This window comes from Semicossyphus pulcher, unplaced genomic scaffold, assembly GCF_022749685.1.
Source record: "Semicossyphus pulcher isolate SPU_LCO1_2020_fin unplaced genomic scaffold, fSemPul1.0.p SCAF_27, whole genome shotgun sequence".
NCBI classification, from domain to species: Eukaryota; Metazoa; Chordata; class Actinopteri; order Labriformes; family Labridae; genus Semicossyphus; species Semicossyphus pulcher.
Genome location: NW_027211701.1, coordinates 1,260,316 through 1,332,404, shown reverse-complemented (window position 1 = coordinate 1,332,404; position 72,089 = coordinate 1,260,316). Strand labels below are relative to the sequence as shown.

At 43.6% G+C, this 72,089-nt stretch overlaps 1 protein-coding gene across 1 annotated transcript; it reads left to right on the top strand.

Moving 5' to 3' along the window:
• Positions 1-22,692: 22,692 nt before the first annotated feature.
• LOC138604770 (teneurin-3-like) lies at positions 22,693-35,835 on the top strand. Its single transcript, XM_069676759.1, has 5 exons — positions 22,693-22,765; positions 23,357-23,456; positions 25,593-25,663; positions 30,739-31,026; positions 35,660-35,835. The coding sequence occupies exons 1-5, from the start codon at positions 22,693-22,695 to the stop codon at positions 35,833-35,835; spliced, it is 708 nt and encodes a 235-aa protein (XP_069532860.1).
• Positions 35,836-72,089: the final 36,254 nt, after the last annotated feature.

Genomic DNA, 72,089 nt, shown 5'->3' with positions numbered 1-72,089 from the left:
AAGTGTTTGCATGTTTACCTCAATGTGAATATTTACGGTTTGAAACATTGACTAAAAAATCCCGTTCAGAGGTCCTGTGAGGATCCAGGTTCCACCTCAGCCTGTGCAGGGCTCATGGGTCAAGTTAGCAACAGGAAACGTGCAACAACTTTTAAAGTGAAGCAGTCCAGTCAGGTGATAATCAGAAACCTGCAGTTAGATTATCGTATAACGCTTTGTGAGTTTTGGGATGTGAAACAAAAATGACTTAAAGGCTAGTTTGAGGGACTGCACTGTGGTGCAGTGGTTAGCGCTGTCACATCACAGCTAGAAAGTGTCTGGTTCGAGTCCCGGTTCAGACGAAGTGGGCCTTTCTGTGTGGAGTCTGCATGTTCCCCCCCGTGCATGCGCGGGTTCCCTCCTGGTAGTCCGGCTTCAAAGACATGCTCATTAGGTTCATTGGTGACAGGCGCCCAATGACAGCTGGGATAGGCTCCAGCCCCCCCACGACCCTGACCAGGATAAGCAGTCTATATGATGGATGAATGGGTGGATGGATGGATGGATAGATGGATGGGTGGATGGATGGATGGATGGGAACCTACCTTTGAATGTTTGGGGGGTTTACGTTTGAGGTAGTTTCAGTCACAGACGTCTGCCAGCTTAAGGCATCAGAGGACACAGATAAACGGGCTGAAGCTGTTGTCAGTGCAACATGTGTCATCATTATCATCCAAATATGTATTTATAGCATTCATAGCATAGCATCATTAGCATTTTGCACGTGTTGTGACTGTGCCGCAGTGGATCAGCTGTGGCTCTCCCTTATAAAACACGTGAGTGTGGCTGTCAGTGTTTTGTGACACATCCCGGCTCAACACTTGTCGCTCCTGAAACAATATATCTGTTCAGCTTTGCTTTTTGACTGCTGCTGCTGCCGTTGTTGTTTGGTGTGCAGCTCGGGGGTTTTAAGTCGACCTGAAATCTAATTCTGGTACAGAAGCAGGTCTTACATGTGAACTTTAGTAACCTGCAGGTGACCTGCTACTGACCCGGGCACACTGGCCAACAGCGATCAATACATGAAAAAGCCTGCGATGAGTCCATCTGTGCTGGTTTGTCCTTGAACTGGACACACTGGCTGACCCTGTTCTCACCCTGACCCCCCGACAACAAGCACATACTGTTGTTTCACTCCTGCCTCCTCCTCACACCTTTAACTTCTTCACTACATTCATGCTTCTCTCTGTGAAACCTCTGTGTGTGTGTTTCTCTCACACACATCTCCATCCCTGCAACTCTCTTTCTCATCCCCCTCTCTTTTTTAATCTGAGAGAAGAGAGGGAGATTAGGTGAGAGATCGGGAAAGGTAGGAAGCGGAGAGAGAGAGGGAGAGAGAGAGAGAGAGAGATTATCCCTGCAGATTTGCACTTTGTGAACTGATGAAGCTGAGGTCAGATGGACAGAGAGAGAGAGAGAGAGAGAGAGAGAGAGAGAGAGAGAGGTAAATGCATGGGAAGGATTGAGAGAAAGACGGAGGCAGAAAAATGAGACAAACAGCAGAGGAGGGAGAAGGCGGGATGAAAGGGAGAAGAGCGGTTGATGGAGTGAGTGAAATAAAGAAAAGAGAAAAAGGGATAAGTTGATTATTTGAGATAAGCTTCATAGTTTGATTATTCAGCCGATATGAGAACAGCTGGGTCAGACGGACCGAGCGGCAGAGGTCGGCCTCAGACTGAAGCCCCCCCTCCCCCTCCGACCATCAAAGATCATATTTTGTTTTTACACATCGTGTCTTTTATACCACATTTACACCAAGTCTGCTCCCGCTGCCCTGTAGCTGACTTGTTTACCGCTGTGCTGTGAGACTGTCGGACTTCCTGACTGAAGAGTTGGCAGCTCAACAGCAAACTTTTAGTAGCTACGAGTCTGACTGTGAGTGTCTCAGACGGACCTGAGGTGCTAAAGGGCTGCACAAAGCAGAGAGCCTCTTCTCTGTGAGCTGGTAGTCATACATTTTAATGCAATCAATCTGGGGAGGTTATGGACAGGCCGCTGCCAGGGTCTGAAAGTTTCACTCACCACAAACTAACTGGCTAAAGATCTCATTTTGTGATTAGAATCAATTCAGCTGGCGTTTGTGGGTAACCGCAGAAGACCTACAAACTGTCATCACTACAACACACAGGTCTCCCGTCTTCATCTCTGTTTGCAGATTCTGTATAAAAATGAGCGGGTTCTGGTGTCGGCAGCGTTCTGGTCTTTATCGTCTGAGTAGTATTGACCAACATGCCGCAGCGGGTTTTGGTTGCATGCAGGAAAAACACAATCCACAGTTATACCATCAGCGGTCACCTGGCTGAGGTATATCTTTCATTAATCTCTATAAACAGACATCTGCATGTCTAACAATCTGTTCTTAGACATCCTCTCTCAACACCATTCTCTCTTCTCAAGATGCAATGCAGCGCACGGAAAAGGAAGTCTTTGCTGGAAGTTCCTTATCGCTGCACCGGACGCCCCGTAAAATTGGCCATCCCCGTCCAGAGAATATATCGACGACAGACAATTCCTTTGCGGGTCACCCGGCCTCCCTTGCTTCCCGATTCCGTGGAAGCCGCCTGGAGACGACGACCAGGAGCGACATTAGGTGGCCTGGTTTCCCTTCGCTGTACCTGACAGCATTGGCTCATCCATCAGAGAACAATACAGTCTTTACAGACACTTACCAGCTGCTGCATTCAGGAGGTGTGATGTTTCACTACCTTAAAGAAAATGAATAAATCATGAGGAAACAATGGCTGTGACAACAGCATACAAATACTACAAATGTGAGGAGAGAAAAGAAGCTCCTGTCCGCCGTCCCTGATTGATGTCAGTTCCATTGGGCGCGGTTAGTGTGTCGTGTTCTTGTGAAGAATACGTGGCAACAGAATGGACACAAGACCTGTACAAGTCTGTAACAGAGGCAGTAAACTATTTCTTGTATGTAAATGTAAGTTTTTGGACAGAACAAATTGAACAGATTGTCGTGCATTTTCTATTTTACAAATTGTGATGGAAATGAACAGAGAACTGACTCCTTAAACACTCACACGATACGCTCATTTTGTTTCTGTAAATCCAATCTCAGATCCCATCGGCTACAGTCGGAGACGATACCGCCTCTGGGCACACCGCTGAACGTGCCTTTTCCGCGTGCTGCGTTGTTACAGAAAGACAAACCGACTGAAAAGCTTTCGTGACACAGCGTCAAGGGAATTCATCTCACGTTAAAGTTTAGCTCTAGAACACATTGTTAGCTGTTAGCTGTTAGCATGCAGATGTCTGTTTATAGAGATGAATAAGAAGCCGATGGGAGCCGGGACGTCGTTAGGTGGATTACGCTCCGCCTGCTTTTGCTCTCCTCATCGACTGTTTTTCCTGCATGTGCCGCAGCCTGCTGATACGTGATTGGTCAGTATTCCTCGGACTACAAGCGTAGTTCAAACAGAACACTTGCCTTCCTGGAAATCCACGTCCCTGCAGATTCTACGTTTGTATGAAGAATCTGTAAATAGAGATTACAATAAATGTGACATTGGAGCTTTGTTTAGAGCTTGCATTACTCCTGTGAGTTTAACACAGGGTCTATATTGCTACTTTGGTTTGACAAAACACAGAAAGTATTTGCACTTCAAGATACTTCGGAGGTGTCAATTATTTGTCCTGTGTTGGACTAAATACTGTTTTCACATGAACATTAGCATCGCTTGTAGTCGACTGTCTGCGACTGACAGTGGACAGAAGATCATTCAAACTTCAGTATTAGTCAGAATCCTCTGTCTTCTTATATTTCCTCAGTCACTGCATGCTCAGTGTATTTGTGAGTGAGTGTGTGTCTGCAGATGGTCCCAACAAGGAGTAGGGGACAAGTGTTGCCCAAAGGTCACTGAGATGGATAGTGAGAGTTTGTGCGTGAGTGTGCACGTGTTTGCGTATCTTCCCTGCAGCTATGTTAAGGGTGACCTCCATGATGGCTTTACTTCCTGACACACACACACACACACAGACAAACACACACACACACATCCTCTAGGCTGTTGCCAGTTCTGAGTGATGTGATCATGGTGGGAAAGCAAACAAGATTTAAATGATTGGCAATAATCCGGTGACAGCGTTGTTGGTGATCTGTTTGGGATAATAGTGTGGATGGAGCGTGTGGGCTGTGGTTGGGAAAACCCGGTGACCGCTGCTGCAGAGAAATCTGCCCTGAATCTTGTGTTCCTACCGATACAATAGGCTGCGGTTTGGGTCGAGGGAGTTTGGATCTCAGGCGATAGTGTAAACCACCCACACTTTGTCCTTCCTGTGGAGCTCGTTGCTTTCAGGTGAAAAAACGAGGCCGATGTGACCGTGTCTCTGCTGCAGGTCTACAGCAGCGTTGGCAGGTTCAAAGGGAAAATGGATTTACCAAAGTGGGAGGGAAATTGTTGCGGAAGTTTGGGTTTTAATCCACCCATGTACCTCACAAGCACCAAACCTCCGGTGCTAGAAAATGATGCCAACACTGAAGTGCCAAAAGCTGCAGTTCCTCTGGTGTCCACTTGAGGCTGTCTCCAGCAGTGAGTCAGTCCCCATAGAGCCCCATGTTAAACTTTACAGCAGAAATAAACATGTTTTGTGTGCGAGTTGTATTCTAAAGTTAATCGTGACCTTACTTGACGTTACAGACATTGTTTGAACATCCACAGATGAAACAATAACTCTCCTCAAGACGCTCCTTGAAGCAGAATCTTAAAACAGACACTCGGAGCTTCGTTGTGAGTGTAGATCAGAGAGAAGAGTCAAGTGTTTCCTGACATGACTCACTCGTTCTGCTCTGAGTAAAGAAAACCGTCTCGTTCTTCATCAAGAGGGTCGTTTAGAAGCTGACCTTGGACTTTGCTGTTTTGTCATGGACGGTTTGAATAGAATATAGAATAGAATATCTTTATTGTCATTGTACAAGTACAACGAAATTGAGTGCAAACCTTATTTGTGCAGACAAGAACACATAAAACAGTAAAAAAACAGTATATATAAAAATAAAAATATATATATATCACATAGAAACACACACACACACACACACACACACACACACACACACACACACAGGGCATGTTCCAGTTCTAATAAAGTGGTAATAAATAAATAATAAAGTGCATTAATGCAGTTAAGTGCCGTTATTTATTGCAGTTAAGTGCCGTTATTGCTTTTGGATAAAAACTGTTTTTTAACCTGTTTGTCCTTGTTTTAATTGTCCTGTATCTTCTGCCCGAAGGCAGCAGTTCAAACAGGTGGTGACCCGGGTGTGAGGGGTCTCTGAGGATGTTGTGGGCTTTGTGGAGGTTGCGAGAGCTGTACAGCTCGTCCAGGGAGGGAAGAGGGCAGCCGATGATGTTCTGGGCCGTGTTGACGACCCTCTGGAGCGCTTTCCTGTCAGCTGCTGTGCAGCTGGAGAACCACACACACATGCAGTATGTTATTACCGTCTCTATGGAGCAGCGGTAGAAGGACACCAGCAGTTTCTGTGTGATGTGGCTCTTCTTGAGGAGTCTCAAGAAGTAGAGTCTCTGCTGGGCCTTCTTTATCATCGCTGTGCTGTTTGTGCTCCAGGTCAGGTCCTCCTCAATCTGGACACCCAGAAACCTGAAGACTGCGGCCCTCTCCACCTCCTCCCCGCTGATGTTCAATGGCTGAATATCTGTTTTATTCCTTCTGTAGTCGATGATCAGCTCCTTTGTCTTGGTGGTGTTCAGGAGCAGGTTATTGTCCCCGTACCACCCAGCCAGCCGCTTCACCTCGTCCCTGTATGCTCCTCATCCCCCCCGGAGATGAGTCCCACCACTGTCGTGTCGTCGGCAAACTTGATGATGGTGTTGCTGGAGTGGGCGGGGGTGCAGTCATGTGCGTAGAGGGTGTAGAGTAGTGGGCTCAGCACACAGCCCTGTGGGCAGCCAGTGCTGAGGCTGAGGGCTGAGGAGGTGTGGGGGCCGACCCTCACTCTCTGGGAGCGGCCCGTCAGGAAGTCCAGGATCCAGCAGCAGATGGATGATGAAAGTCCCAGATCTGCCAACTACGACACCAGTCTGAGGGGGAGTATGGTGTTAAATGCAGAGCTAAAGTCCACAAAGAGCAGCCTTGCTCCCTCGCTGCTCTAGGTGGGTCAGAGCAGTGTGAAGAGTTGTGGCTACTGCATCCTCTGTGGACCTGTTTGCTCTGTAGGCAAACTGCTGTTTGTCCAAGGTGGGTGGCAGGTTTGACATGATGTGACTCCGCACCAGTTTTTCAAAGCACTTCATGGCTATTGGTGTGAGTGCCACTGGACGGTAGTCATTCAAGCCAGTGATGGTGGTCTTCTTTGGCAGTGGGACTATAGTGGAGGATTTCAGGCAGGGAGGGACAGTGGACTGGGATAGGGACTGGTTGAAGATCCTGGTGAAGACCCCCACCAGCTGGTCCGCACAGTACTTCAACACTTGTCCAGGAACATCGTCAGGTCCAGCAGCTTTCCTTGGGTTTACTGCCCTTAGCGTACGCCTCACCTCGTGCTCTTCCACTGTGAGGATGTGGCTGCTGTGGGCTGGTGGATGGGATGCAGCCGCCTCAGGTGACACCTCCTCAAAGCGGGCAAAGAAGAGGTTCAGCTCCTCTGCCAGCAAGGCATCACCGTCAGCAGCTGAGAGGTTGCCAGACCTGTAGCTAGTGATGTGCTGGACCCCCTGCCACACCTGCCTTGTGTTGTTGCTGCTGAGCTGGTCCTCTATTTTTCTGCCGGTAACAGCCTTGGCCTCTCTGATGCCTCTCTTTAGGTTGGCTCTGGCAGCACTGTACTGTGCCCCATCACCAGACCTGAAAGCAGTGTTTCGCTCCGTCAGCAGGCTCTTGACCTCTTTTGTCATCCAGGGCTTCTGGTTAGGATAGACCCGGATGCACTTGTCCACGGTAACAGTGTCCATGCAGAACTTTATGTAGCCCAGGACGGCTGCTGTGTAGTCCTCCAGGTCCTGATGTTGAAAGATATCCCAGTTTGTTGTTTGGAAGCAGTCCTGCAGCTGATGGGAAGCACCCTCAGGCCATGTTTTAACAGTTTTTGTTGTGGTAAGAGCACTTTTCCTGAGGGGGGTGTATGCAGGGATTAAAAGCAGAGACAAGTGGTCAGACTGGCCCAGGTGTGGTAGTGGTTTAGCCCTGTAGCCCTTCTTGATGTTGGAATAGACTTTGTCCAGTGTGTTTGCTCCCCTGGTTGCACATTTAATGTGCTGATGGAATTTGGGGAGCACTGCCTTTAAATCTGCGTGGTTAAAGTCCCCTGCAATGACGTGAACCACGTCAGGATACATGCTCTGTTGACTGCTAATAGTGTGGTATAAATGTCCAAGAGCCAAGCTAGCATTAGCATCCGGTGGAATGTACACAGCAGTTACCATGACAACAGTAAACTCCCGGGGGAGATACACGGGCCTGCATTTGACAGTCACATACTCCAGGTCCGGGGAGCAGTGGCTGGCTACAGTCTTTGTGTTCGTGCACCAGCTGTTGTTAACATAAACACACAGCCCCCCTCCTCTGCTCTTACCGGAGTCTGTAGTTCTGTCGTACCGGTGTGCTGTGCGGCCTGCTAGCTCGATAGCCGTGTCCGGAATAAGTGGGTGAAGCCAGGTCTCTGTGATTACCAGGATGCAGCTGCCCGCAACGAACTTGTTCGCTGCAATCTGTAGCCTCAACTCCTCCAGCTTGTTGGCGAGGGACCTGGCGTTGGTGAGAAAAACGCTGGGAAGCGGCGGTTTGTGAGGCTGCTTGCGTAGCCTCACCAGCGTGCCGGCCCTGCAGCCCCGCTTTTGCTTCCTGTCCCTGCGCCACCTCCGCCTCCTGCCCTCGGGGATGGTGATCCACAGAGAGCCGGGTGCCCTGGCTATGTCTGCCGGTATTCCGTGTGAGCGGTGGAATTCCGCTGTAACAGCGAACAGCTCGCTCCGTATTCCGATCTTTAGAAGATCATGTCGGCCGTAAATGTTGTTCGCCCAACACAGTTTCGCCAGAAACACAAACGAAACATACAAAAACAACCATACGAAGCACCGATAAGGAGAGCATTGAACCGCTGCGTCTGTGTGCGCCGCCATCTTGCTTGCTTAAACATACGAGCTCTACCTAAGAACACACAAACCCAAGTTTGAACAAACCTAAATAACTCTGCTCACAGATGTAAGTCTGAAATGAAGTAGTTTTTCCTCATTTGCTGCTGTGAACATTGAACATGTCCCTGTTGTGGGATCAACAAGGTTTATCTTATCTTAACAATGACCTTTAACCTTTGATGACAGACAAAAGGGCCTTTCAGAGCCTTTCAATTAAAAACATGTAATAATAGAGGAGGACTGTTTGAATAGAAGCCTCACTATCAGTGTAGCTGTGTGTGTGTGTGTGTGTGTGTGTGTGTGTGTGTGTGCGTGCGTGTGTGTGTACCTGTCCCTGTCCTCAGGTAGTTACGGGTACCTCACTCTTAGTTCACACAAAAACTTCTCATCTACTAGGTTGTGGCAGTGTGCACTTTATGTCATTAACATTAAGTGCTGACGTTTATCTTTTACACGTCTGAAGCAGTGTTTCGACCATGAAGTGAAGCGGTGCCAGAACATGCAAAGACATTTCATCATCTCAAAACTGCACCAGGCAAAGCAGATGATGCAAATCGTGAAACATGAATAAGAAAAATGTTTTTTTACTTTGTGATTTTTACAACTTTTCTTTTCTCATTTTAAGCTTGTGTTCTTGTCGTCCTGCAGACAGACCTGACAGAGCATGAACTCAGCCTGTTTACAAACCTGCCTCCTGATGTAGTTCTCTCAGCATCCTCTCAGCCTGTTTATTGTCATTAAATCTCAGTAACATCTGTTTGTTGTGGCTTCATAGCGCTGTAGTGAGACAGATCTCAGCCCACCTGTGACTTGCTAGATACAGTGAAACTGCCACTCAGCGGAGACAGATGGACAGGCGCTCCACAGCTGAAACAGAACGCCGGTAGTTGGTGTCCATCAGAGAAATCCTGGTACTGATCCGAGCTAACAGCTCATCAGACTGGGCACTGGTCAGCCTCAAGGAGCTGGAAGCAGCAGGAGAGTTCATCAGACACAGCTCAGGAGGAGGAGGGGAGGTTAACCCAGCTGTGTGCCCAAAGGTGATGTTATGAACCTAGACATGACGGCGTTTCATTTTCTGACATATCGGGCGGGCAAATGTTCGCATGTTATGTCCAACAATTGCAACCAGACACAAGTGATCCTCCAGTCGAGCTGGTGCGAGGATCGGGAGGCAACACTTCTCTGGATTTCTGGTCCAAACGCATCGTAACACAGCATCCTGAAAAATTCATTTTCTTTTAGTCAGCAACTGTAAATAATGGCAACACCTGGATTTTCTCTCTTGACGTAGACGTACTGGTGTCAAGTAAAATCAAAAGAATGAGCTGAAACATAATCTACAGTAATGTGAAGAACACAAAAGGCAAACACGATGTTTGGAGCCTCTGGGTAGAGTTGATGCACAGCTTTTCTCTGCTGTTTGACATTTATCACCTCTCTGCTTTAATCGTATTCATCAGAATTAAATCTTCTTTCATCGTTCTCTCCTCCTGCATATGTGCACACTTCTACCTGCAGGCACGCAGTGAATTAAAGGCAACACTGAGAGTTTCCTAACCTAAGTGTTACATCGATCACGTGTATGTACTCTGCAGAAGTCTCTGCACAGTGAATAACTCAGGGCTACAGCGCGGCCGATTTCAAAGCTCTTCTTTATGGCTTTCTGGTCCGACTTTACAGTCAACAATGGAGCGAGGCAGAGAGTGTGTGCACGGGGAGGTGGTGTGCGTCAGGCTTCAAACCATTAATTTGTGCACACAAGAACCAGTTGTGACATTTAATATTGTCCCTGGACTCTCTCCTGCTCTCTGCTCCTCTTTTATGTTCTGTTCCATTCATGCTTTTCTTTTCTTCATTTCTAATAGAATTCCAACCCTTCCTTTGAATTTACCTTTACACTCATTTTATACACTCACACACCTCATTCACAGTCGGAGTCCTCTCTTCATCATTGACAGATTATGTGTTCAGTTCAGGTCATAACGTTTTTAATGTTTAAATCACACCTGAAAAAGAAACAGGTCAACGTATTCATCTTTATTTATTGGAATCCTGTAAACACTCACTTTTGTGAATTATTAAGTTAACCGCAGAAACTCTGTGTTTCCTTCTTTACATGTCGTCTGTTTGAGCTGCAGCTTGTCGGATGTTTCCACGCACCAGAGTTAAATAATAATAAAACTTTATTCATATCACACATTCAGACACAAAGTTACAGAGTGCTTTACATGTTTACAATTACTTACATCCATTTCACTTTCATTTCATTCATACTTGGGCGGCACGGTGATGCAGTGGTTAGCGCTGTCGCCTCACAGCTAGAAGGTTCCTGGTTCGAACCCCGGTTCAGACGTAGTGGGCCTTTCTGTGTGGAGTCTGCATGTTCTCCCCGTGCATGCGTGGCTTCCCTCCGGGTACTCCGGCTTCCTCCCACAGTCCACAGACATGCTCGTTAGGTTCACTGGTGACTTGTACGTAGGCGTGAATGTGAACGTGAAAGGTCGTAAGTCTCTCTAGCTGTGTTCCAATCCAGGCGCTGCATCCTTCGAAGGACGTGAGCTACGGGGGACGCGTCATTCGTAGCCGGTGTTGATGTTAAAGCCAAACTGAAATGAGACGGTGTGGTCTACAGAGGACTTCCTGTTTACTCCACCAGCTGTTCACGCCCTTAAACTTGCGTCACCAAACGCCTCTAGCGAACTAGCTAACTAGCTAGCATAACTAATGTCACGTAACTTAACCTTACTTAAACTTATTTTAAAGATCATTTGTTTCAAGGCTCCTTTCGTTTTTTTATCACTTGCATCGCGAGCTATTGAAACATTTAAAGTTTTCTCCTCGGCTATTTAAGAGTCCGCCATCTCGTTTGAATGGGTACACAATGAATCGTGGGATATGTGAAGGATGCACCCAATGGATCCTCTGTGGCCCAGGAAAAGGAGGACGCATTTGTCGACCGCATCTGAAGGAGCCTTCGAAATGGGACCGCCTTCGAGGCGCCGCTGCGACGCAGTCCGCCTTGAAATACGCCCTTCACAGGAGGCAGCCCCTGGATTGTGACACAGCTGATGTGTCAGGCCTTTGATTGACTGGTGACCTGTTGACAGGTGTAATCCCGCCTCTCGACCAATGACAGCTGGGATAGGCTCCAGTGGTATCGCTAATGGATGGATGATTGGTACTTTTCAGTGTTTTACATCGACATGAAAACAATCACATTTTTTAACAGCAAATACAAGAAGAGAATTTAAAGACCTTATAAATGAAACGTATAGAAACTATGAGCCCCTCTCACCGTGCACAGTCGTGTCTTTAACACGCTTATGAAGGAGCATATGAATGATTATGTTTCATGGTTTTGAGATTAATTGGACATTACTTGAGAAACACATGCAAATAAAAAATGAGGAGGTTTTTAAAGTGACAGCAGTTAAAGGTTAATTGATCTACGCTAATAAAGAGGAATCCTGAACTGGCTCTTTAATCCCTATTAGCTTCCCTTCATTGTTCAATGAAGCACAGTGATTTTAATTAACAATTTAATTATTGATGAAGCACCTGATCATGCTCCGTTAATTCACTTATTAATGAAAAAACAACAGCAAAGCGATCGCTGCTTTCACTCATCGCTCTCCTCCGGTCTCCGTCCCGTCACGTCCTCACACGGCCCAGCAGAGAGGAACACAGAGCGGCAGGTCGTGGAGTCTTTGTTTCTCATGTACATTTCACACCTATGGAAGAGGAAACAACGCTCTCCCTGGTTCTTACTCTTCATAGCTCTTTCTCCATCAGGTGACTCTCTTTGTCCGATCTGTCCTTTATGCAGCCTCTCATCCTTCCTCACTCCGTCTCCTCTCCACCATTAATCTTAATCTTTTCCTTTGTGTGTTCCTCCTGTTGTTTCTCTTAATATTTCCTCCTTCTTTTCTTTCATGCAAACAGTGACGTCACTTTATATCTGCAGACCCCAGATAAATAAAAGTACCAGTGTATGTCTTTAGTTTGGCTGTGCTGTCACCGCTGTGTTTGTTGTTGTGTTTGTTGTTGTGTGTGTTGTTGTGTTTGTTGTTGTGTTTGTTGTTGTGTTTGTAGCAGTGGACAACAAATATGTGAGTGTGTTTCTGACAGCCAAGTTGTGTCTGTCACTTCTCCCACGTTGGCCGTCAGTCAGACTTCTGCGCTGTCATCAAACTTTGCAGCACATGTTTCTGTCTGTCGCCACATTTGTGGAAATAATAAACTTCCTGTGTTCTCGTGCTGCTGAGCGCAAACTTGATTATATTTTCAAAGTGTTATCTAGAGACCTGCGCTTCTTAACCACAGACTGTATAAAAAGATGGCCGACATGACAGCCCCCTGTAAGTGAAGCTAAACCCTCTCTAGCGCCCCCTGCAGACTGGCTGCAGTATAGCTCATAAGCCCCGCCTCCTCCATGTTAACAGATGGGACATGAGTCAAACTATAAAATCAAAATACACTGCTGTAAAAAGGGGGTGTGGCCTCATGATTGACAGCTCTGTTGACAAATGGGGCTCCTGCAGCGTTCTGTTCCCGAGTAGCAGAGTAGAGGAGGAACGATGAGAGGAGACGTAACTAACACTAACACTACAGTCATTGAGGTTTCCATAAGCGTGGATATCTGCTTCAGACCGACACAAGAAGCTGTTCTGATGCAGACTGAGCCCACCTGAGGGCTCCAACACGCCAAGGACACTAGAGGGCTCCAACACGCCAAGGACACTTGAGGGCTCCAACACGCCAAGGACACAAGGTAAAGGTGTGTGTCGGGTGAAAGAAGGGGCGGGACGTCAATACTGCGGCTCCACCAGCCGATCTCTACTGTGCACGCTCTGGATACAGATGATGGCAGCGCCCGCTCCGGGGGAGTTTGGGCTTCACTTTTGTACAACGAGGGGAGGAGGAGACGCGTCGGCCATCTTTATATACAATTAATGTTTTAAACGGTACTTGCTGCATCTTTATTGGAACTTTTGTAGAAGACATTTGCTTTGTTGAATGAATTAACCAATTAAAAGTCGACAATACGAATCATAAGTGGAGAAGACCACTGCACTTTGTGTTTTACTTGTGTCGTTGTGCCGGGCTGGAGGAACAGCATGGCAGGCGGTGAACTTCACAGACCCATTCTCAACATGACCCCTCAGTGTTTATCGGGGGTTAAATGATCCACTGTTCTCTTCTTCTGGCGAATCAGTCAAACACAGAATGATGTATTTCACATTAAAGATCTGTGTTTCTCTCATGCTCTGTGGCGGGGGGCTTCAGGGCAAGCTGCTTCTAACATTAGCTCCGCCTTTCATGTGATAGCTAAAGATCCAGACGTCATGCTTCAGCCAGACATATATGTGGAAACGACAGTGATGTGACTCGACTGTCGGACATCCACCTGACTTCCATTTGCAGTTCTGTAAAGTAGGAGGAGAATAAAGAGTGAGATGTTGGACGAGCAGCTTGTGTGATGCAGGTGCAGCCGTAGCTCTGGCAGAGCTCGGACAGCTGTGGTGTCCAGGCTGTGACTAAAGAGGCTCTACAGATTGTGCACAGATTGCACAGCGATGAGAGAAAATGGAGACAGTATCTGAAACAACAGCTTCTCCTTCAAAGCTGAGGAGCTCCTCGGTGTGAGCGCTCAACAAGAGCCTCCTCAGAAGCTGAATAATTTAAAGAGCTTGTCTGAGTCGTGTTCTTCCAACAAGAGTCAGAGTCACCTGTTGGAGCGACTTACCTGTGACTCACAGGCAGTCACCTGAGCCCGGAGCCGTCACGGTCGGATGTGCAGCTGTTACATAGTACAAATATTCTATTGCAGCATTTTACTTTATTCAAAGTGATCCCCGATGATAATATCATCTAAATATTGTTTCTGATAAACTGTCGCATCATATTGTTTAAACTGAGTTTGTGTTTTCTGAGCTCGTCGGTGTGTGGCTGGTCAGCAAAGCAAACTCACAGCCTGTTCATTTTTTCATACCTCACCTTGGGCGGTTTGCATGTTTGATCACACCTGTCATCACAGTGGCACATTACTTACACATAAGAAGGTGTGCAGGCTTGTCTTCTTCTCCTTGCTGCTGTTTTATGCTCCTGCACCGACGCTGTGTTCGATGACCACTCTTCATCAAACAACAACAATACTCAACAGTTGGTAGAGCAGGCACGCCGTGTACAGAGGCAGAGTCCTCGACGCGTCGGCCACAGGTTGGACTCCAGCCTGCAGCCCTGTGATACACGTCTAACCCCACACACACACACCGAGCTAACAAATGCAAAAGGCCCAAAAAAATTAGATTTAGAATTAAAAAAACAATTGAAAGCAGGCGTACGTCTAACTTCTCCTCTTCTGTTCACATGTTTGCGTGGTGGCAGACACACATGAAAACTTGCAGTGGGACGGATGTGCTGTGACTTTTCTGATGGATTGTTTTTACAAGAATCTGCTCAAAGTGAATGAAATGAAATGTTTTACCAAATTAGAGCTGAAGTTTATCATGCAAAGATCATCCCATCGTACACCCAGCGCAAAGCGCGCAGCTCATGTTGGTTTCTGCTGGGCAGTGGGATCGCTTCAGTGGCTCTAACAGCAGTCCGTGCTTCCACATGTATCGTACAGTGACATGTGTGTGTTCTGCGTGTGCAGGGGCACAGTGGAAAGAGAAAGTTAAATATGCCGGTCTGAGTCCGGTTCATATAAGAAGAATGACTGAAACACTCTGATTTGATTCATGTGATGCTGAAAACACGCTAACGTCTTTGCACCTTACGCCTCGGTGCGCCGTGTAAACAGAGCTGTTGACGTTTAAACGGTCACAAGACTTCACTGGTCTCAAGAAGCTTCTTCATCGCTGGCAGGGTTGTCACGAATTTGCAGTTTATGTTTCGTAAAAATACTGCGTGTAGTGTTTGAGTGGATGATGTCATCGTAAAGTGGAACAGGAGCTTTGAAATGACTTCAGACTCTGCTCTGGAACCAAAAACTTCACAGACAGAATTTAACCTTTAAAATGGAGCTAAATTTCTCACATGTGACTCTAAAGCAGGACAGATTGACAGTTGTGACATGCAGAGCTTCAAAGCAACAGGTGATTAGAGCAGGCATTCTTTGCTCTACAGACATGAAAACCACACAGTCGTGTTCAGCAGATCCTTCTGGTCCAGGAAAGTCGAAACACACAAGCCCCAAAATATAAAATAGTTTAAAGATATCGGGTTTCCTCTTGAAATTGATCAAAATATTTGATGCATTGTCTCTCTGCTGACTGCAGGATATGAGGCGCAGAGGTAATGCATGGAGCCAACGGGAGTCTGTGCTGTTAAAGACATCTGTTTGTCTGTTTGTGTCTTCACACATTCCTCTTGTCATTTATGAGGTGAGAGAAGAGAGCGATGAATAAAAGATCGTAAGAGATACAGGAGGTTTAAAAAGAAACAGTAAGGGATGTCACTGAATAATAATGTGTGTGTTCTTGGGAGCCCTCGAAGCCAGGCAGTTCACTGAACATAAAAATTAATAGCAGAGTGATTAACAGAAGCAGCAGCAGCAGCTCGACTGTGTAAGCTGTCAGAAAAACGCCTCCTCAAAGCTCCAGCTCCTTTGTGTGTACACACTGCGAGAACACAAACAGACACACACTGAAATGCTCATCGCACAACACCAGAGACACACTTATCAGAGAACACACACAGCAACAAACACACACACACCAGCTTCATCCTGTGGGCACCTCCTCGTCATGCACACATCTCTGGTTTGCACTGTTGGCAGCCGAACACACCGTCCGCACTCTCCAGAGCTGGAAGTCGAGCTCTTACACGCTCCTTCCACTTAGACGTGGCATTTAGCCAGAACAGCAGCTGCACTGTGATTAAAACAAGCTTCAAATAATAGAAGATCTGCAGTTCTTCTTTGTTCACATGGTCAAAGTGGGATTTATCCAGCTTCAAATCCAGCTGCTTCTCACAAGGTCGAGCTTGGAGTCCTTTCATGTAAATGATGAGAGCAGCACTGTTCTTATTCAGCCACTCGATGAGCTTTTTCAGAGCTTTAATTACAGGAATTCACCCGATTCTGCAAACTGAACATGATGCGACTCTCAGTCACAAACGTATCGCTGAACGTTAGCTCTGTTTTTGTTATAACTGAGGCTCAGCATCCAGTTGGCTCTGATTATGAACACAACACTAACACCTCGTTAGCAGGACAGAAGCTGCTATTCTGTATTTAAAGCTCCTGTGAGGAACTTTCAGTGCGTGTTGATTTTGGCGCCCCCTGTGGACAAAGCCGTACTTCTTATCTCTTTGCTGATTTTGTCCTGTTCGTGCTACATGCTCCTGTAAAAAGCTTCTTTGTTTCCTGTGCAGACTTAATACTGCCTTTAGCTTTTATCAGTCTCCTACCAGTTACTGCACGGCTTTAGAACTGACACCAATGAGGTGTGCTTCACATCAACACCACCTGGACTTCCATCAGAGATTGACAACTTGACACTCCGCTCTGAGACGATAAACATATCCGGCTCAGCCCCCCCCCCCCCCCGCAAACAGGACCCTTGCTCCTGCCATGGCGCTCCGTAATCATCCGGCCCCATGCAGATCAGCAGTGAACGTATGAATTGCATGTTTCTCATTAGCACCACGGAGGCTCCACAGTGAGCCGTTCTGGACTTTACATGTTCCTGTTATGTTTGCGTGGGCTTCCTGCTGGTGCTGCAGCTGATCCAAAGAGGTCAGGCTGGGTGGCGGCTCTGAGGTCTAAGTTTCAAACCCAGCGAGAGATGCACGCTGATTGTTCTGAAGTGTTACACAGCTTTGTTTCTGATCTGTCACTTATAGCAGAGAGGTGGGGTAGAGAGAAAGACGATGTGTTTTTAGCTTTTAATCAATAATTGTGTCAAATAAATGAAGTTTTATTGTAATAAACCTGTTGATGTTCAGCAGGTGGTGCATATGAGACAGGTCTGCCTGAGACTCTGCCTCAACAGCTGCAAACAACACTGATCTGATACCATAATGTATTCGCCCCATATAACATAGATCGTACATCAACATGAGATTATGGTGAACACAACACAGCTCAGTTAAAAGAAAAAAGAGGATGGGATAAGATGCACAAGAGGGGCGATCACAAAGCGCATCACTACACCGCCACTCAAAGAAAGATACACATTTTCTTTCATTTTCTACACACACATACACACACGCACACACACACACACACACACACACACACACGCACACACACACACACACACACACACACACACACACACACACACACACACACACACACACGCACGCACACACACACACACACACACACACATACACACACACACACACACACACACACACACACACAGGTCCAGAAGGTAGGGGATTTAAGGCTCAGTGTCTGTGATTAAGTTGACGGCTTATAAAGCTGTCTGACCACTGCTGCCTGTCTTCACTCTCTCAGCCGTCTTTGTGTCTCTTCTCGCAGACTGACTCTCTTCTCGTCTGTATCTGAATTCAGTGTTCCATCTTAAATCTAAACTGCTGCTGAGACATAATACTGACACATATTGTTATCACACCTTTTATTTAGGCAGTGCTATCAATCACTCGAGCCTCTTGCTGATGTGTCTTCCTCCTTTCCTCCGACAGTCTCTGCCGACGGCAGCTGGTGAATCTGTGTAAATAAAAGAGGCACGCATGACTCAAAGAAGTGCTGACAGCCTGTGGATTTATCCGATCAGCTTACCGCCCCATCGCAGGATCAAATCTACCTTAATACATGTTACTCAGCATAAAGAGGAGCATAAAAAGCAGCAGGTCTGGCAGCTGTGCCGCTAATAAACCAACAATCAGCAAATTCTGCACGAAGGTTACACCATCGTAATGTACACAGGACGTATGACAGCTCTGTCAGCGGCCCAAAACTTTGTGTTCTGCGATGTTTATGGCGATAAAAAAAAGTGTCTAAATACAGGAAATGTTACCAGATAAATAATTTTAATGAACATTACAAATACGTTTTATTAATTGTGGCTTTACGTCTCTTTTCTGCAAACAAAACAAAACCTTCGTCCTACTTTGACCGCTCTCTCTGTGACTCTGACGCCTGCACGACAAAGTCAAATAGTTCAGGTGGAGCGACACGTTCTTTATAACTCAAATACAAACACACATGTGGGCTGCAGTTCTGTAACGTATACAGTATATTGTCATATTAAAAACTTTGATTAGTGTGACCAGCGCGGTGACAGTAACCTTCTGAAATGAAAGCTCACCGTCTGCTACTTCCTGTCGGGAAAAACACAACCTCACGCTGTGTGTGTGCGCTGCAGGTGTAGCCGCTTAAAGTAAACACTCCGCAGCACGTGTGCTCCTTGAACGGTCCGTTTATGCAGCCACAGTGTTAACCAGCGCCGCTGATAACTGAAAGCCTCGATCATCCCGCCGACGTTGCCCGTGACAGCAGCAGCAGCATCGTGTGCTTGTTGTTTACAGATCAGGTGACACACAGTCTGCAGATCAGCGGTCAGCCCACTCTGTGCTCTGATGAGGAGCTGCACTCGTGATATCAGACGGACTTTTCCTTTTTAGACAAGTCGTGCAGTCGTTTTCCTTTTGCACCAATCAACAACAATGTTTCACTTAATTTGCTTCAATATCGCACGTCCTGCGATTTGACCACTGCACATGCTCACATCGTACATGCGAACGATTTATTGTTCTGCCCTACGCTGTACCGTCCATCCATCCATCCATCCATCCATTATCTTCTGCTTATCAGCAAGGTGACCCAGGCGTCCCTCTCCCCAGCAACATTTCCCAGCTCCTCCTGGGGGACTCCAAGGCGTTCCCAGGCCAGGGGGGATATATAATCCCTCCAGCTTGCTCTGGGTCTGCCCCGGGGTCTCATCCAGTTGGACGTGCCCAGAAAACCTCCACAGGGAGGCGCCCAGGAGGCATCCTAACCAGATGCCCGAACCACCTCAACGGGCTCCTTTCGATGCGAAGGAGAAGCGGCTCAACTCCGAGCTCCTTACCCTCTCTAAGGCTGAGCCCAGACACCCTCCGAAGGAAACTCATTTCAGCCGCTTGTATCCGCGATCTTATTCTTTCGGTCACTACTCAAAGCTCGTGACCACAGGTGAGGGTTGGAACGTAGATCGACTGGTAAATGGAAAGCTTTGCCTTCAGGCTCAGCTCCCTCTTCACCACGACGGTCCGGTACGCCCGCATTACTGCTGATGCTGCAACCATCCGCTACAGAGTCATTCCTGGATGCTAGCTAGCTTATTGCTGTCACCGTAGAGAGCCTTACTGTACTTGTGGTAGGGGTGGGTATGTTACATAACGTAAATTAGTTGCATCAAATATGGTTAGTTAGAAAACTAACGTCAGTATGTTCGTGCTTACTTTCTTACTTCCCTGAGCCTAACCAGGTACAGACTGACAATAACACGTTATTGTCGCACATGCAAAAGTCATAAAATGTAAATTATTTGTCAGCAACCTTTATTTTGAAAGTCTAACCCAACGTTGCGTATTTATTACAGCTTCAGAGGACCATGGAGACTTAGCCGCCCTAATGATGGGGCAGGGCAGGGGGGATGTTTGAATCAAAGGGACAGAGAGCTGCTGACGGTCTGAACCTCCGTGTATTTATACAGAAACACACGTCAACGTCACATGGCTATGCTCCCATGTAGTTTACATGTCAAATGACACACATAGAGTGTGTCAGTAATGGGGACATTTATGTTGTGAATGTCCTCAAATATGAAGTAAGAGCATGATTGGAGCAGAGCAGTGAGATGTTCCCTGGAGCTGGACCGTGTTATAAAAGCTGTGTTGCTGTCCTCTCAACCAGAGAAAACGCTGCTTTCAGACAGAAGAGGAAGTGACTCTGGTGATATATTTGCATGAATTTTAGCCTGGAGTCGCCAGACCGTTTCAAACATGCAGATTAGTCTGGGACCGTTCAGCTCATTCCCAACTTTCAGTGAAGACCCAAAATGTATCTGGTGCCTGCAAACAACCAGAGCAACCGAACACGTGACTTCTGCAAGGATAGGTGGCTGGTTCCCACCGCTCATTGGTGTGGCCTCAGGGTCAACACAACACACAAACATTAGGATGACATCATTTAGTCGCCATCAGTTATTGAACTACCCCCCAGCTTGTTTCATACTTTAACAGAGCACTCAGAAGGTTTGCAGCCTTCTTGGTTGGTTATTCAAACGCATACAGTCTTTGTATTATATAACGGGCCGAGCCGGGCCGGGACGGGACGGGACGGGCCTTGCCAGAGTTTGAATTGAAGTCTGTATAAACACACGACCTCACATGACTGTGATCAGTGAAGTGTTTTTCCCGTAAGTGTCTTTTAGCTAGAAGTATCCGCAGGTTAAATCCTGAGCTCACCTCAAGGACATTTGTTCCTGTTCACAGAATAAAGTAAACATGTTAGCTGCAGCATGCTAAACATGCTAAACATACCTCCTCCATCTACCTCTTTGTGTTGTAGAATCACACTAATCTAGAAGTTGCGCATGCTTCAGACGGCGAGCGGAGAAAGAGAAGAGTAATGAGGGCGCAGCAGCGGGTGGAGAGTCTGTGTGAAGAGGAATGTGCAGCTCCTCGCTCGCTCTGTTTACATCCCAGATGGCACCATTACATTAAACACATTGACATTATGACCAATCAGAGGACTCGACTGCTGCCTGGAAATAAAACAGGCGTATTTCCTAAAATATTTACTGAAGGACAACAAATAAAGCTTTTACAGTTACTGTTAGTGCATTTTTATTCCAACGTTTATTTTCTGATTTGCATCAGGTTGTGCCACTTTTACTCCCCAGCATTTGTTCTGCAGCATCATTTGCTTTTATAGTGACGTTAATCAGATACCTGATTTTTTATTATAGAATATTCCAGTATTGATGCCTTCTAATGCCCAACCCTCCTTTCATCAATTATTATGGTTTATTAAGTTAGATGAGCTTTGGCTTAGGTTGTGCAGCATTTAGATATGTGATGCATTTGAAGAAAAGACATCTTAATAAGCTCAAACATCCATGTGGGCAGTGGCAGACTCATGTCTAAGTCATTTAAGTGATTTGTTCTGTTTTTTATGAGGGCAGTGAAAATGTGCCTGAATGACTGTCTGCACACTCTGATGATGTTTGTTCTCGTATCTTCTGATACTTCATGAAGCTGATTCTGATCCCTGAAATCTGTCCGACCTGGAGGTGATGTTTGTGCTCTAAGTCATGCTGGAGCTGTTACAGTTTTTATTTCGTGTCATTTTAAACATGATTATGTCAACGATGATCTCCCCGAGCGAGACTCAGCCGCTGCTGCAGCAGTGTTTATTTTAGACTCAGTCTTTAGACCAAATGCTTCTTAGCTTTAGTCACATTTTAGTCATTGTTACCTTTTATAGTTTAAGTCGACCACAACTCAAAACATTGTAGTCACATTTTAGTAAAAAAAAAAAAGTCACATTTTAGTCAAAACGTTTTCTCTCTTGAGAAAATAGGTCGTGGAAAATATGATTATGAACATTTATGGGCACAATTTTTGTAAACGAAATCCTGACTCTGCACAGGCCCCGCCCACTATGCACATTTCCGACCGCAAAACGAAACACGTCTCTGCCATCGTTTAGTGGTGACTTGTTGAACTTAGCAGCTTGAAATGTAGTAATTAGCAGTAGTAACGTTAGCGTTAGCAGTCAGTAGTGAGTTTGCAGAAATGACGATGACGGTTACAGCTGGCTCGTGCATCGCCGAAGTGGTTGCCATAGGTTACGCATAATGATATGCATAGAGTCACCCCGTCCATTAACGGGATTGGCTCCTTAGGTTTGTGACGTCTCAAACCTGCCAATCTGAACACGTGTTGTTCAGCCTGTCCTTGGTACACTGCAGGTTAAAAGCAGACAGGCCCAGCCATGGAGATGATGCTCATGTTGTCCCTGATGTGTCCTGCAGCACATGAGGAACACCACATGGAGATGTTTACAAGGTTAAACTCTGGAGTTTACCTGGAGGGGGCTTTAAGCAGGATTGTATTCATAGGGTTAAACGACTGTCTATCAAACCTGACTAAAGTATAAATGTGCCTCTTTGTTCCTGTTTTTCTGAGCTGCACATTTGGTATCGCTGCTAAACAATATGTTCTGCTGCTCCTGACAGCTTTAGTGCAGATCATGTGTGTGTGGTGCTGTTTGAATTGAGTCATTGAACAATCAAATGTAATCCACCGTTCCTGCAGTTGTTGATGTTTATGAATGTACTCCGACATCAGTTTTAAATCGACTCCGTCACCGACTGCTCCTCTTTGTCTCTGTGTGTTTGCAGGTGGACAACAACCCTCTCTCTCTCTCTCTCTCTCTCTCTGTCACTCTCTTTCTCTCTCTGCCTCCTCCCTCACTCTCTCTCTGTCTGTCTCTCTCTGTCCGTCCATCCGTCTTTCTGTCTATGCAGCTGAACAGCAGCATGCCTGTATGTTTGCCAGCAGCACAAGCAGAAGCATTATGGAAGTGAAAGAGCGACGTCCATACTGCTCTCTCTCCAAGAGCCGCAAGGACAGGGAGGGACCGTACACAGGTGAGTTCAGCAGTCATTCATTCATTAAATGGCTCCCTTATTTCTCATTCATCCATTAGTCGAGTTAGTCAGCGAGTCAGGTACCTCGTTTGCATTCACAGATACACACAAGTTCCAAAACTTAACGTACCTATCAGTCGTTGAAAAGAAGGATCCCTCTTTAAAGACCACATTCAGATGGACGTGAGGGCCACAGATTTAAAGTTTTCTTTCAAAGGTCGGTGTCGCGTGACGCTCTCTGTGCTGTAGGAGTGTTTCTCCAGTGACTGCTGTAAAACAGGCGGACAGCACACGCACGACTATTGTGGAGGTGTGCGTTTATTGGCAACCTGTTCCATCAATGTGAGCATTCTGCCAGCAGGCGTCTCTGGCACAGCGTCCGCCTCCCTCCTGTGATTATCCACCTTAATGAAAACTGAGCTCTGACTTTAATTGGGGACATCTGAGGACTGAGAGGAACATCGTGGCATTGGAAACTCTCACCTCAATTGATATTTCTGTGTCTGTACTTTAAACAGAAATCATAAATACTGATTGGTGAGTGTGTTTGTGTGTGTCCCTCTGTGCTAGGTTCATCTGGGGACAGTGAAGACTGTGCCATCAGCTCGCAGGGACTCCGGGTCCCCACCCAGAAGTCGTACTCGTCCAGTGAGACCCTGAAGGCCTTCGACCAGCACCAAGACCAGACCAGGTCAGAGCCCCGAGCTGTAGACGCTGAAACTACAGCGTGTTCTCTAAATATGTGTAACAGTAGCGCTGAGATAATACAGTTCAGACTTTTAGCTGGAGTTTCCTCGTGGTCGTCTTCAATCTAACGGAGTGTTTGTTACTTTACAACAAACAAAACAGAATAAAGACGGACTGAACAGTAATACTCCTGTTGTTAAGGAAGTGAAAGAGAATGAAATAAACAATATAAATATAAAAGAATATTATAGAACATAAGTTAAAATGTGTCTTTGTGTATGTAAAGAGTTTGTACAGGAATGAGCCGTGTGATGCCGAGGCAGTGTGCAAAAGTTAACTTTGTGAACAGAGAAGATGTTCCACGTGCAGAGATAATACTCCAAATGAAGTGCGTTCATGAAACACACTCTGATATGGTGACTTAATATGATGTAACAATAATGAAACATAAAGCGACCAGGCTGGGAGAGTTTGAGTCACAGCGGGGGAACCTGATGGGAATCCTTTGCAGCATATTTATCAGTATGACACCTTCTCCTAACACACGGTGAGCGAGTGGCCGACAGCAGGTGGACTGCCAAACGTAGTCCAGATAAACTAACAAGTTGTGACAGTGAAATGAAGAGAATGTTTCTAATGTTTCGGGTGTTTCTCCCTCTGCATGAAACGTAAGGGCTCGAAACTTTACAATAAAGAAGCTCGTTTTCAAACAACATGTTTGCTAGTGCAGAAAGAAGGTCATGACCTCTTCATTGGGACAAAGTGCAAATCTGATGCTGATGATCGCTTGTGCATTTGCATCAACCTCCAGTCATGGATCGGTGTTAGCCCCAGTCTATGTAAGTTTGATCATATTTAGTATCACATCTGATCATTTAGTCGATTCAAAATCAGAGCATTCTTTCAAATGTAGACAAATCACAGCTTCTATGTTACATTTTGTCAATGAAAAATCACATTTACGTCTTTTTTTAAAGTCGTCTGAATAGCGGTATCCTGAACATTTAGTCATTGTCGAGATAATTCCCTTATTTTCTTATTTTGGTCGTCAGGTTTTATTAAATGATAAAAGATTGTTTCCTTTTAGATCAGTGCATCCATTTATTTTCTCCGCAGCCATGTTGCAACAAAAACACTTTCTTTATAAGTCTCCAAACTCCGATGCTGTCGTAAACATTAACTTGCCTTCTGTTGGTCAGTTGAGTCCTGAGTGGGTTCAGTGTGTGCTGGGCCCGCTAACCCAGCAGCACACTCCACGGGCTCCACAGCACCAGAAGCTGCCTCACTGTCATGTTCAAAAAGTCGTTTATGAACACATTAATTCATAGTTTCATGTATGCTTGAACGTAATCAAATGAAATACAGTGTTTGCTGTCTGACCTGAATCATCAGAACACACACGTTTGGTTTCCCACATGGCTTTAATCTGTGTGTGTGTGTGTGTGTGTCTGCTCGACACCCTTCTGACTGGAGCATGTAGTTTTTGTTGTTCTTAATTAACTGTTGTGTGTGTCTGCCAGTTATATAAAGGCAGATGGTGCTGACGGTGAATGTGACCCAGGTTGTTAAGAAAGAGAAGAAAGTGTTTGCTTTTCCAAACACAGCTGCACTTAATGTCCCGCTCCATCTTCTCGTGTCTCTTCTAATTACTCTTCTTACTGTGGAGCCATTATTAACGGTGATTCACCGCTTTACATCAGCGTTTATGCCATTTGCTTTTTATGATGCAGTTTCATTTTATTTGATCACTTCTCACACAATGAGTGTGAAATGTCCCACACAGAAGTCGAGCTGATTTGTAGCAATTATCAGTTATTTCTTTCTTCTCAGTTTGCTTCACTTCATTTCTTCACTCACTGCAGCGTCTCCTCACATCACTGAGCTCCTGTTATTTTTTAGAATATATTATATTATAATAATTATATTAATAATTGTTAACTAATTATCGGAGACAAAACATCAGGTCCACCTTGGCTTTGTCCTCCTCTCCCGTCCTGTTTGATCCCAGATAAAAATAAAACTTTATTTGGTTCCTATGACGACAACAGAAGCACAAAGCAGCTGCTCAGTGAATTTATTCTGAAGGATTTGTTTTATTTTAGAAACACAGCTGATAAATTGTGCCCTTGGTTTGTGACAGGTTACTGTACGGGACGACAAAGGGACACAAGGACATGGTTCACCGTGAACAGGATGATTACAACAGACAAGGTGAGACTAGACACACACACGCTCACACACACACACACACACACACATATGCAGACATATACGCTGCCCTTCACTGTTTTGTTCTGTGCACCCTCACAGCAAACATATTACAAATGGTGCATTTTGAACTCAAAGGATGTTTTAAAACCTTTTTGTTTATTTCATGTTTTTACAAAGTCTGGGCTCTAAATGACTCACAGGTTTTTTCTGGTTGTCCAATCGGATGAATGGAGAGGCGGTCCTTCTGTCAGTTTACAATATAACGGTTAGGTTAATGACAGCTAATGATTCGGTGGTTGCCTTAACAACAGAAAAAAAAGGCGCAGCGAGCGGCTCTTTTTTAACCGCTGGCTTCAACAACAAGGCAGTGCAATGCGCCTCGTGTTTTACAGCCTGCAAACTGCGCTCTGTCTGACCTAAAAGTTCTTGTTGTTTCCACTGACAGGCTCAGATTGTTCTTCTAAGTGTGTGACAACATGACAGAAAGGATCCCTACAGAGATAGACCTTTTTGTTACAGAGGAAGATGATTGTTTTATCCACAAACAGACGTTACATCGCTCTCTGCAGACACACCAGACTCCATTCAGAAAAACACTGATTTTATGTCTTATAACAGAGGAGTTGCATCTCTACCTGCCTCGATCAATTAACGCTGTAACATGGAAAAACTAACTATAACTGTCACTGTAATGTTAGACAATGTTAGAATAACAGTCTGAGCCTGTCAGTGGAAAAACCTGAACTTTAAGTGGACTTTATGTTGCAGCCATTACAGCCTGTTTAACTGCTGCAGGCTGAACAAATCTACTGGAGTAAATCCAACATTTTTTGTTTTAACACCTCATTTAGGCAGTAAAATGTGTTAAAAGGTTAATAGGTTTGGTGTATGTAGCTTCTTAGTTTTTATTTTTAACACTAATTTTATACATAGCTGTGTGTTATTGGACCTTTGCAGTCTGAGCTCTGCCTCACATTAATACACCAAAACAAAACTATACACACAAGACAGCATTTACATCCTCATTCACATATGATCATGTTATAATCCTCGGGTTTGTTTGTGTAAAATTAGTTTAAAAATGTACTTTTGTTTCTTTAATTGTTTCTTATATGTGAGATTTAAGTGTCATTAATCGACACATTAATTTAATAGATGACCAACCTTCTGTTAATGTTATTTTCTTTCTAAACACATTTGTATGATATTACTGGATATTTAAATCTATTGTTCACTCGTGTGTTTTATTTTTCCCCCTTTTTTTTACACATTAATGCTTCAAGTGCAGAAGGATGCCGGTCAGACAGGGTGATGAAGGAGATGTTTATGACACTTGTGAAAGAATTTTCAATCAAACATATTTAATTGTCACATGCAGTCATATGAGACACAGTCACAGTGTAATATAGAGAAAGGAATATATGAAGTGGTGAAACTGGCACATTAAACATGCTGAACCACAGAGACGTCCATTGTTCTCCAGCTCCAATTAACACAGCGTCAATATTTGAGAAATGAAAAAATCATAATTACTCAGTCATCTTATCGCCTTCGTTTTCACGCTGTCCTAATTGGAGCTCATTTAAAATTAATATAACTTTTAATTGAACGGCAGCACTCGTTATCTCTTGTTGTGCCATTAATTACGCGAAGCTTTTATAATTTCCTTTTTCATTTGCTGATTAAAGATGAAGAGGCACACACTGAGATTTCCCAGATACTTTATTTGTCTTCTTTTCATTTATATTTTAAAGGATTATCACGTGTGTTATTTCACCGTGATTTCAGCCCATTTCCAGGCGATGTGAAAGAGTTACTCCTGATAAATGTAATGAAAAATGTATTCATTTGAATTTCAGCAGCCGGCTGCACATCAGTTTGGCTCTCTGAATTAAAATTTGAAGCTGCTGCTGGAAATGTTGGAGAAATCTTTGATGCAGATTTCTGCTTTGAGGCTCATGTTCACAGTTTTGTCCAGTCTTGCTTCATTCAGATGAAGAAAACGTTAAATATCAGATCATTCCTGTCTCCATCTGATTTACAGAATATCCACATATTTTTTTCCTGCCTTTAAAACACTTAATGCTGGTGTCACTCAGAGAGTCCTCCACCCACACCAACAGGTGCTGCTGCTCCCATTTAAATAAATGCTTATAAAAATGCTCCATGAGATGACATTTAAGACAGTATAAGACAGCATTGTTTTACTCCTCCAGCACCAGATTGCTCCAAAAGTGCTCCAAAAAATATAAAATATAAAGTGTATGTGTTAATGCAAAAGAGACAGTGCTGAATAGAATAACAATATTACAATAAGTTATCTACAAAAATAAGCAGAAAACAGTGGTGTCAATTTGATTAACAATGTTGTAATGTTGTAAAAAGTTATGTCGCACAAGATTAGAAATTTAACGGTAGCGCATGATATAGGATGTAATTATACAAAATAATTAACAAAATATTATATTGCTCCTGATACTTAAAGTTACAATACGTTTGCATATGGTACTAATAAATAAGTGGAAGTGTTGCACATGATTATGTATTCTATAAATATAAATTGCACATGATAGTGAACATAATATGGCCTGATATAGGACAGTATTATTGCACATGATAGTGAACATAATATGGCCTGATATAGGACAGTATTATTGCACATGATAGTGAACATAATATGGCCTGATATAGAACAGTATTATTGCACATGATAGTGAACATAATATAGCCTGATATAGAACAGTATTATTGCACATGATAAAGAAACATAATATGGCCTGATATAGGACAGTATTATTGCACATGATAGTGAACATAATATAGCCTGATGTAGAACAATATTATTGCACATGATAAAGAAACATAATATGGCCTGATGTAGAACAGTATTATTGCACATGATAGTGAACATAATATAGCCTGATATAGAACAGTATTATTGCACATGATAGTGAACATAATATAGCCTGATATAGAACAGTATTATTGCACATGATAGTGAACATAATATAGCCTGATATAGAACAGTATTATTGCACATGATAAAGAAACATAATATGGCCTGATATAGGACAGTATTATTGCACATGATAGTGAACATAATATAGCCTGATATAGAACAGTATTATTGCACATGATAGTGAACATAATATGGCCTGATATAGAACAGTATTATTGCACATGAAAGTGAACATAATATAGCCTGATATAGAACAGTATTATTGCACATGATAGTGAACATAATATAGCCTGATATAGAACAGTATTATTGCACATGATAGTGAACATAATATGGCCTGATATAGAACAGTATTATTGCACATGCTAATGAACATACCGGTAATATAGCCTGATATATGCCTATGCCTGTTAAAGGAAGTTTTTCTGCCAATGTACCGAATGTTGCTCAGTGCTACTCATGGTGATTCATGTTGGGCCTCTCTTTAAATATAGAACAAAGAGTCGGTCTAGACCTGCTCTTTCTGTAAAGTGTCTGGAGATAACTCTGGTTATGATTTGGCGCTATACAAATACAATTTGATTGATTGATTGATATACAATAGAAGAGTATTCTTGCACATGATATTAGACATAATTTGGGGTGATATTGAAGAGTAATTTTGCACATGATATCAGAATTTATAAAAGGCCTACAGCCCTGCATCATTAATCATTTATATTAATTATATTATTATGAGTGTATGATGCTAAGAAGTGACATGGATTTAAGAGACTTTTTTATTTTTCCAGGCAGATATTTTCTATGTTTTTTTTGGTATATATATTATACATTTATACACTGATTTAAAAAAATCAGCATTATGGAACATTAATAAGCAACATTGTTAATAAGAAGAAAGTGTCATTAACATACTAAAAGTAAAGCATCATTTACTGCAGAAAAAGTTTTATGTTTCATTATTATTTTTTATGATTATATCTTCACACATGACATTTTAAATGCAATCCTTAATCCTGAGCCTTAAGAACTATACAAGTAATTTCTCAAGAGACAAGTAAATGTGTTTTATTCATTTGATCTATTGTTCATTTTATTTGTATTTACTTACTGCTTTTTTGTCTTTGTGTTGCTGCAAATCAATAAAGGATTATCTTGTCTCTTAATAATGATCACAGATGCATATTATGGGGAATAAGATAAAAAAAAATGTCCTCTTAGGTAACACATCAGTAATCAGGGATGTGTCATGTCACATCATAGAAAGCTTTGGGCATTTCATGTTTCATTAAAAAACAGATTTTCTTTTGTTTTGTTCAATGATTCAGAGTTTCAGCACTTCTATCTTTCTCTTTGTTACTCTTCAGTAAGATAACTTCTTGTTTGTGTGAGTCGCTCAAGAGATAATTCATTGAGTGATTTTAATAATGGCTGAATCCAAGTAATATTCAGAAGACCGACATGTTAAATTTCCCCAGGCTTCAGCTTCATGAACACTTCCAAACACCGTGAATTCAGTATCTCTGGTTTGGTTCAAAAAGTCACGATGGCCTCTGTGAAGGTGTGATTGTTATTTTTGATTCCCTGATTTAGTTCCTGGTGAGAAACTTTCTCTACAAAAAGAGAACAGCTGTGAGAAGAGAAGAGGTCATGAATATAATATAAAGGTTTTTATTACATTTAAACAGTGCAGAAAAAAAACCATAATGTGAGTTTAACAGCTGGGACATATTTTAACAACACTGAATATGAGTTCATAAAAACTATTGTTGTTTCTATTCACATTGTGAAGTTCTTAGGCCTTTAAATGTCACATTCAAAGGTCAATTTAAAGGCATATAATACAACATGAATTACCTCATCTACAGCTATATTATTATTAGCTATATAAACAGTCATAGAAGAAAAAATGTCCCTTTTCACAGCCTCCAGTTTGTTTAATAACTAAATCATATTTCAATCAGAATCCGAAAGACTTTCAGAGTTGACGTACCAGCAATAGTCGTATACACACTGTGAAGAAACCTGAATAACATTAAAAAACAACAATAAACATAACAGATATGTTTCTAAAATATGTCTAAATATTCAGGACGTCTCCGTGTGTCTGTTTCAGGTCAGCACTTCAGCCTCCGTCAGCTGGGAATCTGCGAGCCGCCGTCCCGCCGCGGCCTGGCCTTCTGCTCCGAGATGGGCCTCCCCCACCGTGGCTTCTCCGTTGGAACAGCCCAGGACCTGGACGCCGACAGCCAGGCCGTGATGTCACCGGAGCGCGCCATGCGTCTGTGGGGCCGCGGGGGTCTGGGTAAATCCTCCGGGAGGAGTTCCTGCCTGTCCAGCCGCTCCAACTCGGTGCTGACTCTCACCGACACGGAGCACGAGAACAAGTCAGACAGCGACAACGGTAGGACACCATGCTAACTGAAACTTCTTTACAGGTCAAAATCTGACGAATGGATGTTATGTTTTATTCCACTACTGGCTGGAAACTTCTCCTCGCTCACGCACACAAACACTCTTCTTTACTCTCTTGTACATTCATTTTCCAGTCAGCTCTAATGTGCAGCTGCGTCTCCGGCTCAGTGCACATGTAGCTGATGCTTCAGACACTCTTAGACCTTTTACAGCATTCAGCTAAATCTTGTTCTATACGTGTGGAATCCGTTTCCAACACTGAGATTCCATTCATCAAATTAGAAAAGAAAATGTGAAGATGAATTCATTTGGGACTTTGTCAGAGCGAGACCACTGTGTGCCTTCTTTATTTACTCCGACACTTTGTAATGTTTCTGGTGGAATCATAAATGAATCCTGACTTCTGTTTGCAACAAAAAGGAAAATCAGACACGAGGTGTAACGCTCACGTCCGACTGTGACTCTGCTGGTCTTTGGTGTGTGTGTGTGTGTGTGTGTGTGTGTGTGTGTTAGAGAGAAGGGCCACGCTCCCTCTATTGTTCTGCAACAGCCGGATTCTCTTCTCGTTGTCTAAAGACTGCCGTATTAGTCGTAGATGTGATAAAACAGCTGCTGGCGCTGACACATACTGAAAGGTGCAACTTGAAATCACCAAAACACAAAAAGACTTTCATTTTTAATCAAAATGTTCCTGAAGTCATTTTGAATATTTGCACAAATTGTCAAATTGTAGAAAATTGCGTCATTATTTTTGTGCTTTATTTTTCCGGATCAGGACCGTCATCACAGCCCTGTCACGTGTTTATACTTTATACACAGTGTGTTCTGTTAATGAGGTTTAAACAAGTACAGAGACAGGAACTCTTCTTGTTATAACTGATCCCAAACAGCAGCAGATTACATATATCTCATCAGACGGTCAATCAGCATCATAGTTTTAAGTATCCGCAGATTAGTAACTATATTATGATGACTAAAACATTTTAACTGACTCTTTTTTGCCTGAACGAGGATTTATTTAAAGATTTATTTAAAGTGTAAAATAAACTCCTCACATTGATCTTAAATGTTTACTCTCTTCACTTCCTGTGCGTTCATGTGGAAAAGCTCGCTGCAGAGTGCAAATACAAAAACCTTTAAATTAATTTAATTACCACAATTTAGATTTTTACGACGTAATGGGCCATGGTACAACAACAACAACAACAACAACAACAACAACAAAATGGATCCGGAGGAGAGGAGAAATAATTAGAGAAAAAACTCGAAAATTCAGAGATTAAAGTCGTAAATTTGACAGAAAAAAAATAAAGTAGCAAATGTATGAGATTATAAAGATTATAAAGTCATAACACAATAACTAGTAACATCGTGTTTATAGGAACCTTTTCGAGCCGTGACCCCCCAAACAGGATGTTGTGCTCACGGCCCCCTCCCTCTGATTCACCTGTGTCTCTGCCCTGTTGGCTCTCACACAGGCGTGCATGGCCCGGAGCTCGGAGCAGATTCAGCCTCTCTGCACACAAGAAGCAGACTGCAGAGAGGAGAAGGACTGAGCGAGCCTCTGCTGCAAACACACGTTACCCTACGCACTCATGACGGCTTCTAACAAACCTGCGTAACAGACAGAATATAAACATTCGTTTTGTTGTGTGGATGGAGGCTCATATACGGTACAAACAACCACCAGGTCGTGGCTGACCACTGTAAGTGCATCTCACGCCTGCGCAGGTGTCCAGAGAGGACTGGAGAGCGACTGGACATGACTTCATTTGTTCTCTACGATGGCCCTTATACGCCGTCGTAGATTTCTGCGCCCGCATCATGCACAGAGTGTGTGTGTTTCAGGTTCAGCGTGCACGTGTCATTGTAGAGATGTTTACACACACTAGTGTTAGAGCAGATTTCTTTTTGTGCATGTGCTTGCACTTTTTTCCGTGTGTTTATTTGTGAAGCCTATTCATTATCCTCAAGGTAGTTTTCCCAAACAGGTGTGTCTTTAGACTTAATAAAGGACTTGTTTTTGATTTCACACACACAGTATTTTCATTAAGCCTGACACACGCACACACAGAGGGTTTTCATTAAGAGATGTGATGTTGTAATTAACAGGAGGTGAAGTGCTGACGCGTCGTGTTTGCTATATTAACTTTGATAATGTTTTTATTAAATGGCATTATGCTGTGGATGTCAGAGCTCTGGAGGAAACACTTCCCATCTCTAAAAGTGAGTAGTCGTCAAGTTTTCAAAGGCTAATGACTCTTTAAAATGCAGCTGTGTGCGTGTGTGTGTGTGTGTGTGTGTGTGTGTGTGTGTGTGTGTGTGTGTGTGAAGATGAAGTGGGTGTGGACCTGTTTTATCAGTGGTAATAGAGTCTTTGTGTCCCCTGACACTGGCGACTGGGTCATTATTGGGATGGTGATTCATCCAGATGAAGGCTGTTAGGTGAAATCGTGAATGTCACGGCAGGTAACACGACCACAAAACACTGAAGGTGACACTTTATAGCTGGAGGCTAACTGTCCAATCAAAACAAGTTAAAAACAAAGATACCAGAGGCCCAGAAAACTTGGTTTGTCCTGGGAACGATAACAACAAGCCGCATGTCACCTCTCTGTTTAACACAAGCTACACGCGTGACACCCTCATGAGGACAGCGTTTGTCAGTACTGTGAGGATTAGAGCCCATCGCACTCGGCTTGTTCAGGGTCGAGAATGTTGCAGCATATGCAATCGCACACTGGGGCAGCGACATGACGGCGCTGTTTGGCTCAGTTCAAAACTGGATAGATGCTGAGACTGATTATTGATTATTCTCTGTATCATCTGGTGCCCCCTCCAATAGAAGAAAAGAAATATACAGCAAAAGAGCCCTCATGGATGCCCCCGTGGTAGATAAAACATGATAAAGCTTCTGTGTGGTTCAATGTGCAATAAAACAGCATAAAGTGCCCTCTGAGGGGCCTTTTTAGTGGAGACAACACCAAGTCGTTCATGCAGATGGTGCCCTTTGTATCTTCTTCGCCCCGGCCCCTCACACAGCCTGAGTCCGCCCCTGTCACCCAGTAACAAGAAATATCAGGACTGCAATGAAAGCTGAAATTACACTATTTTATCTTCACACAGGAAATTAAGAACAAACGTGCAAACGCCAACCAGGTGTTTGTTCAGGGGCTCTTAGTTTCTGGGAATATGGTGGATCGTTTGGATGCATCGAGGGCAAGCGTTAAAGCAGCACTACAGACTGAAGCTTTTACAGTTACACTGACGTAATACGCTCCGAGCTTATGTTCGGCTCTTGGTTGAAACTTCAGATTTCCAGTTCTTTAAAATCCCAGAACAGCAGAGAGCTTCTGTCCTGCAGAGCTGCTGCTGCATCCACGTGCTCCGCGGCTGCTCTTCAGCCGGGGGAGTCGTTCCTGCGACGTCAGCGTGTTCACAAGCTTCCACATCACACGTGTGAGCAACAGTTAACTTCAAGCCAGATCGGGGACCAAAACAAGTCTTTCTGAGTTATTGTTGTGACTTCATGTGAACTTCCCCTGTTGGAAACTCATTTTCTGCTTGTTGTGACTCCGTGTTGAAGCAGGGTGTCACAGTGGACGGCAGCAGACGATGTTGTGCCACCATCTGGTTCAAGAGTGTTTTAGCTTTCACAGGCAGTCATCAGGGAGCAGAGAGCGGAGCCCAGCCTCACCCTCCGTTTCAGAATCACAGACAAGGACTGCGACTCCGTGTCGCGACACACAGAGAGATAGACAGCAAACCACGAAAGATACGAGAGAACACGGCGCCATCTTGGATTAGTTTGTGGTCGCAGCCTGCAGTGCTGTTGCTGTGTGTACAATGACACAGATAAAACACTATCACACCCTACTTCCTCCTCTGCTGCCCGTGCTGTATTGAGCCGTGTTGAGAGGCTGCTTGAGAGTAAACGTATGAGGAAACACACCACTCAGCAGCCACCTCGACTTCACCTCTTGTCGTATGCAGCTCTTCACTCTGTGAATGATGCTGGAGCCGCTCTTTGTAAACAGCAGGCGATACATCTCCTCCGCAGAGAACACCTCTTGTTGCTCCGTCCCTTGATACTGACCCTGGTTCACTGCAGAATGTGAGCGTGCCCGGGTATTTGTGTGTGTACAGTAACTTAAACCAACTTCTGTGATTCTATCGGGGGGCTTTGTCGCGGGAGGAAGCAGGGGAAAGAAAAGAAAACCTGGAGGGAGAGAAGAATGGGAGAAGAGCGGGAACATCAGAGAGAAGCAGAAGAAAACGCCGAGCGGTTCAGCGGGCACAGGGATTCAAAGGAGGATAAAGAATAGAGGCAGGACAGGGAAAGGGAGAAGCCTCTGCATTATTTGTTCTCCTGAGAGGAAATATTAGACCAGAGACGTCTGGCTGGCTCCCCAGCGGACACACACACACACACACACACACACAAACATGCACACACACACTGGCAGACGTAAACACTTCTGTGGTGTCTGGACCCAGGGGTGCCCAGCTGCTGCTTGCCCTGTTACCTGATAGTGGTGACCTCAACTACAGGGACAGAAAGAAGAAGATTCATTTCCATTGTCTGTCCTGATCACACAGATACAGGTGTGTCTCTCCTTCAGTCCTTAAAGCTGCAGTCGGTAAGATCGAGAAGAGAGACGACTTTGCTTCCAAATATGAAAGATCACAACCTCCAGGCCCCTCCCCCTCTCTCTCTGCGGTGCTCTGTCCTGCCTCCAAAGCCCTCCCCGCAGAGGAGGCTGTCATGCGCGCATGGGCTGGTAACCACGGCAACTGAAGAAGCCAGGCGTACAATATGACGGACACACCGGTAAAAACGTGAAATGACAACAACCGCAGCCGTTGCTATCGAAGCAGATACACATCAAACCAGAAATCAGTGTTTTAACTGAACGGTAATCTACAGCTAATTCTGTTCAGCAGAACCAGCAGCACTTAGTTTGCTAACAGAGACTGTGGAAAAAACAGAGCCAGCTCAGCAGTAACTCACTGATGTGAACATTTAGCCATGAGAGCACAGGCAAAGAGAACTATCAGGAGAAGTCTGACACGGTCACACTGCCTGGACACGTCACAGAGACATGTTCAGCCACACCGCCATGAAACAACGCTGAACAGCAGCAGCAGCGGGAACAAGCTAACGTTAGCCCGACTGCAGCGTCACAGTAACCGCAGACGTCTGAGCAATGTGAAACAAATACAGCAGACATGAAGCTGGGGTAATTACCTGTGGAGCAGACCTGTCTCACTCAGCATCGCTTTTTGATCCTCTCAGCTCCCGTAGCTCTCTCCACCTCAGAAACGCTGCTCTGATGTTTGCTCTGGTTCGTTTCTGTCTCGGTCCGACTTGTTCTCTTTAGCTTGCTCCTCCTCATGTCTCTTCTTCGGTGTAACGCTCTCTGTAGTGTCAGCCTAGCGATGGAGGGACGGGCAGTTTGTTCATTCCTGGTGGTTGTTTTTTTCAGCCTTTTTCCACAGCACAGCTCTCTGTACTCCGCCTGTGACTGCAGGGCTTTCTATCTGTAGCTGGACATGTCGTTGAGTCTACAAACATAAGAAGGCTTGTGATAGTGAATAGCTCGTAGCGGTTGCATTACCAGCTTTGATGAAGTGGTGAAAACATAAAAAACAGGAGGCTTGAGATTGGCTGTTGAAACAGGCGCCTGAGGTTCAAAGACCAGCCGCTGGCGACCACGCTCACTGTCCTCTGACTCGCTCTGTCTCTGGGAAAAGGGCTTTTTTTGCTGCGTCATGTTGGTCTGAGCTGCAGGGTCGCCTTAAACCGGAGCCTTTTTGTTTTTAGCTTGTAAGATTATAAAAACAGGACTGAGGACCATGTGACCTGTGCTGATTTATTGTTTGATGTTCTGCTTCTTTTACTCTGTTGTTTGTTCTTCATGTGAAACTTTCTGTGCTGCAGCCTGTGCCAGGACTCACTGGGAATATTCCTGATCAAATAAAGGTTAAATAAAATGAACAAGTTGGGTCGTAGGTTAAACCTGAGCTGAGCTTAGACGGGCCCGTTCGCACTGCTGCAACTCTCCCCTTAATCTGTTGTTGCACAGTTTTGGTCTCATGACGGAAACATTGAAACCAACCAAAGACATGCAGCACTATTGTAGTTGAGATACAAAGCACATGTGAACTAAACAGGAGCTTAATGACAACAGCTTATAAATGTGTGCATGCAGGAACAACAGATAGATGTCTGGTTTCGAGCCATAGTAAGGAGCTTAAAATATATTAGCTAACCTCCCCTCCCAAGCTCTTTAAGTCGAAGCTCGTACTCTGTGCGTGTGTGTGTGTGTGTGTGTGTGTGTGTGTGTGTGTGTGTTTATGGTGTGTGAAGAAGGGATAAAGTGTGAGAGTGAAAAAGACACAATGTGATGGAGAAAGGGGGGAAAGGACCAAAAAAGGAGTAAAATGGGAGAGCAGGAAGCAGCAGGCGGACGGAGAGGAAGAGGCGTGTATCTCATCTGAGCTAACCAGATTACTTTACTATGTGTCAACAAAACACTTAATCCAGTTGGCATCTCTAAGCAGCTTAACACTCTAACCTTAGCTGTTATACAGACGCACATACACACTCGCAGCGCCACAGCGAGGTAGTTCCAGGTCGTGTGGTGCGCTCTGGATTTGTAGTCAGTCGTACGGCAGTCGTGGATTTCAAACAGAAAGGACTCGAAAGGTTGTTGGTTCAATTCCAAAAAACAGCTTCAACAAACGTCAACATTGTCTTGTTCCTGACTTCCCTCCTCTCTCTCCTTCCCTCCTCTCGCTCCTTCCCCCCTTCTCCCCTCCTCTCTCACCTTCTCTCCTTCTCCCCTCTCTCTCCTTCTCTCCTTCCCTCCTCTCTCACCTTCTCTCCTTCTCCCCTCTCTCCCCTCGCTCTCCTTCTCTCCTTCCCTCCTCTCTCACCTTCTCTCCTTCTCTCCTCTCTCCTCTCTCCTCTCTCTCTCCTCTCTCCTCTCTCTCTCCTCTCTCCTCTCTCTCTCCCTCTCTCCTTGTGCCTTTTGTTTTTGATTCCATGTCTGTTTGCACTTCCTGGTTACATGTTTTTCGACCACGTTGGTACCAAAACACAGGTTGCAGTTGCAGTGTGGTCAGATTGAGGCACCACAAAGACTGTGGTTGGGGTTAAATTAAGTACGCTTGTCATTTTACTTAGAGGACCTATAATTCTCTTTTCCAGCTATTTATTTTTGCATTATTCACAGTTTAGAAAAATCCTTATGTATCTTGAAGTGGCCCTGTACGCAGCGCCTCCGTCTGGCTCCGCTCTCTTTAACCCTCTGCCTTCTGATTGAGGAGCTTTCTGTAAACCTGCCGAGGGGCAGCAGCGACAGCATCCTCTCTGAGCACTGCGAGAAATTATAACTGGAAAGATTGAGCAGGTGAAGGTGATTCGGAGGATCCATGCATGTGTAAGGCTGCTGTGCCTCGAGCAGAGGAAGAAATCTGCGACTAGCTGATGTCATGCAGCCGAGATTGTAAAGTCTGCTGCACCAGTGTTCAGAGCGTCTGAGGGAAAACTAACGTACGATGACCTCATTTAAAACTTAGTAAACGTCAGTCTGAACGTCCTGCACGGCAACATTATTTATGACTTTAAAAAAGAAGTCTCATTTACTTCTGTTGGGTCAGTCTTTGGTTAGACACGTCTGTCCACCACAAACACCAACAAAATATGCTTCTGTATACGACGCCTCTCCTCTCTTAATAATCACTACGATAGGAAGAGCTCAGCTCCGAACTCTGAACGTACATGGCTCATAATGAGGGATGTGACGGTACGAGACAGATGAAGATCACAACTCATCAGGGACGATTGAGAACGCAGTAAATTTCCCTTCTTTAACCAGCAGAGGGCGTTGTCTGAAAATGGTCACTTATACAGAAAAACAAGATGGCGTCCACAGCCGCCTGCCAGCTGTCCGTGTGTGATGTGTCACCTGTGAGCTCCCTGTTGTCGGAGCAGTAAAACATGAAGCAGACAGATGGAGACGGACAGTGACGGAGGGACGAGCTCAGACATGCACCGCTGTCACTCCTCATGTGTTCAGTTTCATTCGCTGGGCTGCGCGGCTGCTTTATGTGAGCGGTGCAGGGACACGCTTCAGAGGTTACCAACTTTTTCAGCTAAACAAAGAGCTCTGCGATGACTGGAGATCATGTGTTTGATTGCTTTGGTATGAAATAATATTTAACTCATCTTCTGTCTCTCCTTTTGTCGTTGCCTCACTTCCCCGTCTCAGTGTGGACGTTTGACCTCTGAACTGAAACAGACAGCATATTATTAGATCGCAGCGTAACACATGTTGTAAGGATCTTTACAGCTCATCTCTGGGGCGCCGGTTCAGCTCGGTGGGCAGAGCAGGCGCCCCATGTGCAGAGGCAAAGTCCTCCATGCATCGGCTGCAGGTTCGACTCCGGCTCGCTGCCTGTGCTGCGTGTCATTGCCCCTCTCTTCTCCCCGTATGTCCCGTCACTCTTCACTGTCCTGTTAAATAAAGGCCAAAAAAGAATGTTAAGAAATAAAGTTAGGATGCGTTACAAGTGATGAACAGTGTCCACAGCTGACGAGGACATGTTCACCTGTTTAGAGTCAGAGGAAAGGTTGTTTGTGCTTCTTCTCCATCAGTTATTAATACCTCGAATAATACGAATACTTAAGTCATAAAATCCCCCAACAAGCTTGTATGTGTTTTATTGTATTGATATTATATATATTGATTAATTTGTGTAGGGAAAGGGGAACGCTCAAACCAGACGTGTGTTCAAAATGACATTTGGAAAAAAAACAAACAGATTTATACATACCAAGATCATAGAACGATAGTTATCTTTACATTTATTAACAATAAATAAATATGTTTTTATCATTTCAGATGCACGTTGGTTCGGAAAAAAAAAACAAATATCTTAATTTGTTGCACATTTGACACATTTTTTTGAAGCTCTCTCTTTCTGTCTTATTCTTCCATTAATGAGGATGTTCATGGAGGCTTGATTGCCAACGTGTGTGTGTGTGTGTGTGTGTGTGTGTGTGTGTGTGTGCGTGCGTGCGTGCGTGCGTGCGTGCGTGCGTGTGTGTGTGTGTGTGTGTATGTGTGTGTGTGTGTGTGTGTACTTTGTAATTGTACAGTCTGATCTTCATAAAGAGTCTAAAAAACAGTGAAGCGCTTCATTAAACGCTTTTGTTTCCTTCGTTTCTTCAAATGGATCGAGTTGATTCATTTGCAAATTTGTAAGTTAAAATAAAAAAGTAAATGCCACAATTACCCACACACACGCACACACACACGCACACACACACACACACACACACACACACACACACACACACACACACACACATAAAATGAGTGTTTAACCGTGGTCCCGGGCCAGCATGTGAAGCTGGCTCTTACTCGTGTTGTTCCTGTCTCGATCCTTGCCTGTGATGTGCGTCACTTTGGACAAAAGCGTCCGCTAAATGAAATTGGAAAAAAGGCTAATTACAATGCATCAAAGAAAACACATAAAAAACAATATTTATAATAAAAAAGGAGGTTAAAGACGCAGGACACATGTGGCCTACACACAGTGAGCAGGGGGCTGTAGTCTATTGGTTTGCCAATGATGCATATGTGGAAGAAAGGCCACGGCGAGGAACACGCTACACTTTTTATTGTGTTTTATTTTAGATTTTGATTTCAAATTTAATTTCATAAGTGTTTTTAATCGCTGGCTATGTTTGTTATACCCATATTGTTATCCACATCAATCATACAAATGTCAGAATGTGTAATCTTTAGAAACATTAAAAACTCAGTAATGAGCTGACATGACTTATTGTTCAGGCTGTGTGTGCTCAAGTGTTTTTATCACATGCAAATCATCCGTCTTTGTGTCACAGCGGTACTGTTGGTAGATCTCTCACAGGGATATTCTTCAGTGTGTGTGTGTGTGTGTGTGTGTGTGTGTGTGGTTATGTATATGTGTTCCTTAAATATTGATATTGTGTTCTTATTAAACTATACATCAGGTAACACAGCGTTCATATTCTCACATATTTACTCATGCAGCTGCAGAAGAACTTTATATATAGGATACTCATCTTACAGCGCACGCACACACACACACACACACACACGCACATGCACACACACACGATGTCAGAGGAGGAGACAACAGACGTGAGTGCTGCAGAAGACGGATCGCTGCAATAACAAAGGTGCATATGTAAGTGTGCAGAGATGATAGAGAAACATGCATCAGGACGAATTTGCAGACGTATTTCTGTCACACGCTGCAGTCCTGAAACATCGGGACGTTATTACTGCAGGTTACGTAGTGTTTGCTCAGCTGCTGCTGCACGCTTAATACAAAACAGCCTTCACAAATAAATAATGCATCTTCTTGTCTCACAGCAGGAAGGCGAGGAGCAGCAGTGAGTGTGTTACCAACTGCACACAGATTTTAGGCTCCGCTTCCACACCTTCCAAAAAACTCTGCGTGTGTCTGTGTGTGTGTGTGTGTGTGTGTGTGTGTGTGTGTGTGCAGAAAAATCTGTTTTTCAGCCACAACTTGAATGTATTTGAGTTCACAGGACACACACACACACACACACACACACACGCCCTGGTGCCAGTCATATTCAATAACAATCTAGCTCTGACCAGAGAAATCAATGAATAACAGACTAACTGACTAGAGGGTTTAAGTTTGGCGCCGCTAACATGGAGAAGACACTTCATTCCATCAAGTGGCTAACATTAAATCATTAAGCATGCCGTATCGCTCCCTCTCTCCTTCCTCCTCTCGTTCATCCTCCCTTCTTCTCTTCTTTCCTTTATCGTGGTCAGTATTTAAATATGTGTTCCATCTTTCTCCCTGTTAAAATACAGTATATACAGTTATTCATGCATTGTATCAACATTTATATATAATAAAAACAGGGTGAGTGATTTAATGATTAAACCCTTTGAAAATGAACAACAGATCATTTTTATGTATAATAATGCACGTTATCGGTGTCTGCAGATTATTGCTTATCGGCCGATATGCACAACGCTAAAACAACGCTGTAATTCTGCCTAAATGCTCGATGGTTCCCTAAAGAAGCTTGACGTAATGCTACGACATTAACTCGGCGCGTGTTTGCGTGCACACTGGATGTCTGCAGTGTGCCAGTTTTTGGCCTCTACAACAAGAGCAGGCATGACATCAATTCCACTACAGAGGAGACTTCATGTTCTGCAATTAGGTGGAAAAAACATGTGTAATATTGCAATCGGCAAAAAGGTTGGAAAATATCGGCACATCAGATATCAGCAAAAAATCCAATATCGTACATCTCTAATCATTTTGGCAAAATCCTGCATCTGCACACAGCATCTGCAAACAGGCACACTAAGTCGTATCGTCGAACTATAATGGTTCGAGTGTTTATTATCTCGAAAGTTAACGCTTCCTTCTTTTGTGTGATTACATTGGATGATTGTTGATGACATCATGACATTGCTGGTAGTGTGAAACGTGGTGAATACATGCAGGCGACCGGGCGTGCATGAGATGGTTGTCTGCAAAATCTGGTTTGAATGAATAACCAACAACCTCTCAGCCTACATTTAGCCGTAGCCGTAAGTTTCATTGCGATAAATGTCATTACGCCCTCAGATTCCTGAAGGACACAAGCAACAAGTCTTTCATCCTTCCTCCCTTCCTTCCCTTGTCTCCTCCCCTCTCTCCTCTCCTCCTCCTCTCCTCACTTGTGTTTCTCAGAACCCATTTAGACAGAATCCATTACCAGAAGTGCAGAGGGAGAAGGAGCGAGCGAGGCGGATAGACGGAGAGGAATAGACGGGTGGGGGAGTTTTCAGCTTAATAAATTCTACAGCAGGTTTCTGGGTTAGATAGATGACGGCCTTTTTACTTGTGGTGACAGGCGAGGCTCTCTCTCTCTGCAGCTCTGCACCGGCCTCGTACAGGAACTCAGTTTAGCTGCTTCTCTCTGTGTTTCACCCAAACCACTGTATTTTATCTCCTGTGTGCAGGGAACAAGCTGAACTCCAAATATTTCTGCATTTTAATGCAGCCTTGCTTTTCCAGCAGTGGTGAAAATAAGTCAGGATGTTCATTAAAAGTCCTCAGAAGGCCTCCGAAGCCCTCGGGGAGGCTGGCTCTGTTCGCTCACATTAAAGTGATGATACTGGTGGGACGCGCGCTGCACACTGAAACTACAGAGTGGAATCAGAAACAGAACTGACTGAGAGTCCGTCCAGAGGAAACTGAGGCCGCTTTGTTAGGTGATATCTGACACACACTCTGCACGTGGCATGCTGCACATCACCTGAGATATATTTAGGTGTGTCGTGGCTCTCCGGAACGTCCAAGTGTGTTAAAGCAGAGCTGAGAGCAGCGATGAAGTGATTCCTGCTGCTTCTTTGTAAAATGAACATCTCTGAGTTTAACAAGCATCCTGAGAGGCTCTGGTAAACTATGAATATTTTACAACATTTAATGTATTTCCAAATTATTTTCCACACAAGGCTGCTAAAAGCAGAAAGAGTCTTTAATGTTCAGTCCAAAGTTTAATACACGGTCAATCAGTTCCACCAGCAAACAAATCCACAGGAGCAGGAAGGGGCAGAAAACAGGAAGTGGTCAATTCACAGAAATAATCACAAGCACCGGGGGGAAAAGGCCGCGACGAGGTGACGCGAAGGATCACACAACGAACTGGCAACGAGAGGGAAGGCAGACAGGGGCTTCACACCTCCGTGCGTTTACATAGAAGATGCAACGTTACAGAGGCGTCATAAATAGATGCGTGTGAAAGGGGCTAACGAGGGGAAGAGCTGAACACACGGGGAGCAGGAGATCTGAACGACAGAAGCTGTGTCCCAGTCCAGGGGCTGCATCCTTGGAAGGCCGTGTTTGAAGGCCGATTGCGTCACAGTTGAAGGCTGGCCCACTTTAAAGGCTCCATCAGAGGAATACACTGTGAATGTCAACGTTTTTGGTTTCAACTCGATCAAACAGCTGAGATATAAATGTTAAATAAAACTAAAGGGCGCTTGAAACAACTCATCTTTAAAATATAAGGTTAAGTTATGCGACGTTAGTTATGCTAGCTAGTTAGCCTGCTAGCTACCTGTTGCTAGGCGACAGGAGCTGCATTTGGTGCACAGGAAATCCTCCATAGAGCAGACCGTCTCATTTCAGTTCGGCTTTAGCGTCTACACAGGCAACGAATGACGCATCCTTCATAGACCGCACCCTTCCAAGGATGCAGCCCACGAAGTGAGACACAGCTAGAGACACAGGTATGTTTCAAAATAAAACAGGAAGTGACCAAATGAAAATACACTGAGACGAAGACATGACCTTAAAGGAGCGTGATGGGGTGTGATGGTTCCTAACATTTGGGTCAAAGTAAAATACAACTTTAGAAAAATGCTTCTAACGTTTTTCATCAATAATAGAGAGGTGCAAAGTATGGTGTGTGTGTGTGTGTGTGCTTGTGTGTGTGTGTGTGAGAGAGTGTGTGTGTGTGTGTGTGAGTGCGTTGAAAGTATTCAAGGTGAGAACTAAGATCTAATATCAAACAGATCCGCTTCAGATTCGGTTTCATATTTGTCACACAGTAATGGGAGTATTGATGAAGTGTCATGTCAGAATTACACACACACACACACACACACACACACACACACCGTAAGCCTGCACACATACTGTATACACTTTTCTTTTCCCCACTCCTCCTCCTCTTTTACAGACAGCACTGAATCTACCTGTTTCTGTTATCCCATCTCTCTCTCTCTCTCACACACACACACACACACACACACACACACACACACACACACACACACAGACACACACACACACACAATCATTAGTATGTGGAGCTGTGTAATAGCTGGATCAATAGCTGTGCTGTTCTTACAGGATCATTTGGCCTCTGAAGCAAATGCTCTGACAGCCACTACATCATTAGGACATTACCACTCGCCCGCTCTCTCTCTCTCCCTCCTCCTCCTCCCCCTCTTCATCTCTCTCAGTCCCTCATTCACTTGTTCTTTCTCTCTCTCTGTCCTTTACACTTATATATCATTCTCTTTTTCCTCCACCACTGCTTCTCTCTCACTGACTCTGCTTGCATGCAGAGGTGTACACATGATCTTTGATGTGTTTCAGTTAAAACATGGGGCCGACCCAGTCGGAGCAACACGCCAACAATCTGTCCTACTTTACTTTACTTTACTTTACGTACTTTGTTGATGACGCCATCATGTTACATTACAGTTAAAAAAACACGTGTGTTAACAAGGGACGAGCAGCGGCTTAACGTCCACGGGAGATCGTTTTCTCCTGATCCTGTTTAAGTCCTTTTAAAATGAAATATACAACTGAAGCATTCATTCATTCTTTTTGTTCTTTTTGCAACAGAAATCGAAGCCTTGTCTTTTGTGTGACAGTGTGTTACGTCGTGTTACATGCAGTGTAAACTTCAGTGAAAGCATCCGGTTATACAAGTGTAACGCTGGTAAGTTTTATCATCACGCTGGGTTGCTCAGCGTTAACTAGAAACTTAATATGTATTTAATTAAAGACACCTTCGGGATGTGGGTAAAGCAAGAGCATGGGGAAACTTCTGCTGTGATTCACGGTACCTTTAATGACCGCCCAGACTGTAGGAAAACAGAACACTCAGCACAACTGTGAACGCATATCACTCCGCCAATCTTAATTATTAGTAACCCTTACAGGCAGAGTGCACCATGTCAGATAGTTACCTTTCAGAATAAGAGCAACAGACTAACATGTAAATATAAATGTTTACCCTTAAATTAAATGATGTCAATGATCTTAATGAAGAAAAGGAAATCTTCAACATAACCACAAAACAAATCTCCTCCTACACACGTACAATCGTGTGAAATACTTCTGCTGAGACGCTCTGGTTAGAAAGGTCAAATATTAAATATAGAGACATGAGATAGAATAAATTAATAATAATAATAATAATAATAAAATAAGGAAGCAGTAACAAAACAGAAACATTAAAATAAAATTATTAATAATAGTCGTATTTGTTATTTGACAAATATTTACATTATATATTTAGTTGTTTGCATAATTGAGTTTAAAATGATCTAAATAATTTTATTAAATTGGTGAAGCATAACTTACTTAGTTATACAGATTATAAGATAAGATCATCCTCTATCTGTCCTTTGTTACAGCAGCAAAGAGGACAGTGCAGCGTTACAGTAAAGAGCAGATAAACAGAAGTCAACACGTGTGTCCTAAACAATATGTACAGAGCAAATGACAAACTCAGTCAGGAAGTGTGCAGCATGAATGAATGAACAGACGGACCACCTGATGATGACGTGAGTGATATTCCAAGACAATACACTCAGCAACAATCCCAACATAGACCCTGTGTTTAAAGGGTTAAAGTACTCTGTCTGCTCAGCTGATACTCTGCTCCATGCTCTGCAGTGTTTTCTTAAAGAGTTTTAATTATAGCACATATCAGAAAACACTAAAGCACTGATGCTGGTGTATCTATCACAGGTCCGTATACGGTGCACACAATGAAACATCCTCGAGGACGAACAGCAGGGTGCAAAGTGTGTGAGAGCATGTTTTTGCCCCCACAGCAGGTGAATCCCTGGTGAACACTAACGCCTGAATCCCTCATCATGAAGGACTCTGTCACTGTGAGCGATGTGATTGGTCAGCAGTTACAGTTCCACTGAGGTACATCAATTGTTCCTGTGCTAACACAGATAATTAAATAGACTGCAGAGGGAGCTGAGAGTAATCTGTTTCCTGTAGAGGAGGGACAGGTGTGTGTGTGTGTGTGTGTGTGTGTGTGTGTGTGTGTGTGTGTTCATTAAAGGCCTTTTTTTCCTCTGGTGAGATTTATTTAAACATTAACCAACCTTTATAACTTCATAGCTGGTTAACGTCTAAGCCTGCAATAGTAAGAAGTTTACTTGTGCATACATTTATATTTTTACACTTCTTGGAGTATTTTTAAGGCATCATACACTTACAATCTGTACAGACTGAGGCCGGAGATATTCATACACATCTGTCTGCGGCGTGATCGTTATTGTTCACGTCTCTGCACGACGCGTGTTACAGCAGGATACCTCTAGAGGGCACCAGAGAGCTCAGGCCGTATGCAGCTGCCGTATGTGCGGGATGTAAACAACAGACATGGAGACACTCGAGGAGGTTACTGTGATGTTCATTCTTCTCTCAGTGGCCCGGTGACTGACAGAACTCTGCAGCCAGCTCAGGCTGATGAGCGGTGGACAGAACACACCGTCTGCTCCGTCCCTGCTCCGTCTCTCCAACATGTTCCTCCGTGCTCGGACGTAACGCTCCCGGACTTGTTTCCATTTAGTTTTGCAGGTTTCCACGTCGACTTCTAAAACAGAACTTATCTGTCTGCAGCTGTTTGACAGGCCTGTTCATCTCTGTGCAGCGGCAACGACACATCGTACAGATGTGGATCATTGTGGACTCGGTCTGTCAGCTTGTCTTCAGAACTTTCTGCCCTTGTTGTCCCTGCTGCTGTGTTGACCCTGTCACACCCCCTCTGACTCTACACTGCCCCTACTGTTCTTGTGCAGACTGCATCTTGTATTCATTTTTGAGGACGTGCACAGCCGACGCTCCAAACAGACGCAGGGCACATGGGGAACGTCCTTTCATCAGATTTTGCTGAATAAACAAGAATAAACAATTCTAAATGAAGAAATGTGAACAAAATATTTTAAAGTTATTTGTTCATGTTTTAAGTTTTTTGAGATGTTGAACAAAAGGCTTTAATAGATTCATCTGCAATAAAAATACAGAACTCACATAAGTATTTTGACTAATTGTGACATCATTTCCTGGAGTATCCTGGAGCATCTTCTACACACACACATCTTCTGCAGACAACTTATCCTACGCCCGCCTGCCACCAGGGCCTTTCACCATTCACACTGCACGTAATGCGACGCAGTGATGTCACCAATAAACATTATACAAGTGCAAAACACTGTCTTTGCACTTTATCAATCTCTTTATTTAATAACAATAACTTTGTAAATCTCTGTGTTTTAAGAAGTTTTATCCTCAATCCAAAAATGGTGGAGGAAAGAGTTCGGAAGAGGAGAGACACAAAGTCCCACTCTTTAATCTGTTACATCCTGTCAGTCTCAGAAAACACGAAAGCTGATCAAATATATTATTATTATTGTTATTGTTATTGTTATTGTTATTATTATTATTATTATTATTATTATTGTTATTGTTATTGTTATTATTATTATTAGTGTTGTTATTATTATTGTTATTATTGTCATTATTGTTATTGTTATTATTATTATTATTATTATTGTTATTATTATTATTATTGTATAATAAGAGGTTTAAAATACTTTAAATCAAATTGTCATACCATTATTTTACTTTATTTCCCTGCTTTTTTAAACCCCTTTACGCCAAAAGGTATTTATTGCATTGTGCTTCTGTGTCTGTAGTCTGTCTCACCTTTTATGTTTTGTTTTAAATTAAACTTAAATATCATTATTAAATGATCTTTTATAAATTATTTTAATACTTAAAGTGCTCACATTTATAAGTGTGTGGTGAAGTTGATGGACGGTGTCTGGCAGTGGACACAAATGTTCCTCAAAGTAGAACATATCAGAAGTTGTTGACCAGACGAAACGTTTGTCTTTCATAAAAAGTTTTGATTTTTAATTTATGCATTCAAACTTCACGTCAGCTGAAGATGACTTTCACCTACTGATCACATGAAGAATGTTTTCACTGCAAAAGGAGAAATAAACACCCTCCTCTCACACCTCCCTCTCTCTCTCTTTAGGTCACTCTCTCTCTCTAACACACGCACACACACACACACACACACACACACACACACACACACGCACACACACACACGCACACACACATACACACACACACACACACACACGCACACACACACACACACACGCACACGCACACGCACACGCACACACACACACGTGCTGGCCTTCTCAAAAGTGTCTGGAAAACAAGTGATAGTGTGGCTGACCTCAGCATATGGGTGATTTTACAGAGAAACTTCACACACACACACACACACACACAACCTTGTTTTCTTTTCATCTCTCTGAGTCACACACTCTCCCACATCGCCTTGTCTGTCCTTGGCAGATAGTTTGGTGTCATATGGCTCCTTCTAAATGTGATTATGACACTAACAAAGGCTGTTTAGCTGAATGTGTGTGTGTGTGTGTGTGTGTGTGTGTGTGTGTATGTGTGTGTGTGTGTGTGCAGGCCTGTTGAGTGGGAAGGCCAGTCTGTCTGTTTGTCAGACTAACTGGCTGTAAACGACACTTAGCACAGTTCCCTTTCTGTCTCTGGTTCCCCTCTGTACAGATTTACTGTAACACACACACACACACACACACACACACACACACACACACACACACACACAGCATCGTGTAAACAAGCAGATTCACTCACACAGAGCAAAATGAAGACAGCTCTCAGACACTGGATGATGTCAGGAACAGCCCTCAGCTACATGTGGGAACATGCAAACTTTCATTCTGTCTCTGATTTCATGTTTAATCTGTTTGTAAAGTCGTCATGTTTCCTTCTTTTCTAACTTCCTCTCAGTTTTACCAACAGTGCACAGACGTCATACACAGCACAGTGTGTTAGAAAGCTTTGCTCACTACATACAACCATATTAATAGACAAAGTCAATTGCTAAACTGTTGCCCTCAAAGGTTTCTCCAACATTGCTGGAGAAAGTCTCGTAGGTCAACTCGGCGGACGGAGCAAACGTTCCATAGTTTGGGCTCACTTCACCAAATGTGACTCTGCTGCATCTTCCTGCCAGTTGTATCAAAAGGTAGCTGAAGAGGACTAGCACCAGCAGCCTTATGAAACACAAGTTTAACAGTCTATAAATCTGAAGCAGCGTGTTTGACTGCTTTAGCAAAGCAGCTAATGCTAACCGCCTTGCTAGCGTTACTGCTAGTACATCCGTAGTGCAGCCTCTGGGTCCCAGTGGCTCTGATAGCGACGCTGCAGATGGGATGAGCCAAACTATAAATGCAGTTAAAACACATGGTTCTTATAAATAAGCCTGTAGTTGTTCGGTGACTGTTGTTAGCCAGCTTCAATCGTTAGCACATCTAAGTTATGTTCAGTCGAGCAGCAGCCTCAGTGGGTCACGTTAGCAGAAGCTTGATAGCTCGCCTAAGTGTGACTTTTGCGTTGCCATGGCAGCCAGAAAATTCAGTTTGTATTGCTTATGATTGTGACTGTCACTACATCTACTGTTCATGTTACCTGTTGTTACTGTAGGGAGATGACCACAGCCTTTAACCCCAGTTACAGAGGCACATTATCAGACACCCTAACAAAGACGTGTCTTTGTTTTTTACCCCAAATGATGGTATCGGTAAGAGTATCGATAACTATCAGTATTGATACTGGGAATCTGTAAAGTCCTGACAATAACCATCCCTACTGAATACTTCACTTGCTGCTTTCATGGCTGATCTACCAACACAACGTCATCACTGCAACACATGTAGATACATCCGGAACATGAAGCTAGCTGCTGACCTGCCCCGGAGAAGAAGTCCAGTGAAATCGTCTCTCCATCTGTGAAACACTTGTCACATATTAATCGAGACACACACCTTGTTGATACGTATGTTTTCCTTCCTCGGGGAGTTGGTTTGCAGTCAGCTGGTACCAAAGCTCAGCAGGATTTCTTACATTAAGCACATCAGCAGAACGCCTTCTCTCGACTTGTGATTGGCCTCCAACACTCTTTGAAAGATTTTATTTATTTCTCTGGCAACACATTCACAGAGCTCACCAGTTTCAGAGGAGCTACTTCTTAGTGAAGATGTAGACCTTTTGTGAGGGACCGAGCTGGAGGTGGATTTGAAAGCATCTTTTATTCACCGCAGAAAGAAGAAAATAAACAGCAGAAGAGCAGCGTCCATAAAAGAGACTCAATATCTCTAAACCAAACATTGTAATCAGACGTGCAGGGCTCTTTATAGTTTATAATCTAACAGGGGGTGTTTGGGGGTTCACTTAGTACTCCTGCAGTCTCAGCCCCCTCAGCTCTATTAGCTCAAAAGAAACGAGAACAATTTATGGTGAAAGAAGCATCAGAGTGCGGTGGGAGTGTGCACTTAATATCCTTGAACCAGTCCACTGCTCCGAACGCCTCCAGAGTCTCTCTCAGTTAACAGAGCTGGAAGTTAAACAAACCTTAGTGTGATTCCTTTAAGGGACTCACCTTTAGGTTTGACCACAGCGGGACACGTCTGCCTTTACACACCTGGTTAGCTCCATGTACGATCACTTAATTAACACAGACTTTATATTAGAAGTAGATCTCTGCTTTCAAAAGGGAATCCAATGCAGAAGTGCCTCAAACCTGCATTCTCTCTAACGTCCAGCAGGGCCGAGTCCGCTGGTCCTTAAAAGAAGTGTGATTGTGTAGAAGTCTTTAAGAAAAGGAGCCTCTGTTTGTTATTCATGGCACCATCTAGAGTCACACAGACCAGAAAGCAGGGGATGCTTAAAGGCGGAATCGACATGTAGCTGTGCGTGTCCACCCTGTTGGCAGGATCTGGTTAACGGCTCAAAATGTTGAACTTGAGGCTTTAAAAAGGGAGATTCACAAACCAGTGTTTGACGCCACAGTGCCTATGTCCAGTTATTTCCAAACGGCAACCTCGGTGTGGAAAAATGAAGCCCACACAGAAATCCCAAAAGCTGCAGTTCCTCTGGTGTCCACTTGAGGCTGTCTCCAGCAGTGAGTCAGTCCCCATAGAGCCCCATGTTAAACCTTACAGCAGAAATAAACATGTTTACAGCCTGGTGCAAAAAACATCAGCCGGTGCAAAAGGAGTCAGGAGTTGTTGGCTTTGCCCTGGAGAGATTAGGTCGGGGCGGAGGGATGAGCAGACAGGTTATTTTAAGTTTCCCAGTATGTGCCGCTCACCTGCCTCTCTCTCACCGGGCGAGGGAGCAGCCACGCTGTTACTTCTATAGTCTGATAGATAACTTGTATTATTATACAGGTTGTGTTTGTTCCAAACTGTCTTCTCTTCTGTCTGATGAAACAATACAAAGACATAAACACCAAAATAATGATGAAAAGATGACAATAGAAATCTAGTTCAGTAGTGTTGTGTCCTTGTGAAGTGTCTGTGTCTCTTAGTTTGTATAGTTCTGTCTGTGTTGAGCACCCTGCAGCACGAGACATGTTTTACAGTGTGTGTAATAATGTGAAGAACAGGTTGATATTAAAGAGATAAAGAGAATTCTGTGGGCGATCACAGGCTGAACAGATCCAGCATGCCTCTTATTCAAACTCAAAGTAATTAGTGAGTAACAGATATTGATCAACAAACCCTATCATCCCCAGATATGCCCGTCCACTTTTACCAGCAGGGCAATAAAATCTTTATCGCTCCATCTTTAAGGCCCCGAGCCAACAGTGGCTGAGACGCTGTAAACAGCCGGTAACCAAAGGAGGGAGTGTGACTGGTTAAACAGGACACCCTCAGGTCAATACTGGGATCTGTGAAACAGCCAACCAGCTTTATAGAGACTCACAGTAAAAGCAGCTAACACAGGAAGAGCTCGTAAACACGTGTAAGGAGTAAATAAAAGATCCACCTACACGTTCTAATGTGAGAGGAGACCAACGGATGAGATAAGTTAAGTGACAGGAATAAAATGTTACAAACAAGTTCTATTTAATTGATGAAACATTTGATTTAAAATATTTAATCTTCACTGAGAGTTCACTTGTTGTTGAAAGCTGCCCGGGTCTCTGAAATCAAACTGTGTATTTAGCTGCTTTCCCACTGGTCAAAAAACCCGCTAACACCCGCTAACACCTGCTAACACCTGCTAACACCCGCTAACACCTGCTAACACCTGCTAACACCCGCTAACACTCGGCTATTTTGCTTAATGGGAAAGGCTCCAATCAGCATTCAGACCCGGGTCACATGACTCTGCTGTAGACCCGGGTAATTATCGCCTCGGCTCCGACCGGCATTGACCGGCAACAAATTCTGCCCGTCTCCGTCCGAGCAGCGCTCGAACATCGTCCCACATTTGTCACCGAGTTTGATAAACAGACTAAATGAAGACCTAACCACCGTAACATCTTCACTGGTTACTAACCCTGTCTCCGGCGCGTTTGTGACGTCAGACGGTGACGCAGCAGAAAAGAGACCGACAGGAGGATACTTCACTGGCAATGGGGAAAGAGACAATTTGCATCTATAAGCGGGTCTTCCCGGGTCTGAAGAACCTGCGTCAACACGCAAATTTCGGTGGGAAAGAGGCATTTGTGTGTCAAAGAGAGAGAGAGGGGTTGAGGTGACAGGTTCGAGATTTGATCGACATTAAGTGACCAAACACACACACACACACACACACACACACACACACACACACACTGTGCTTCCATCTCCATCAGCGTGATGAGTGGATGGAGGCTTTTAACTAATCACATTATCTAGAAGGAGAGGAGAAGGAGAGAGAGGAGGACGGGAAGGAGAGAGAAAATCAAACGCTTGTGTGAACAGAAGGTGAAACAGTTCTCATGAATGAGTCATCCTCTCTGTATTAATCTACACCTCTACCCCCAACCCCCCCCCCCCCCCCCCCGGTCTTATCACCTACACACTGCACACTCAAGGTATTTGTAATCCGCTTAAACTTGTTCATCCTTCTTCTACATTGTCACTTAATATGGGCCGTTCCCCTCTATGTGTGTGTGAAACAGATATCAGGTGACAGTATTACTGCCTTTATCACCTGCTCATTTCTCTCCCTCTTCTTCTCTCTCTCACAAACATACTAAACAGGAAAATAACACACCTTTACCTTGTGTCCTTGGCGTGTTGGAGCCCTCAGGTGTCCTTGGCGTGTTGGAGCCCTCAGGTGTCCTTGGCGTGTTGGAGCCCTCAGGTGGGCTCAGTCTGCAGCAGAACAGCTTCTTGTGTCGGTCTGAAGCAGATATTCACGCTGATGGAAAGTTCAATGACTGTAGTGTTAGTGTTAGTTACGTCTCCTCTCGCCGTTCCTCCTCTACTCTGCTACTCGGGAACAGAACGCTGCAGGAGCCCCAATTGTCAAGAGAGCTGTCAATCATGAGGCCACGCCCCCTTTGTATAGCATCAAATAACTAATTAAAAGTAAACTTGTGAGAAAAATGAACACTTGGACATAAATCAGCATGATAAGAACTAACTATAATGACAGAAACCATGTTTGAGAAAAATGTATTTGACGTGTATTTTGATTTTATAGTTTGACTCATGTCCCATCTGTTAACATGGAGGAGGCGGGCTTTATGAGCTATACTGCAGCCAGTCAGCAGGGGGCGACAGAGAGGGTTGGGCTTCACTTACAGGGAGCTCTGAGTCGGCCATCTTTTTATCGAGGCTATGACGCTTATTCCAGTGTCCAGAAGTGGTATCAGGTTTTCATGCATGTTAGCATGGACGGAGATTCACTCTGTTATGTCGCTAAAGTTTTCATCTAGTCAGAGAAAACAAAGTCGTGTGGACAGATGCAGGTTGGACATCTTCTACCTGTCGGGCATTGTGCTCCATGAATTAAAGAAACATGACATCATGGTCCAAGACGACTTTGGTCCGGACATTTGAGCCCCACGAGGTCCCGTTAAGGCTTTTAAATGTTGTTCCCTCTGTTTAGATTTTAAAAACATTGTAAAAAGACTATTTTATGGACGAAGCCGCTCGCTGGCTCTTTAATCCTCCTCCCTGAGAAGAGAGCAACATGATGGTTGTGTGTTTTTATGAGCTTTACACGTCTTTCACAATCCTCAGTCAGCTAGAAACCCTGAGAGCTCAGGCCCTCTTTGAGCTGGATGAACAGCGCCCTCTTTGTACTGTGTTACATGAAGCAAGCCAAATCTGACTCCCCCTGCGTCTGTGTGTGTGTGTGCGTGTGTGTGTGTGTGTGTGTGTGTGTGTGTGTGTGTGTGTGTGTGTGTGTGGTTGCTGTAAGCTGGGGGAACTCCTCTGTATAGAAAAGGAAAACCAGCAAATATCATTACCAGCTGGAATCAATCGTAGCATGTTCTCAAAGTGATTCACGCACACACACACACACACACACACACACGCACACACACACACACACACACACACGCACACACACACACACACACAGCTGGTTGTGGGGTTTAAGGTCTCTAATTGAAACCTTGTATTTGTTTACAGCCCTGCGCTCTCTCCTCACACGCTGAGCGCTCTCTCCCTGCAGCTTGCAGGTTCTTCTCTGTGATCGAGACACTAAATGAACAAGAGGGACGTTTTCCTTCGTCGTGATGCAGCTTCACTGGTTCTGTTAAATAACCTCACGTAGATTTAGTTTGTATTCCTCAGCATGTGGTTACAACAGCGCTCAGGTCATGTCGGCATACCTAGTGTGAGCTTGAGATAAGAAGTAGCATTTCTTTGTCTTTAAACATACCGTAACATTCGGTGTGTAAGACGCACTTTTTATTCGTCTAAAAGTGGGCAGCGGTCAGTCACCATCACAAGTTTAACCAGCTCATTCATGAGGTAAAGGATCGGCCTCAGACACACTCTTTGATAAGCCTTTATAGGTCAGTGTTTGGTAACCCCTCGCTCCTCTCCTCGCTCCTCTCCAGCTCCACCCTCTCTTCCACATGTGGTCACTTCTGCCTGCAGTAAACCAACACGGCGGCGGCCATACTTCGGCTTCATTTAGGCAGTCGACAAACCAATGGGTGACGTCACGGTGGCTACGTCCTTTAGGAAACAACAGTATTTAAAGTGCTTGACAGACAGAAAAATTCATGCCCAAATATGGTTTAGTCTCCTTATGAATATTCTTCCAACACTCAGAGGGCTTCAGCGGCTCTGTGACTCCTCCCACACAGTCTGTGACTTTTCATGCACACGTGTTACCAGCTTTAGTTTCAGCCTGATGACCGTTGATGAGGAGCTGCCTCTTTAACTCACACTACCTGCTCCATTATGGACAGCTTCATTCATAAAAGTGTCACCACGAGAGTTACAAAAGGGTTTCAGCCAGAGTCTGAAGTGTTGATGCCAGAAATCAGCACACAAAGCATGAAAGCTTGGCAGTGTCAGTGGTGATATTAGTGGATCTGAAGTAATCAGAAAACATTAATAGTACAGCTGCCAGCGATGTGTCATTTTATCAGCTCTGTCGTGTGATGGAAATAAAGAAGGAGTTATTTAACACAAAGCGCAGACCCTGAGGCGGCTGTCAAAATAAGACAATATTCATAACAAACACTGAGCTGTGTGAGAGTCTGTGCCAAGATGTGCCAACGCCAATCAATCTGAAACCGACGAGAGAGCGGGGCTCATGTTTAAACTCAAGCTTATTTTTATTAGATGGGTGTAACTCTTTAGGTGTAAGGACGCGGGCGTTAGTCAGTGTGCCTCTGATGAATGAGTGTGTTTGTATGAGTGTTTCTCACCTCAGAGTCAGCGTGAGGACAGCGCTGATCAGTGGTTTGAAGATGTTCTCGCTGCTTTCATTCACTGTTTAAACATCCAGAGTCTTTCAGTGGTTCCCTCTTCTGTCTGAACACTCCAGGCTGCATAAAAGAAGTGGAAAAACCAGCATGACATCAGCCGTTGGTTTGTGGACTTTCATGTTTTAAAGCCTTGAGTTCGGCGTTTTGGCCGTCGCCAAGAAGTGACAACATTTGGCTGGATACGCATTACTACCTCTCTATCCTGGTGTCCCCCTAAACCCTCCCCTCTTCCTGGTCTGTGTGACTCTCAATGGGAGCATCAGTGACTAAATGAACATCATGCTGTGTTGAAGAAGACGTGAAACTAGAGACTGAGACCATAAAGTCATTAGGAACATGTTTACTGAGGGAATACATCAGGAGGGAAGTGGGTAGTAGTGTTGCCCCCTGCTGGCCTTTAGAAAGAATGCAGGTTTCAGGAACGTCTCCATTGGCTTGAATTTCTTGAACTTCTAATATAAATAAACTTCTAATATAAAGTATAAAATCTGCTCAGTATTTTATCAATAATACATTTATTAATGCTTATTTTATATGATGCAGTGTCTCAGGTAGACTCTGTCTGGTTGTAGCCTGTGCGTGTGAAAGTCAGTCCAAACGTGTGTGTGACGTCTTCTAACCTGAACAGAAAGAGGACACTGATTTTTTTCTCTTTTGAGCATTTAGTTTCTTTAAATGTTTAATGTAAATATGAAATAAATACACTTTCAGGGGTAATTTACGATACAGCCACACGTTCACTGCGTTAATGTCACCTCTGCAAAAACCCAGTTGTGCATCAGCGAGCTAAAGTTCACAGTAAGCTGCTGAACTGGAGTGTAACTGGTGTAAGAGGCTGGTGTCCGGTAAATCTCTGGACTATAAGCTTCCTCTCTCCCGTTTGTACAGCGTGACACAAAGTCAATGTTTTAAGCCTTACATCACCATCAGAGGCGCCTTCTTCACCGTAAGAGCTCCCTGTGTCCCCTCAAATCACACACACCTGATTATTCATCCTGATCTCTCACTGTTCCCTCACTCTGTTCTTCATTCTCTTCGTTCTTCTCTGAAAAGAGGAAGGAGCAGAAATCACCAGTCCAACTATTTAACATGCAAACACACAGAAAGAGAGAGAGAGAGAGAGTGTGTGTGTGTGTGAGTGAGAGTGAAATCTTTTTCATATGTGGACAGCAGCCTGACCGATGTGTGTGTTCTGAGACTGATCCAAATTTCCGAATCAGCAGTAGTCTGCTACGCGAGCTGCAGACAGTGCGGAGGGGATTGTAAACTATGGAGCCAGAGCGCCCTCTGCTGGGCAAACTAAGTCAACAATCTAAGTTGTCTGTTGTTTATCTATCGTTACGGATTTTATGTTCTATAAAATATTGTTGCATATATGCAAACAATCAGCTCACACTGAAACAAAGATATCGCCCGATGTATCGATCAGGTTCTCGTGCAGATGCTTTAGTGTAGTTACGGTTGTTCATAATAAGTAAGGCGCATCCATCATGTTTGTGTTTGCTGTTGAGATTTTCTCCTGTTATCTGCACAAAGATACATTTTGAAACCTAAAATCAGGCGCTCTCTTTGTGATGATTAAATAGAACAGGATGTTACATGAGAGCAGGATGGACCTGAAGTGACCTGAACAGTGATTTCCTTTAAATGTAATGATTGTAGTTAAACTTCAGTTCACATTCTCTTTTCTCTTTTCTCATGACGCCCAGCGTCGGTGTGCCGTGTATTCTAACGGCCGTGCAGTTGTTACTTAATGACAGATGCACCTGTTACATTAGTGTGTGCACGGCCGTCTGCATCGCTGAGCGGTTACCAAGAAAGCAGTGTAACCCCCCCCACAGGCACACTCCCACCTCCTGTGTCTTTCAGCCCGGTCTTACTCCTAACTCACTGAGCAGCAGCTTGGTCGGTGTCCCAACGCTTCAAAATATGAAGCTGTAGGTTCTCGACACGTCCTCACGCTGATTGTTTGGATGTGCTATTGAAGTCAGGTGATGTATGAAGAGTCCAAAAGTCCAAAGACAACTCAAGGGTTTGATTCCCGTGTGAAATCAATCAGTGAGTCTTAGTAACATCACTTACCTCGTGCGTGTAATTATTTAAATCTTTTACAAATCTAAGTAGATTTATTGCCTACATAAAAACAAACCTTCGACAGCACGTTTAATATTGTTGCTCAACGGGAACTAATAAAATGTAAAATGTACCTCAGCAAACTTTATTAGAAAGTCCAACCAGATGTTTTATATTTATTATTCTTAGCTTTACATTTTTATTATTAGTCTAATAACACTTTGCTTATCTATCTTATTTTGAAAGTGTCAATAATTATTTATCAACCCTAACTCGTCTGCTTTAATTTGAAATTGTAACCATACCTTGTGTATTTAAAAAAAAAAAAGAAAGTTAATTGATCACTTTACTTTGAAAGTCTAAACTGAAAATGTGTGTTTATCATTTACCTCTTTATTTTGAAGGTCTTATCAGAAGTTCATTTATTATTACCAAGTTGACTGCTTTGATTTGAGAGTCTGATCAGACTTAGCTTATTTATAGATGCTAATTTGAGCTCTTATTTTGAAGGTGTAACTGGATGTTGCTTATTTATAGATGCTAATTTGAGCTCTTATTTTGAAGGTGTAACTGGACGTTGCTTATTTATAGATGCTAATTTGAGCTCTTATTTTGAAGGTGTAACTGGACGTTGCTTATTTATAGATGCTAATTTGAGCTCTTATTTTGAAGGTGTAACTGGACGTTGCTTATTTATAGATGCTAATTTGAGCTCTTATTTTGAAGCTGTAACTGGGCGTTGCTTATTAATAGATGCTAATTTGAGCTCTTATTTTGAAGCTGTAACTGGGCGTTGCTTGTTTATAAACCCTAACTTGACCACTTTACTTTGAAAGTCTAAACTGAAAACGCATGAAGCGTTAAACTTATTCATTATCGCTAACTTGACCTCTTTATTTTGAAGGTCTTATCAGAAGATTATATTTATTAATGCCAACTTGAACACTTAAATTTGACAGCCTAATCAGATGAACTGATCCTAACTTGACTTAATTTGAAAGTCTAAACTTAAAATGCATATTCATTATCATTTACGTTACCTCTTTATTTATTTACTTTAATAAGACTTTGCTTATCTATCTTATTTTGAAAGTGTCACGATAATTATTTATCAACCCTAACTTGTCTGCTTACTCTGAAACTCTAACCATACCTTGTATATTTTTTAAAAAGTTAATTGATCACTTTAATTTGAAAGTCTAAACTGAAAATGTGTGTTTATTATTTGCTTGACCTCTTTATTTTGAAGGTCTTATCAGAAGTTGATATTTATTATTGGTAAACTGACAGCATAATTTGAGCTTCTAATCAGAGGTTGCGTATTTATCGTTGCCAACTTGATAGCTTTAACTTGACAGGCTAATCAGACTTAGTTTATTAATATATGCAAAGTTTACCTCTTATTTTGAAGGTGTAATTGGACGTTGCTTTTTTGTTAACCCTACACTGACTGCTTTAATTTGAAATTCTAACCAGAAACTGTTTATTCATTACCGCTTTAATTTGAAAGTCCAGCCTGAAAATGCGTAATAATTATCATTACGTGACCTTTATTTTGAAGGTCAAATCAGAACAGTTATTAGATATTTATTATTGGTTAACTGACAGCTTTAAGTTGCGTATTTACTGTTACCAACTTGATTTAATCTGACAGTCGAACCAGACGTTGCTTATTTACTGCTGATAAACTGAACGCTTTATTTTGAAAGTCTTACAGGGGCTGCATTTTTTTTAATGCTTGGGACCACTGACACGAGGGCGTACCTTCAGCTTCTTATGTTGAAGCGTAGGGCTGCACAACCAAGCTGATGTTTGGTGTGCACTGTTTTATGACATCACACACACACACACACACACACACACACACACTGTGCTGGCAGAGACTAATATTTAACGACCTCTCTCACACACCCAGTGAGTCTTCTCCACAGAGACAGAGTGTGTGTGTGTGTGTGTGTGTTGTATTTTATCACCCAGTTATTTATCAGCTTGGAGCCGGTTTGACGAGGTTGTGTTTGTGCCTGATCGATACGCGTGTGTGCGGCGGTGAATTTGACATATCTTGTGATATCATGTGACTGGTCAGAGCGGTGATCTAAATGGATGGACGGACAGACAGACAGACAGACAGACAGACAGACAGACAGACAGACAGATAGATAGATAGATAGATAGATAGATACTTTATTGATCTGGAGGGAAATTGAGGACAGATCTGCGTGTGTCTGAGCGTGTTGTGTTTAAACCACAGGTGGGTAAAACATCAGGTCGCCATCATTTATCCTAAACGCTTTAGTCCGCCCCCGTATGATGCTCGTAATCACTGTTATTTAGAACGGGCTGCACAGAGGTTGACAGGGTGACGTGCACGCACACACACACACTCACACACACACACACACACACACACACACACACACACACACACACACACACAGCTACAGGGTGCACTGGTCAAGATGATTACAGTTATTTTGTAGTCTGGCCAGGAGGCTGAAATGTCTGAACTCACACACACACACGCACGCGCGCACACACACGCACGCACGCAGCAGAGTGAGAGGGAGTTACGCTGCGTTATCTCAGCATCGACTGAAATCCTCACGTACTGAATGAAGGATTAAGAGAATGGAGAAAGCTCTCTTTTCTCTCCCTCCGTGTTCCCTCCTTTCTGCTGGTTTAGGATTCTCGCCTCATTGCTCCGTCTCCCTCTTTAATTCACCAGTTGGCTTGTTTAAGCCACTTTCTCTCCTTTCTCTCGCTCCGTTTCTTTCTTGTCTCTTTGTCTCTCTCTCTCTCCTCACACTCCTCTTTCATTTCCATCTCTCCCTCTTGCCTTCTCTCGCTCTGAGGTTGTGAACTTGCCCAGCAGGGGTCCTATACAATGAAATAAAAGAGCTTAGGGACCCCTAACACACACACACACACACACACACACACACACACACACACACACACACACACACACAATCATACACACACATGAGGTGTTTAAATGGCGGGAACAGCTGAACTTGCACTGAATCACACACTCACACTCACACACACACACACACACCTCCCCCTCTGTCTATCGATCACACACATACCACACACACTCTGAAGGCCTATGGAGGCTATATTGTGTGTGTCAGTGGGGGGGCACCAGCACATACACTGGTGTTAGAAAGGCTCACTGCTGGAAGGATGGAGAGAAGAAACCTCCCTCCCTCCCTCTCTCTCTCTCTCTCTCCCTCCCTCCCTCTCTCTCTCTCAGGGAGCTGGGGGATAAAGGAGGTAAATAGAGGAGTGTGTTTTTCTCACTGCAGTTTATGTCTAATGTGGGGAAACATTCCGAATGGATGAGATTCTAATGTAATCCCTTCTCCTTTGGAGGCCGGGACTCTGAAGCGTAAAATCAAGGACACTCGGTGGAGTTTAGGGAATATCAGTAACACAGGAACACATTTAAAGTCAAAGATACGGGACGCTACAAAAACACATTTCCTCGCTGAGAACTGGATGTGTGAGAAACATTTTTATATTATCTACAGAAGCACCAGACGTTTGCGCTGATGTCATCACCGTGTACTGAAAGGATTGTTGCAAAAAGCATGTTTAAAAAATGAATGTTAAAACTCTTGACCCGCAGACACCTTCCAAACACCTTCCAAACCTTCAAACTCTGCAGCTGCAACAGAGCCCTGCAGCCTACGCTTGTTACTGTGGACGTCTCTGAGTGTTTTCAAACGTCACATCTCTGGAATCTGTCGAAGTCAAAGGTCAATAAACCAGAATACAGTTAAAGTACTGAAACTACAATACAATAAGATTTAAAAGAAGAAAAACACAAAACATATTGATCCAGAAGAATCCAAATGTAGAAACATTTCAAAACATTTCTTAAGATTAAATTCTTATTTTATCTCTTTTTAAAAAACAGTAACGTAACGTACGACATCATTACGGGCAGAAATAATCGTTTATATCTGAATTTAAAATGCTCAAGTTGAATAGTTGAATTAAAAATGTGAATTTGAATCACATAATTTGAAACTGAATTTATTAGTTTCAAAGTGAATAAAATTCAGATTTCTTGAAAAATAAATTCAGTTCTTTAAATTGAGTTTCAGTTTACTGAGTGCAGATTCACAGCAGTCCTTTCTGACCAATCAGCACCTTTGTTTTCACCATGTCCTTCACGTGGAGCTTCAGAGTTAATGGTAGTTACTTATATTATTAGCTGTTTTCGCTACGGCAGCTCTTTTCCGGGAAGCTCCGGGGGGCAGCTGGCGCTGGAGCTGAAACTGACAGATTGGCGTTGTGGTGGGGTCTCACCGACTCGCTGCTGTTTAGGGGGGCTGTCAGTGATCCCCTGCTGTTTGTGGGACGCGCTACAGTGTGGTGTGTGCCCACAAGCGAATGGACAGTGTGGACGCGACCAATTCGCCTACACTCGTGTGCACCCTGCCTTTTCAATCAAACCAACACCCCACACGGTTTATTTACTTAAAGAAAATCGATGTCTCTTCAAATGCATGATTACGACATAATGAGGGAGCGAAGCTGATAAAAGGAGCGCCGCCTGCGTGGTGCGCCGTTAGTCTTTAATAGCCTTCATCATCAGCCAACATGCAAGATGGCCCAGGAGACGCAAATCTATCTCTGTCACCGGCAGAACAAAAGAAAGCTCCAGAGAAATGATTTTTAGATGGTTGTAAAGATGAATTTTCCAGCCACGAGAAGCATAAAGACTGAAGCTAAACAAGCACTGTGTTCTGACCCTTTCTGTGTTGGTTCAAGACTTCGTACACAAACAAGCACAGAGGCATGGACTTAATAAAGCAACATCAAGTTCAATATAAGCTTTACAACATTTAAAGAACAACAATCAGATGTAACTGTAAATGGATTACAGACATTAAAATCCAAAGCCGGTCTTTGGTTGCATCTTAAAGCATCAGCAGACTCGGCCTGTCGGCCGCTGGATGCTTGGTGACCTCAGGTCACCGCATCACGCCACCGTGGGACGATCTGACAGGTTATCTTATAATGTAATTTCTTAACTATGGACCCCCCTTTGAATGTGTTTTTTCAGCTCGGTAACCTCTGACCTGCGCACAGTATCCTAGGTAGAAGAGAAGTCGATATAAAGAGGTAGAGCCACACACGTCAGGAGGGGCTCTTGTTTTATGCAGCTGCTGGCTCACTGTTCCCCACAAACAGGCTCAGAGTCCGGGGAGGGTTTAAAGTGAAGATTAAAGCGTATTCTTCCTGATACTGACAGCATGTTTTAGGCTCTGTTTCCTCTGTGTTTTCACAGGGATTCTGATATTTAAATGAACAATTTAAAAATATCTCCTGCAGTACTCCGAGGCACCTCTAGGGGTACGGCTTTGTGTAACACTGCTGTCAGGGGCGAGGCCATGGAGAGACTTTTGGTGAGCGTGTTAGCAGATTCTCATGGATGGAGACCCGAGCTGATTATCTAAACAAGCTGGAGTCATCTACTGCTCCCATTTCTGTGGAGAACTGCTCACACCATACGTCTGAGTCACGTCGGCCTGGGGTAGATGGGGGAGAAAGCCAGCCCAATCTGCAGAGTTCATATCTTATAGTCAAATTTTTGCAATACTTGAAAAACAATGCAGCATTTTTCTGAGTGAATTGAGCGGAGCGGGATGAAATCTGAGCTGAGGCCTCTTTGGGCTTTGAGCGAGCGAGCGAAGGGAACAAACAGCTCCGTGAGTTAGAAGCGGAAATTGTCTCCGCTCCACCCCGCTCAAATGCCCCTGTAAGGACGCAAAGATACGGCTGATGTGGTCTGGTTTCTTTGACCTTGTTAATAAGATGGCCCCTCCATCCTCTCAGGCATGTCTAAGACCTGTCCTTACACTGTTACTGCTGCAGCCGGACGCTTCCTGCACAACAAGCAGGAAGCTACTGATGTCAGAACGAAGCCTTTCTGTGAGTCCTTGTTGTAGAAATAGCTGCTGCACTTTTGTTAGTTTTTATTTATTCAAAATGCAACAGCGAGTCTCTTTAAAAGAACAGCTTGGACTGTTTAATACTCATTACTCATTTATTACTCAGGGAGGTTCCAGTTTCACACTCATCCATCCTTTTCTTCTCTCTGGAAATCCAAACCACCAGGCTGTCGTCTGCAGTTACACGGGGGATCGCTCCCACTTTAAATACTGCAAACGACAGGAAAACCTTTTCACAATAAGAGTCCTCAACTTTACACGGTACATTTTTGTAACGTCAAAAAAAGAAAAAAGTTTATAATTTTATAAGTAAAAACAGAAATATGTAAAAGGCATCAATAAAATAACAATTTATAATATATTTAAATACGGAAAATATTCAGGAATTATTGTAGAAATAAAAAAACACAATCACATTAAAAATAATTATACATCTATTTATTTTTATATATTTATTATATATGCATGTTTATTTATTTTATTCACATAAAAGTTTAGTCAATATTTGTTTAGATTTTTATCCTAAATCATTTTGATTACTTTGTATTTATTAATTCTTAAATAACATAATTTATTTATTTCATATTTTTTACTTCTTGAAAAAACAAGCTGTCAATCAACTGGCCTTGGGCGGCTCTTCCTGTTGAGGATTTAAGATAATTAAATTAAAAATAATTAAATGTATATTTTTTAATATATAAACGTATAAAAACATAAATACAAATGTAATTAATTCTAAAACATGCTTATAATTATTATCTTATATTTTGTCGTTAAATGTTATTTTTATTTTTTCACTTTTATATTTACACATTTATTTTCTTATTTATTTACCAAAGTATTGTTTTTATTTATTTGTTTGTTTTGGCACTCCTCTGACTCCGTACCTTTAATACTGTGCCCGTCTCCTGCCCAGTGTGTGAGACACAGTTTGTAGATGACACGCGTACACCAGCTGCTGAGTCAGGGGGGTGATACGTCGACCCTGAACGGGACCCCTGTTAGTGAAAGACACACGGAAGCATGTGAAATACAGACGGACACCTTGATATATGGGTAGAGACACACACACACACACACACACACACAGGTACATAGAAATATAGCGTTTGTATAAATATGTAATAAAAGCAGCAACATTAAAGATTAAGAATAACTCTTCACTTTATATCCTCGTCTGCCTGCCACTGGCCTCCATGCCAAAATCAATACTCCATTAAGTTGTATGGGAGATGATGCTTATATCATTATCCTGTGTGTGTGTGTGTGATGATGATGATGTATAGATTAATAAAATATTTATGTTGTGTGTGTCATGACTAAATTAGTTCTTTAGGCCCACGATCATTTATCTTTACGTTTCAGGATCAGATGAGCTCATAAAAACGGACGAGTTTAATGTTCGACGAGAAATAACACATTTATTTCTGCTGCACATTTGTCTTTACGACCTCAGCGTGTATTTCTTTATTTTTAATGCCTTCAGCTCTTTATTTTCCTCCTCTGTTAAAAAGCAACATCTTACAAACTCTGATGAATTCTTTATTTAAATCATTTGCAGCTTTTTATCTGTTACTTATAGTCAAACTTCAATCAATATTTATCTCTCTCGACTGACCAGCTGTCGTTGGTTTTGTCACTTTACATCCTCATTCATTCATTCATTCATTCATTCGTTCATTTATTCATTCACAAGATGTTTCAAGATGTCCGCGCTCATGGACGCCGCGGCTGCAGACTCTTTGTTGTTTTTAGTCTTTAGATTATTTTTTTATGCCTTAAATTATTTTAAGATTTGTAAAGTTTATTGGTTTAACTCACCCGATTTTGTCTCGTTGTCTTGCACATCAGTATCATGAAAATAAAGCTGCGTGGATATAAAGAGCTTATTCCAACAGGTCGGAGTCTCTGACGACGTCGTGTCTCGTTCTTGGACTTCCTGACTCGCACATCAAACTGTCCAAGTCAGCGTTTCTGCGTCTCTTATGTTGCCTTATTTTTACTTTAACGCTTTAAAATGTAGCTCCCTTTTTACAATCCTGTTTAAATTAATCTCAAATAAACTATAATAGTTACAATTTTCTTGCAGCAAAAGGCTCAGACTTCTGTCTTTCAGTTACCACGTTGCACGTACGTTGATGACATCATTACGTGACATGAAGTGCACCTTGTTACATCGATCTGAAATACAAACTAAAATATCTACAGATGTCATGATTTTGCAACAGAAAGCTAAAGCTGTCTTTAGGTCACGCTGCAGTGTAAAATGTGAGTAGAAGAGTGTTGTTTAGTAAGACGTGAAATAAAAAATTAAATAGCAAAGCTTTTCTTTCCAAACGAACCGAACCCGAACGATGTTCACGTTAGGGATGTTAAACACTTCAAGATACTTAAAGAAACGACGTCATAATAAGCAAAGATTCTCATGTGTGCGAATAATAAAACAATAAACCCTCGCAACGTCAGAAACTAATTAAACAAAATATTTTGTTCATGTTTGTACAAAAGTACAATACTTCAGTTACAGTACAACCTTTAAGCGTAGTCGGCACAGATTTTTGGGATATGAAGCTTTCAAATATAAATGATAAAATACGTCACAATAAGCAAAAATCCAAACGCAGGCAGCAGCGATCCGTCTCTATCATCTAAAGGAGTTTTATTATATTACTTTAATATTCAGAACACTGAGTCCACACCTGTCTCAGTAAATACCTTTGACCTGACCTTGACCTGACTTCAGTTAGAAACCCTCCTTTCTATCAAACACAACAGCATGAAGAGGTCTTTCCTGATGCTCAGCAGAGTCACATGACTTTACTCTCTCAGGGTGAACAGCTACGTGCATTTGTTTAGAACAGAAGAAAAAAAAGCACCAACAGAAGTTGACGTTGCGTCTCCTAGCAGCGCCCACTCTCACTTGTCAGTCAAGCGATGCCAAAGGAGACGCCCACTCAGAGGCTTAAGCAGGGACGCTTTTTTATAAAGGGCACAAAGCAGATCCAAAGCTGCAGCGGGCTGTGCAGACGCATCGCTGCATGAAGGCTGCAGGAACCCCCGTGTGTTTATGTTCATACAGACGATATCCTGCACCCTGCTTTCTTTCTTTACCAGTGTTCTGTCTTTTAGCCACCACTAGAAACATAAAGTACTCTTTATTTGGAGATCAACACAGAGTTACAGAATCTCTTCTTGAAACTCGGCCTCTGCTTTGTTGTTGTGTCTCGCTGCTCCCTCTGTGGGCTCATCTCGTCCTCCGCTGACATCACGCTCCGTCTCTGTGCAGGAGAGTCGTCCAGACTGAGCTCGTGTTGCTCCTGTTGTTCATGCAGAGGACATCTTCCTGCTCTACAAAATGTTGCAGGCTCTTGTGCGTGTTTGTGTGTCCATGCTTGTGCGTGGCGTGCAGGATAACACGAGGGAGGCTGCCCATGTGTGAAATAATGGAATGAATGTCAATTTTCTTCCAGGCAATATCCTCAGTCCCCTGTTGCAGAGATATTACTGGAAAGACTAACAGCCACGCACACACTGTGTGTGTTAGTGTGTGTGTGTGTGTGTGTGTGTGTGTGGTTTACATATTATAGCCGGAGTTATATATTGTTAGTCATATATAACTCACATGTTGATTCACGGAGCGTCTTCCTGTTGAAGTCGATCTAAAATAAGAACTATAATAATCACAGGCTTTATTGTTCTGCATCAGACAGACAACACTTCTGCCTGCCACGCCGTCATCTTGTAGGTTAGTTGATGATGTCATTACGGCACGCTGCGTGCTGTAAAATATGGGACAGACTCTGTGTTTACGCTGCAGATGAAACATCTTCTCATGCCGTCCGTCTTCCTCTTGATCCCATTCAGGAGGTTTTCAGTGGGTCAGATGTGGACAGGGCGGACATGACATGAAGAGAGAGACGCTGATTTAAGGAACATCCGGAGAGGTCGCTGTATATCGTTTATTGACTTGAACATTTAGCGTTGGTTGTTCAGATTCTATGAAGACTTCACATCAAGTAAAAATACACGGATCGTTTGTTTCTATTGCAGAGTTCAAAGGGTTAATTTGAGTGTCTGCTTTCTTTACTGTTCGATGAAGGACGGAGTTCAATATGAGATACAGCTGTGACACACATTTCTCTTGTGGCATAAAGTCAGTGTTTTTATAGTATTTCTACCTCTTATCATCAATACTGTACCATATACTGTACCATATACTGTACCATATACTATACTATATACTGTACCATATACTGTAACTAGGTATAAAAAATGTTTTGTTTCCAACAAGGAAGGAAACAGATGCAAACAGGACTTTAAACATCATCTTTACGTCTGAAGTCAGTTTGAAACATATTTTTGATTTACCATATAAAACGTGTTTAATGCTGTTTTACAGCCGTGGCTCGAGCTGTCAGAATGAAGACTTAAGTTTCAGAGCGCGTTCACGTTCTGATTTATGCCTCATGACTTCAGGTGCTTCAGACAGCAGAGACATGAGGGCAGTCTGCCCGACAGCGCACTGGAAAAAGATCTAAATAAAATCCATGCAAATTGTGTAAATTACACTCAAAGTATTTCAGTCAGAAAGTGAAATATACTGAAACGAGTAAAGTTCACCTGCATTACCTCATTTTCCACAGTAACAATTACAACCCAAAATAACATAATAACATGTACCCACAGATCTCGGGCCTGTGCTGCAGACTGAGCATGTGCAAACGTTTGTTCTGGGCTGCAGGCCGAGGTTGGATTAATTGGTGTTCGCGAGTGTCGCTGTGCCATCGGGGTCAAAGTTAAGATGAATGTTTTGCTGTGTCTCATAGAATGAATGAAAGTGGTTATATATTTATTAGTCAGATCTACCAGACGATTTGTCGTCTGCGTGTCCGTATGTGACAAGACATTTAAATGCGTAGCCTTCTCTCAGCGCTTACACTGGCCGACTCTCAGTAACACGAGCAGGCTCATGTTGTTGGTTAGAATTTATTTTTATTTGAGCATCTTGAATTCCCAGAAGGCTGCACGGTGGTGCAGTGGTTAGTGCTGTCGCCTCACTAGAAGGTTCCTGGTTCGAATCCCGGTACAGACGAAGTGGGCTCGAGTCTGCATGTTCTCCCCGTGCACGCGTGGGTTCCCTGCGGGTACTCCGGCTTCCTCCCACAGTCCGAAGACATGCTCGTTAGGTTCAGTGGTGACTCTGAAGTGAGTGTGAAAACTCGTCTCTGTGTCGAAAGTTATTATTACTCATTTTTATTAAGTCATTAGTTACTGTGTAATCTGTTGAGAAATGTTACGTACATTTGACCTCATTTACTTTAGTGTATCAGAGCTGTTAAATTATTGTACTCTTCAGATTTACTCAGATAAAGTGCAGATTGTTACCTCAGTTTTATTAGTAGATTCTACAGGTTGTTTTTTTATAGTGAATGAGGTGTGTGTAGGTGAGAAGTAACCGTGAGTCAAAGAGAAAAGTCAAACGTCATGTGACATGATGATTTTAGAGATGTGTTAACTTCAGCGTGTTTCTGTCTCGTCTCAGTGCTGCTCTCAGAAACGTGTCGGCCTCTTTCTTTTTATTCTTTCACATCAAACTGTCAAAATGACACTTAGAAAAAGGCCTTCTTTATATGGAACTGTATCAGTCATAGACCTCCATGTGTGTGTGTGTGTGTGTGACACACAGCTGCCTGTGTTAGCAGCCCACGTGTGTGTGTGTGTGTGTGTGTGTGTTTGTCTAATCTAAGTCCCTCTGCTGCTGCGTCTCTTTGAGTTAAACCCAGTCACTCCCCCTCTGTCTGTCTCAGTACCTTTGGTTTATACAGCTGCTTCAAACCTTACTGCACACACACACACGCGCACACACACACACACACACACACACACACACACACACACACGAATATGGGGTGTGTGTGTGTGTGAGAGAGAGTGAGACAGAAAGAGAGAGATCATGTGTGAGCGGCTGAGAGGTGTAGTTTCTGTGCTATGAATACATATGTGGTCGGGAAATCGGGGAGATCAGAGCGAAAGAATGCAGAAAGGGAGAGAGAGAGGGAGAGAGAGAGAGAGAGAGAGAGAGAGAGAGAGAGAGAGAGAGGGAGAGAGAGAGAGAGAGAGAGAGGGAGAGAGAGAGAGGGGAGTGCCTCTCGCCCGGCCCTCCTCCTCCTCTCTCTCCACACATCTACACCTCCAGCCTCCTAATGCAGAAACCAGAAATCCAGTCCCTCCCTCCCTCCTCCACTTCTTCTCCCCCTCTCTCTCTCTGCTCTCTCTACCTCACTCACCCCCCTTTGTGTCAACCAATCCCGTTCTTCCCCCGGCTCCCTCTGTCTCATGGCTCCGCCCCCCCTCCTGCTCAACCAGCAAGAGAGCTTCACACTCGCAGAGAGAGAGAGAGAGAGAGAGAGGGAGGGAGGGCGAGAGAGAGGGAGGCAGGCACACACTCAGCAGAGGAGGCAGAAGCAGGAGAGGAGACGGCGCTCTCTCTCTCACACACACACACACACACACACACTCGCACAGGCTGAAGGAGGCAGCGGCAGGCGGAGGAAGAAAAGAAGGAATCGGAGTAAAGGAGGAGAATTCTGCTTTTTCTTTCCCTGACAGAGAAGAGGAAAAAGAAGAGGAGAGGAAGGAGGATCTTTGTGTTTTGTGTCTGCAGTGTTTGTGCCTCTCCATCCCTCAGCTGGAGCGCAGAGGCTGGATGAAGTGAGGGGACAGACTGAGGCGGAAAGAAGGAGACAAATCAGTGCTTTTGTTTGTTTGAAACCTTTTCCAAAGAAGAAGAAGAAGAAGAGGAGCGAGGGGAGAGATAGACGGAGGTGTATTCTAATTTTCATCCTCCTAAGACGGGCGACTCCTGAGTGTTCATGCGAGCCTGAAAGGATCCTATGTCTTTTTTGGGGGCATTAACCCTTTAAGCCGGGAGAAACTGGAGTACTCACACAGACAAGGTAGAATTCAATCTTTCCTCTTTCCCTCAAGCTGCACAATATATCGGCGTGTGTGTGTGTGTGTGTGTGTGTGCGTGTGTGAGACAGTGTGTGTGTGTGTGACAGTGTGTGTGCATGCATGGGGAAACTGCTCACTCTCTAGTCAATTGCCTCTCATTGTGTGAATTCACTGACTGAATGTAAACTCATTGACAAAAACAACACAGTCAATCTGTGCGTGTACGTGTGTGTGTGCGTCCTGTGTGTGTGTGTGTGTGTGTGTGTGTGTTAGAATAGTGCCAGACTGGGGCCTCAGAGTTTGATTTGGTGAGAAAGTGGCAACACGAAGAAGAAGAGGAGGAGGAGGAGGGCGAAGGAAAAGACTGCTCTCCATCCGAGCTGTGACTTTGAATTTCAGCTC

Coding starts and splice junctions, on each gene's coding strand:
- LOC138604770 (XM_069676759.1), top strand. CDS start 22,693: ATGGAAGTGAAAGAGCGACGTCCATACTGCTCTCTCTCCAAGAGCCGC. Junction 23,457..25,592: donor CAGCACCAAGACCAGACCAG/GTCAGAGCCCCG, acceptor GGTTTGTGACAG/GTTACTGTACGGGACGACAA. Junction 25,664..30,738: donor GGATGATTACAACAGACAAG/GTGAGACTAGAC, acceptor TGTCTGTTTCAG/GTCAGCACTTCAGCCTCCGT.